Raw genomic sequence first — 72089 nt, forward strand, 5'->3', positions numbered from 1 at the left:
ACAAAAATGAAAGAGAGAAATGAGATCAAGCCCAAGATGACTACACATAAGGGCACAATAGTGAAAAGTTGTTTTTTTTTTTTTCTTTTTTTTTTTTCGGTAGAAACAACTCTGATCGATCTAAGAATGATCGACCAAACTTCGATTAATCCAAAACCTGAAAGTCTGCAGATAGCTTCACACGATAGACAGAGAAGTGAAATATGCAGAGGTCCAAAAATTGTTTAGGTAAAGAATTACGATCGATCTAAAAAAACTGGATCGATCGAAAAATTCTTGGATCAATCTAAGATAAAATTCGCACGATACAAAGAAAGATGAAATATGCAGGAAATCTTCGCACGATGGGACAGAGAGATGGGAATATGCAGGGATAATGTTCGATCAATCGAACTTCTTTTGAGATCGATCGAAATGGCAAAAATTCATGCATTTATCATTGCACACAAATCCAAGTAAGTTGATGATGATGATGATGACACAGAGAATGAATGGTATTAAAGGGGAAACAAATCGAACTCCCCTCGATAATAGTAAATGCATCATTGTATCTCTTCATAGATAGGATCCACCAAAAGGGCAGCTTCCATATGTCTTTGAAAAACTTATCCCTCAATGTATGGTTTCAACCTTTGCCCATTCACCATGAATGTGTTGCCATTCTTTAAGCTTTGTAACTCAACTGCCCCATGAGGCGCAACATAAATGATTTCATATGGGCCTTCCCATTTAGTTCATAACTGCCCAAGAAAGAGTTTAAGCCTGGAGTTAAAGAGCCATACTTTTTGTCCAGGTTCGAAAGATTTCTTCACAATATGTTTATCATGAAAAGCTTTTCTTCTTTCTTTGTAAAGTTTTGCATTGTCATAAGCATTATGTCTCAACTCTTCTAACTCATTCAATTAGAGTAAACGATTTTCTCTAACTTTGTCAGGGTCAAAATTGAACTTCTTGACCGCCTACATAGCTTTGTGTTCTGACTTAATCGAAAGATGGCAAGGCTTTCTATATACAAGTCTATAAGGAAACATGCGAATGGGAGTCTTATATGCCATTTGGTAAGCCCACAAAGCATCATTCAATTTGTATGACTAATCCTTCCGAGTTGTGTTTACTGTGTTCTCAATAATATGTTTAATTTCCTAGTTTGAAACTTCTATTTGCCCACTTGTTTGGGGATAGTAAGGGGTGGCGACTTTATGAGTAACGAAGTAATTAAGAAATAATTGCCTTAAAAATTGATTGCAAAAATGCTTTCCTCCATCACTAATTATAGCACTTGGCATGCCAAAACAGGTGTAAATGTTGGATTTAATGAATTGAATGACCACAAAGTGGTCATTAGTTTTGGTAGCGGAAGCCTCCACCCACTTAGAAACATAATCAATGGCAAGTAAAATGTATTGAAATCCATCAAACATAGGAAAAAGACCAATGAAATCAATGCCCTAAATATCAAAGATTTCAACAACAAGAATATTTGTCAAAGGCATCATGTCTCTTCGTGACATTGATCCCATCTTTTGACACCGCTCACACTCCTTGCAAAAATTATAGGCATCTCTATGAATTGTGGGCCAAAATAGCCCACTTTGAAGAACCTTCAAGGCGGTCTTCTTTGCACTAAAATGACCACCACATGCAAGGGTATGACAAAACACTAGCACACTTGGTACTTCACTCTCCGAAATGCACCTTCTCACAATTTGATCTGGGCAATATCGAAACAAAATGGGATCTTTCCAATAGTATTTCCGGATGTTGGCAAAGAAACGGTTCTTTTCTTGCCTTGACTAATTAGTTGGAAGTTTGCCAATTGCCAAAAAATTCACAATGTCGGCAAACCAAGGCATTTTTCCATTGGAAATTTGGAAGAGTTGTTCATCTAGAAATAAATCATGAATTGGTGGACTTGGGGAAGATTCTACCATCAATCTGGAAAGGTGATCGGCAACCACATTTTCGGTGCCTTTCTTATCTTTGATTTCGAAGTCAAATTCTTAGAGAAGCAAAATCCATCTTATTAGACAGGGTTTAGTTTCTTTCTTAGTCAAAAGGTGCCTTAAAGCAGCATGGTCAGAATAAACAATGACTTTTGATCCTAAGAGGTACAATTGGAATTTATCAAGAGCATACACTACGGCAAGTAATTCCTTCTCAATAGTGGAGTAATTGAATTGAGCTCCCGAGAGGGTCTTACTTGCATAGTATACGGCACATGGAAGTTTTCCTACCATTTTCCCCAAAACTGCTCCCATGGCATAATCAGAGGCATCACACATGATTTCAAAAGGTAATGACCAATTGGGAGGTCGCATAATAGGAGCAGATGACAATAAACCACGAAGTGTATGGAAAGCATCAAGGCATGCTTGATCAAAGACAAAGGAAGTCTCCTTGGCGAGAAGATTGCACAAGGGTCTAGCAATTTTGCTAAAGTCTTTGATGAAACGGTGATAGAAGCCAGCATGACCTAAAAAGGAGCGAACCTCTGTCATTGTAGAAGGTGGAGGCAATTCAGAAATGAGCTCAACTTTTGCTTTATCCACCTCGATACCCCTTTTGGAGATGACATGACCCAAAACAATACCTTCTTAAACCATAAAATGGCTCTTTTCCCAACTAAGAACAAGGTTGGTTTCACGACATCTTTTAAGCACCAAAGATAGATTTTCAAGGCATGCATCAAATGAAGACCCAAAGACAGAAAAATCATCCATAAAGACCTCTAGATACTCTTATACCATGTCCAAGAAAATTGGCATCATACACCTTTGGAATGTGGCGAGAGCATTGCACAATCCAAAAGGCATCCGTCTATAAGCAAATGTGCCAAAAGGACAAGTAAATGTGGTTTTCTCTTGGTCTAAAGGGTCCAGAGCTACTTGATTGTAACCAGAATAGCCATCAAGGAAGCAATAATATTGTTGCCCGGCCAATCTCTCTAAAATTTGATCAATGAATGGCAAAGGGAAGTGATCTTTTCTAGTAGCGGCATTTAATTTTCAGTAATCAATGCATACATGCCATGAATTGGCGATACTCTTAGAAATTTCCTCACCTTTTGAATTTTCAACCACCATAATCCCTGATTTCTTGGGAACTACTTGAGTTGGACTCACCCATTTGCTATCAGAGATTAGATAAATTATATCGGCATCCAAAAGTTTAACAACTTCTTTTTCAACCACTTATTTCATGTTTGGATTCAATCTCCTTTAGGCATCCCTAATAGGTTTTGCATCATCTTCTATAAGTATTCGATGCATACAAATAGAAGGGTCAATTCCCTTTAGATCTGCCACACTCCATCCAATAACTTCCTTATGTTCATTAAGCACATTTAAAAGATCATTCTCTTGGTCCTCTTCAAGGCTTGAAGATATGATGACCGAAAGAGTCTCTTTTGGGCCTAAGAAGGCATAATTAAGATTGGAAGGAAAAGTTTTAAGCTCAAGAGTGGGTGGAGAGACTAAAGATGGGACCGGTGGAGTGCTAGAGAGTGGAGGAAGAGGTTCTTTTGGAGCTTTCCAAGGTGAAAAATCCAATCTTGCAACGGATTCCATTAAATCATTTACTTCATTCATTAATCCTTTATTATCAAACCCACAATTACCATACATTTCAAGGAGACAAGATGCAAAAGGATCCTCGAAGAGAAGAGATAAAAGATTGTCCTCGGTTGACTTTTTCATAATCATGGAAGAAATGGAATCCTCAACAACCTCATCCAAGATATCTATGAGACAACACTCGTCTTCATCTATGAGATATCGACTTGCATTGAAAACATTAAGCTTAACCATCATGTTACCAAAAGAAAGGTCTATAACCCCGGATCTACAATTAATGGTAGCATTTGCGGTAGTAAGAAATGGCCTTCCTAAGATGATTGGAATGTGGTTGGTGGGATTAGTAACCAGTTCGGTATCAAGAACCACAAAATCAACCAGAAAGTAGAATTTATCAAACTTGATGAGTATGTCCTTAACCATGCCCTTAGGTGTTTTGATGGATCTATCGGCTAATTGAAGTACCACCGAGGTTGGCTTCAATTTATTCAATCCTAGTTGGACATACACAGAGTAAGAAATCAAATTAACACTCATTCCAAAGTCAAGAAGAGCTCTACGAACTTCATGGTTTCCAATCACATATGAGATGGTCGGAGCACTGGGATCTTTGAACTTAGGTGGACTGTTATGTTGAATGATAGAACTCACTTGCTCCATGAGGAACACTTTTTAGAGCCTTTTCCCTTGTTCTTTCTCTTTTATGTGCCAAGGTCTTTCAAAAAAATTTCATAAGGCAAAATTTGCCTAATAGCATCCAAGAGAGGAAGATTTATGTTAACTTGCTTAAACACTTCCATCATGTCAGCAATTTTCCCTTCTTGCCTCCCAAAAGGCGAAATCTCTCTCAAGGCATATGGAAATGGAGCTTTTGGCTCATAAGATTTTGCAACTTGAGGAGACGATAAAAAAGATTGAGAATTCCTATTGAGACCACTAACATCTAAGAAAATAGGACTAGGATTGGAAACGGGATGGATGCCAACTTTAGGTTGCACCAGTTCACTACCTTCACTTGGTTATTCCGTTCTATTGTTAATTTGCTTGCCACTTCTCAAAGTAGTAATGGCTTACATTTGTTGTTGGGAAGGACACCCCGATGTAGAGTTTGCTTCTGCAAAATGTTGGGCTTTTGGGTTCATTTTGGGTTGGCTAGGCAATTTACCAATTTCTCTCGCATTCAATGCATTAGCTATCATCCCGATTTGAAAATCAAGCTTTGATATCAATTGAGAATAAGAATGGAACAAATTGGTGTTCATTTCCAAACTACCCAAAGCCACCAAAACCTTATCTTCAAATGTGGAATTACTAGAAAGTGCATGAGAATGATTAGGGCCACCCTGAGAATTATAAGCTTGAGGATGAGAAAAATGATTCATTCTTTGATGATAAGAAGAAGATGAAACAAATCCTTGAGAACCTTTATTTCTCTGATGAGGAGGAATATATCAGTTTTGAAAAATTTTAGCTTGAAAAGGATTTGAATGTTCACTCCACACTAGAATGTAAACATTTGAATGAGGGTGAGCAAATGTAACATTAACTTGTTCATAGTGTTTACCAAGCATTTATCCATAGGAACAATTGAAAGTAGTATGTAACACACTTGAACATGTCATGCAAGGCTCACAATAATGGTGACGATGATGATCATGAAGAGGAGATGGTTGAGTTGCCGGTTTTTGACTCAATAAAAATTGATCAAGTTTTTTAGTGAGAGTTTTGACATTGGCAACAATCTCCATTCGACTTTCAATTTAACACACTTTTAAATTTCCCCTTTTTTCACTAAAAGCATGATGTGATACCCCTCGGATCCGAGACACGGGTTGATCAGGCCCAGGCCCGAGCCCGAGGGAATATCAAACAATTAAAGTATTTATAATGAACACGGAATATAAAATGAATTAAGAAATGAAATTAAAACTGAAAGGAACTAAAAACAGAATCTGCAAAATATTATAATTATTAAAATCCATCAAACCCAAACTCCAAAACTCCATCAGTTTACAACTCGGGAATCCATCCATTGGACCCCTTATTTAAATTCTCCAAACGATTCTGAAATAATAAAAACAAAATCCAAAGCTAACATAGCGAAAATTCCTACATAATCGGAGGAGTGAATAGCTGTATCTGCTCTACACGTCCAAACTCTAACCCTGGAACTGACGAGCACCTGAAAAATAAAGAAGTGGGTCAAGCCCACATACAAGTCCTGATCTACTACAATCCAAACAGTAATTCGATACGCAGATACCTCCCAGGAAGACTCAACAATATCTAGAGTAGTCAATATATGTATATAATACACACTATAGGACGCTCGCTAGTCCAGTAGGTTTGTCTCAACCTGAATAGAAGGCAACATGCGAATACGCACCCGAAGGTGAGCATGAGTACCTAGACCTACCAGGGAACAACACCTATGTCCAGTTATCCATCCTAGGCAATATACGCACCCTAACCATGGTCATGAGACTCAAGCTCATACCACGGCACCATATAAGATATATATATAAAGTCCGTACTCCTCCTAATACAAAATACCATCCATCTGTGTAGTGGTCTGATATATGTATAACAAATTCATTCTGAAACCATAGTAGGTCATTCAATTCTCAATTGATATGACACAATTAGGTAATAGACTTAACCTATATGATTAATCCATACCTTAATCCAAGTTAGTAGAACTCGTGGTTTGAACAAGTCCATACCTAGTATGTCACCGTCCCATACCGGTACATACAATCCTCCAGTTAACGAAGTTGACAAAAACAGGAATAAGTATTTATCAACCATACTCCAGAATTAGCATAAATATAGTTTAACATGTATATAACCAACTTATGCCTTCAATATAAGATTTAGAATCCCAATTACAGTCCGTTAAATTGATAAATTAGAGTTACACAATCTACCTCTCCAAACAGTACCATAACTGATGCAATGTAAAACAGATTTTAACACCAGTTGATCCCAACTAAGCATACATATAACAATATCACAGTATGCTTATAACATAGCTGCAAAACATGATTCATAAATCCAAGTCATGCAGAGAAATAAAGTTCCAAAAATATTAGACAACAGAAATTAATTTTCAAATCATCCACCCACGGGTTCACTGTTTAATCTTAGAATAATCCCGTCCTCAATTCCTACTTGTAATCATGCTTCCCAACATTTTTACAAGTCTTAAACATTAAATTACAACATCCAGTAGCCTTTAAATAATTTTAGAAAAACCAATTTCAGCCAAAAGTCCTTGAAACTTCAATTCTGTGCATTTTAAGATTGAGCAGACTCTAAAATTTGGAGCCTACTCTATTTTTCTTTTAGAGCCAGCTCTAAACCACTTAGAGCCGGCTCAAAGACACTTGGAGCCGCATCCAAATAAGTTTGGAGCCGGCTCTAAGATATTTGAGAGCCTGCTCACTTTTCCCCTAGCCGTCGTTGCCCGTTCCAGCTTCGTCTTCTCCAATTCTGGTGATTACCAGAGCCTCTGTAACATGTTTTAATTCTCATTCTAGGTTCAATCTCAGTCCTAGGTACATATTAAACCACTGATATTCAATGATAGCATGCATAAAACATAGGTTTAGAAGCAACGATTACAAAACCTTAGTCTAAAACTTTAAGCAACCCACAACAGATTTATTTGGTGATCTTCATTACTGTTTTAAGAACTTATTCTAGGGTTCATTTAAATATCTCAAACCAATACTAAAACATAGATATCCAATCACAACAGGAATTTAACACAAGTGCTAAAATAATCGGCAACAAGATTTCTGTTAAAACTTTTAAGCAATATCAAACAGATTAACTTAATAGAAACGAAATACTGATTCAACATGCATACAAGATGAATTATAACATTCGTTGAATCTGTTTTAATGTTTGATTAATTCCTGGAGTCTAACTAGGCATGCACAGAACACGAATTAACGGGAGAGAGAAGAACAGAGACTTGCCTTTGAATTTCAGATTTGAAATTCTAATTCACCGTCTCTGTGTGATATGTTTGTGTCCTACACTGTAGTTCCCCACTACCACGCTCCTTCCTCCTTGAGTTGCTTTGCTAATCACCCAAGTTCACTCTGTGTTTCCCTTAAATCTTTCTCTCTGTAACGTATGCAAACTCCCTCTCTGTTACTCTGCCCTCACAACTCTCTGTATCACTGTATACCTGAATATGGTGAATAGGGTTTTCAGAAACCCTCGGCAGACGTATACCCATATATTTATAGAGTTATACCAAAACCCTAAATTAATTAAAGCCTTAACTAAATCCTAACCGGCCCATAGAAGTTAATTAAAACCTGTGTCGGCTAATACGTGAATATACAGAAAGCACAATCCTACTTTAAACCAATTTAATTAAATAAACCCCATTATCAATTAAGTCAAATAAAACATCATAAAATAATTTAATTTAAAACAATGTAATAAAAGAAAACCAAACAATTTAAAATAATTTAAATAACCATGGAAGAAACACACAATAAAAATAATTTAAATAAAAGATTAAACAATTAAATAAATGCCAGGACTATCCTTTTAAAATTAGGGGTATTACATTCTTCCCCCCTAACAAAAGGAATTCCGTCCTCGGAATTCGCTCTTACCTTCTTCCAATATTTCAGGAAACTGCGAGCGAATGACATCCTCCCGTTCCCAAGTGGACTCAGCCTCATTGTGATGACTCCACTGCACACGAACTAAAGGGATAACCTTATTGCGAAGGATTTGATCCCGACGGTCAACAATACAACATGGTGGCTCCAAATAAGTTGCATCCGGCTGCAACTCAATCTCCCCAACATCGATATGCTGATACCGATCCTCATCGCGCAGAAATTTTCGCAACATGGAAACATGAAACACGTTGTGAACGTGATCCAAGTTATCCGGAAGTGCCAACCGATAAGCCACAGCTCCCACTCGATCCGTAATCATGAATGGACCGACAAACCGCGGAGACAACTTCCCTTTCTTCCCAAAGCGCATAACATCCTTCATAGGAGACACTTTAAGTAGAACCTGATCCCTAACCCGAAACTCCAAAGCACGAGTGCGACGATCAACATAGCTCTTCTGCCTACTTTGGGCAGTACGCGTATGATCTCGAATAAGAGAAATCTTTTCAGAGGTATCCTTGATGAACTCAGGACCTAAGAATCGATTCTCTCCAACCTCCATCCAACAAACAGGTGATCGACACGGTCGACCGTATAACGCCTCAAAAGGTGCCATCCCAATAGTATTCTGGAAACTATTGTTATAAGCAAACTCCACAAGTGGCAAATATTCCTCCCAGTGGCCCTTGAAATCCAGAACACATGACCGAAACATATCTTCCATAATCTGATTCACCCTCTCAGTCTGTCCGTCAGTCTGAGGATGATAAGCAGTACTAAGGTGTAACTCCGTACCTAAAGCCTGCTGAAAACTCTTCCAAAATCCAGATACAAAGCTCAAATCCCTGTCCGATATAATAGACAATGGAATGCCATGTAGCTTCACAATCTCTGAAATATAAAGCCTCGCCAACTACTCCGAAGTGTAGTCAGTGCAAATAGGCAAGAAATGAGCTGACTTGGTCAACCTATCCACAATGACCCATATGGAATTATGCCCCTTGAAAGAATTTGGCAACCCTTCCACAAAATCCATAGACATGTTCTCCCATTTCCACTCTGGAATTAGTAGTGACTGTAGAGCTCCTGGTGGCCTCTGATTATCAATCTTAACCATCTGACAAGTACTACACTGAGAAACAAAAAGAGCAATATCCCTCTTCATACCTGCCCACCAAAACTGCCGCTTCATATCTTGATACATCTTATCGCCTCTTGGATGAATAGCGAACTCAGAGTGGTGAGTCTCAGTCATCACATCCTTCCTCAAACCATCAGCAGAAGGTACCACTAACAGTCCCTTGTACCTTAAACCTCCATCAGCCCCAACATAGTAGAATGGAACCTCCCCGGAAGCTATCTCTGCGACCTTGTCGACACACTGCTGATCGGTGAGTTGTGCTTGTAAAACCTTGCGAATGATGGAAGGTGTAACCACCATGCAAACCATAAAAGCATCCGATAACTCATCCACACTCTTCAAAGCATTCCACTCAGTAGTGAATAGAGCAGAAAGACTACCAAAAGGTTGGCGACTGAGTGCATCAGCTACTACATTCGCTTTCCCTGGATGGTACTGTATAGAAAAATGATAGTCTTTTACAAACTCCAACCATCTGCGTTGTCTCATATTCAGCTCCCGCTGAGTGAACAAGTACTGCAGACTCTTGTGATCACTGAATAATCTGAAGGACTCACCCAACAGATAATGCCTCCAAATACGCAAGGCAAAGACCACTGCTGCCAACTCCAAATCATGTGTTGGATAATTAAGCTCATGAGGCTTAAGTTTCTGAGATCCATAAGAAATCAGTCACTCTTCCTGCATCAATACACATCCAAGACCCTGCATCGAAGCATCCGTGTAAACAAGATACTCTATCCCGCTCTGCGGAGTAGCCAGAACCGGTGCAGAAGTTAGCTTCCTTTTCAGCTCATCAAAAGCTCGCTGACAGTGTTCATCCTACACGAACTGGACACCCTTCTTGGTCAGATGAGTGAGTGGTCCCACTATCTTGGAGAACCCCTGGATGAATCTCCTGTAATATCCTGCCAGACCGAGAAAACTCCGAATCTCAGTAGGTGATGTAGGCTGTCCCCACTCAACCACCGATGAAACCTTGGCCGGATCCACTGCTATCCCCTTTTCTGACACCACGTGACCCAGAAATTTCACCTCCCGCTGCCAAAATTCACACTTCTCGAACTTGGCATATAACTGGTGCTCACGAAGCATCCGCAAGACTATGCAAAGATGTCTAGCATGATCGTCCTCCGACCGAGAATAGATCAAGATGTCATCAATAAAGATAATAACAAACTGATCCAAATAAGCCCGGAAGACTCTATTTATTAAGTCCATGAATACTGCAGGTGCATTAGTCGTCCCAAACGGCATAACACGAAACTCATAAGAACCATATCTCGTGAGAAATGCTGTCTTAGGAACATCATGCTCCCTAACCCTCAGCTGATGATACCCAGAACGCAGATCAATCTTAGAGAAGTATGTGGCTCCCCTTAACTGATCAAACAAGTCATTAATCCTGGGCAAAGGGTACTTGTTACGAATCGTAACCTTGTTCAACTCCCTGTAATCTATACACAGACGAAGCGAACCATCCTTCTTCTTCACAAATAGAACCGGTGCTCCCCAAGGTGATGTACTCCTACGAATAAAACCCTGGCTGAGTAACTGCTGAATCTGATCCCTTAGCTCTCTCATCTCTACCGATGCCATCCTATAGGGTGCCCTAGCAATAGGCGCAGTGCCTGGAGCTAAGTCTATCACAAAATCGATCTCGCGACTAGGCGGCAACCCTGGAATCTCCTGAAATACATCTGGAAAATCCTGTACAATCGGTATGTTACCAATGGCACAATAAACCCCTCATTATTTTCCTCCTCCACGTGGAACAAATAGGTGCTACCGCCCCCTTTTGAACGTGGCATAGCTACTACATACATATCCTTACCAAGTATGGTAAAAATAATAGATCTATCAAAACAATCAACTTGAGCATGGTAGTGAGACAACCAATCCATCCCAAGTATCACATCATAAGTGTGCATGTCTAGGACCAATAGATTGGCTAGAAATTTGAGTCTGCTAATATCTAGTGTCACAGGCCCATCACTCTCATGTATAATAGCTGTATCACCCAATGGTGTAGAAATACCCTGAGGTCTAGTGCATACCCTCATCCTCATCCCAGATAAAGCAACAAAAGTCCTAGCTACAAATGAGTGTGTAGCACCTATATCAAATAAAACACGTCCATGTAAACCATGAATAGGAAACTTACCCTCTATAGTCTGAGGTGCCTGAACATCCTGTGGCATGGGGTTATACACCCTGCCATAGTGCAACTGTTGTGGTGCCTGTCCCTGAGTCTGCGGCAGTGCCGGTAAAGCCAGATGTGTCTGTCCCTAAATCCGTGGAACCTGTGGAGCTGGTAGAGGCACTGGCGCCCTCTGTCCCTGCTGCACATACTGTCCCTGTCCCTGTCCCTGTCCTGTTTTAAGACACTACCTGGTGGTATGACCATACTCTCCATAAGTGTAACAACTACCCTGGAAAGTACCAAATGGCCTCCTCTGTCGGTTAGCCTGTGGCTGACCCTGTCCTGCCTGTGGTCCCCCATTCTGTTGCCTCTGAATAGGTGCCCCATTCCAATGAGCATCTGAACCACCCTTATGCTTCTTCCAAGGCTGTTGTCCCTGGAACTTGCCTTTGCCATTCTGCCGGTGACCATTGCCATTCCCCTTTTCAGCTGACTGATTAGTAGAGTCTTTATCTCCCCGCTCCTCACCACGAGCCTGTCTGATGTCCACAGTCAACTGATACTGTTATAGAGCGGCGTCTACCACCTGAGCATAGGTAGTATAGGCTGGACTACCTGTAATAGCTCTCTTGATAGACCACATTAGTCCCTTGACAAAACTGTTGTACTTCTTCTCCTCTGTATCCACCTCCTCCGGTGCAAAGAGAGACAAGCGTGTGAACTGCTTCTCATACTCCGCCACTGTCATGTTTCCCTGCTGCAGATTTAGAAACTCGGTCTTCATAGCTGCCCTGACTGCATAAGGAAAATATTTCTCGTCAAAAGCGAGCACTGAACTCATCATAAGTCAATGTCATCCTCTCCTCTGGGGTGGTAACTGACTCCCACCACTGTAGTGCATCCCCAACCAGCTTGAAGGTAGCAAGCATTTGCTTCTGCACCTCCGTGCACTGAACCAAATGAAGATGACGCTCAATGTCCTGTTTCCACTGGTGAGCTACTCTCACATCGGTTGAGCCCGAAAACACAGGTGGACTCCCCTTTGTGAAAGAGCTCCTAGCCTTTTCCCAAGAATCCGCCTGAACCACTGGTGCTGGTACAGGTGCCTGCTGAACCTGTGGTTGGCTCCGGAGTGCAGCTGTTACCCCAGCCTCTATAGCCCGAGCAATAAGGTCATTAAGGTGAGGAGGAAACTCTGGATTTTCTCCCTGATCCCCAGTCTGCTGAACTTCCTCCTGTTCCTCATAAAACTGACCTTCATCCTCCTGACGCTGCCTACGGGCCGCTTCCCTTCGTTGCCGATTGTTCCATCTGGTTCTTGGGTTAGCCATTCTATCAACACAGAAAGACAGACATCAGCACGATTAAACCGAACCGTAAAGAATACAATGAATGCAAAACTTAAGCTCTAAACAATAGAGAACGCTTCGCGGAAGTCTTATACGATAGAATCCTAGAGACACTTGAACTTGAAGTGCTATGATACCAACTGCGATACCCCTCAGATCCGAGACACGGGTTGATCAGGCCCAGGCCCGAGCCCGAGGGAATATCAAACAATTAAAGTATTTATAATGAACACGGAATACAAAATGAATTAAGAAATGAAATTAAAACTGAAAGGAACTAAAAATAGAATCCACAAAATATTATAATTATTAAAATCCATCAAACCCAAACTCCAAAACTCCATCAGTTTACAACTCGGGAATCCATCCATTGGACCCCTTATTTAAATTCTCCAAACGATTCTGAAATAATAAAAACAAAATCCAAAGCTAACATAGAGAAAATTCCTACATAATCGGAGGAGTGAATAGTTGTATCTGCTCTGCACGTCCAAACTCTAACCCTGGAACTGACGAGCACCTGAAAAATAAAGAAGTGGGTCAAGCCCACATGCAAGTCCTGATCTACTACAATCTAAACAGTAATCCGATACGCAGATACCTCCCAGGAAGACTCAACAATATCTAGAGTAGTCAATATATGTATATAATACACACTATAGGATGCTCGCTAGTCCAGTAGGTTTGTCTCAGCCTGAATAGAAGGCAACATGCGAATACGCACCTGAAGGTGGGCATGAGTACCTAGACCTACCAGGGAACAACACCTATGTCCAGTTATCCATCCTAGGCAATATACGTGCCCTAACCATGGTCATGAGACTCAAGCTCATACCACGGCACCATATAATATATATATAAAGTCCGTACTCCTCCTAATACAAAATACCATCCATCTGTGTAGTAGTCTGATATATGTATAACAAATTCATTCTGAAACCATAGTAGGTCATTCAATTCTCAATTGATATGACACAAGTAGGTAATAGACTTAACCTATATGATTAATCCATACCTTAATCCAAGTTAGGTAGAACTCGTGGTTTGAACAAGTCCATACCTAGTATGTCACCGTCCCATACCGGTACATACAATCCTCCAGTTAACGAAGTTGACAAAAACAGGAATAAGTATTTATCAACCATACTCTAGAATTAGCATAAATATAGTTTAACATGTATATAACCAACTTATGCATTCAATATAAGATTTAGAATCCCAATTACAGTCCGTTAAATTGATAAATTAGAGTTACACAGTCTACCTCTCCAAACAGTACCATAACTGATGCAATGTAAAACAGATTTTAACACCAGTTGATCCCAACTAAGCATACATATAACAATATCACAGTATGCTTATAACATAGCTGCAAAACATGATTCATAAATCCAAGTCATGCAGAGAAATAAAGTTCCAAAAATATTAGACAACAGAAATTAATTTTCAAATCATCCACCCACGGGTTCACTGTTTAATCTTAGAATAATCCCGTCCTCAATTTCTACTTGTAATCATGCTTCCCAACATTTTTACAAGTCTTAAACATTAAATTACAACATCCAGTAGCCTTTAAATAATTTTAGAAAAACCAATTTCAGCCAAAAGTCCTTAAAACTTCAATTTTGTGCATTTTAAGATTGAGCAGACTCTAAAATTTGGAGCCTGCTCTATTTTTCTTTTAGAGCCAGCTCTAAACCACTTAGAGCCGGCTCAAAGACACTTGGAGCCGCCTCCAAATAAGTTTGGAGCCGGCTCTAAGATATTTGAGAGCCTGCTCACTTTTCCCCTAGCCGTCGTTGCCCGTTCCAGCTTCGTCTTCTCCAATTCCGGTGATTACCAGAGCCTCTGTAACATGTTTTAATTCTCATTCTAGGTTCAATCTCAGTCCTAGGTACATATTAAACCACTGATATTCAATGATAGCATGCATAAAACATAGGTTTAGAAGCAACGATTACAAAACCTTAGTCTGAAACTTTAAGCAACCCACAACAGATTTATTTGGTGATCTTCATTACTGTTTTAAGAACTTATTCTAGGGTTCATTTAAATATCTCAAACTAATACTAAAACATAGATATCCAATCACAACAGGAATTTAACACAAGTGCTAAAATAATCGGCAACAAGATTTTTGTTAAAAGTTTTAAGCAACATCAAACAGATTAACTTAATAGAAACAAAATACTGATTCAACATACATACAAGATGAATTATAACATTCGTTGAATCTGTTTTAATGTTTGATTAATTCCTGGAGTCTAACTAGGCATGCACAGAACACGAATTAACGGGAGAGAGAAGAACAGAGACTTGCCTTTGAATTTAGATTTGAAATTCTAATTCACCGTCTCTGTGTGATATGTTTGTGTCCTACACTGTAGTTCCCCACTACCACGCTCCTTCCTCCTTGAGTTGCTTTGCTAATCACCCAAGTACACTCTGTGTTTCCCTTAAATCTTTCTCTCTGTAACGTACGCAAACTCCCTCTCTGTTACTCTGCCCTCACAACTCTCTGTATCACTGTATACCTAAATATGGTGAATAGGGTTTTCAGAAACCCTCGACAGACGTCTACCCATATATTTATAGAGTTATACCAAAACCCTAAATCAATTAAAGCCCTAACTAAATCCTAACCGGCCCATAGAAGTTAATTAAAACCTGTGTCGGCTAATACGTGAATATACAGAAAACACAATCCTACTTTAAACCAATTTAATTAAATAAACCCCATTATCAATTAAGTCAAATAAAACATCATAAAACAATTTAATTTAAAACAATGTAATAAAAGAAAACCAAATAATTTAAAATAATTTAAATAACCATGGAAGAAACACACAATAAAAATAATTTAAATAAAAGATTAAACAATTAAATAAATGCCAGGACTATCCTTTTAAAATTAGGGGTATTACATATGACTCAACCAAGAAGTGTGAGATTTATGCAATGAATTTTCACTTATTTTTTCAAAAAGGTGCCAAACATCATCTTCATGTTTACCAAAATATGAACCTCCACATGAATTATCAACAATGTCCTTATGAATGTCGGATAGGCTTTCATAGAAATATTGAACTACTTGCCATTTAGGAATGCCATGGTGTGGGTATTTCCTTAGCAAGTCATTTAATCTTTCCCAAGCCTCATGCAAAAGTTCTCCTTCCCCTTGAGAAAATTCTATAATGTCGGTTCTCATTGAATTGGCCAAACTTACGGGGTAAAACTTTTTCAAAAATTCATGTTGCATTTGTATCCAAGAAGTTATCGAATTTGCCCCCAAGTTGTTGAACCAATGTTTTGCCTTATTTTTAAGAGTGAAATGGAAGAGAAGTAACCGAAGAACTTCTTCTGGGACATTCATTTACTTCACGGTGGAGCATACTTCAAGAAATTCATCAAGATGTTTATATGATTCCTCACCATCTAAGCCATAGAAAAGTGGACACATTTGAATAGTCTCAAGCTTAATCTCATATTGATCGGCCCAAAAATTAGGAAGCTTGATGCAAGTTGGTGCATGGTTTTCATAGAGGTTGTAATGATCACGAAGGACCATTAAAGGGATTGGGGCTTGAACTCCGGGAGGAAATTGGTTGACCGGAGGATGTTCCATGAAATTTGAGTCTAAATAACCAAGATGACCCTCTAGATTTTCCATTGATACAATGAAGGGTGGATTAAGACTGCACAAAAATCAAACAACACAACAACAAAATCAACAAAGCAAGCACTTCGCCCCTGCAACAACTCAATCAACAAATCTCCACATACGATGTTCCCATACTCCCATGCTTTCAACAAGATGCAAGTAAAATAAAAATTGCCTCCACGCGGACTCGCGATCTGTCTAAGAAATTAAAGACTTGCCTCCACGCAGGCTCACGATTTAACTAAAAATTGAGTTAGAAAAGGCTCACAAAGGGTCCTTAAGCAACTTCAAATTATTTTTCAATTTTTGTTTTGCCTTGTTTTGCTTTGCAATTTTTTTATTTTTAAGCTTTTTATGCTCTTGCTTAGCTTCACTTGGCTTTCTCCTTTGCTTTGACTCCTTTTGCTTCATTTCTCTTGGCTTAATGCACCTAGCCAATCAAGAACAAACACAATAAGTAACCAAAATAAAAATAAAGTAAAGACACAATCAAAAGAGTACTAATTCCTAATTCTTTCCAAAGTACGGCGTTACCTAATCCCCGGCAATGGCACCAAAACTTGGTGTCGCCTCAAACCAAAGCATGCAAAAATGTAGTGTGCCAAGTTTAAATTTATGAAATGCCACTACCACTTCTAACTAAAAATATAGTTAAGGTGAGTAGGGATCGTCCCAAGGGATTGGAAGCATATTTCTGCTTGGGAACAAGGTTGGATTAGTAGGTCGAGTGATCAAAAGGTGGTTTGATGGTAAATTAAACTACAATTTTAACTAAGTGAATGTAAGGTAAAACAATTGAAATAGAGTAAAATGTAGAGAATATAAGAGAGGGATCTTGGGACTTAGAGGTCACCACTAAACATCACTTTCCTAGACACTCAATGTATAATGAATGAGGGGGATTATGTGTTGCAATATTAGTGTGTGTTATTGATTGAATCAACAAGTATGGATGACTTATTAAGTATACATTGTCTAAACAAAATAGTGAATAGCACAACATATCAAATTATGCAATTATTCTTTCATTAAGTCCATAATCAATTCACATCATTAAAATTACAGAAATATACTATTTGCATTCATAAGCATGGAACATCAAACAACAAGCATGGATTATCCTCTCATCTAAGAAAGTAAGGCAACTACACTACAACTAAGTTAGGGACATGAAAATTAAACTAATTAAACTAAGGAAGAGGCACAATCCATCAAGAAATGAGCATAAACCATTAAACAAATCACAAGAGTATTCCATTAAAGCACTATGCCTTGATAATCACTAGATTCATAGCATCAACACACATAGACATGCATCAACATCAAAAAATCTAGAGATAAACACATGAATATCTATTCTAGCATACGTAGACATATGAATAGAATGAAATAATCAATTAGAAGTATTAAACCACACAAATCATTGTAGAAACAAGATTTATATATAAGTCAAATGTCAAGACAAGAATTACAACACAAATCCCCTTAAAATACAAAACATCAAAGTCTATGAGGCATGTTTAGGGCTATCTCTAGCCCCAAGAGAATGGTTTAGTCACTCATTGATGTAGTCATCCAACCCTCAAGGGCCATCTCCATGGTTGAAATGATCTTCTTCTCCTTGATGGAAACCCTAGATGAGTGGAAGGACTCCCAAATGGTGTATGTCCCTCTAATCTCTAGACTCCTCCAACCTCTCTTATGTATTGTGTTCCTTTATCGCTAAGATTGTATGTATGTAAAATGGCTCAAAATCCTTATATAGGTAGCTCAAATTTCACACCTAATGGTCAAACCTCGTGCACTAGGACCTCCAAATGATTGCACCACGAGCATACCTTTTAATTGGCTAGAACTCTATTTTTCTCGCACTTGAGGAGGTTCGATCGATCACAAGGATGGTCAGATCGATCGAACTATGGCGGCGCCTTTTTGGAATAAGACAAATCTGAGATATTTTTTGGATATTTTGGGAAAAAGACAAAAGTGGTAGGTGGGGATAAGATCAAAGAAGCCCGATCGATCAGAGAATTGTTGGATCGATCAAATAAGGTAATTTGGTGAGGAAAATGACAAAAGGCTCGATCCATCTTAGCCTTGTTGGAATGATTACTGTGAGATCGATCTGAGCTTGGTATGATCGATCGAAGAATGCTACTTTCCACCTCTTTGCTTCCACTTTGCTCCTTTGAGATTGCATCTTTTATGCACTAATTTAGCTGGATTAACTTATTTTGGGGATAAGTGCCTAAAAAGGGTAATAACATGAAATTAGTCTAAAATGGGAAAATAAGATAGATAAAGGTCCTAGAATACTCGAGCTTAAGGGGTTTAAATGCGCACTTTTCAGCGCTCATCATTGCAATTCCTTGAAGATTTAAAACTTGTCGTGTTATGTGGAATGTTCCAATCTTGTTTAATTACATAGATATTATGTTTTATCTTTGATTTCACTTCTTAAATTTCAAGTGTTATTCCCTGAAGATTTAAGAACTTTTTCGTGTTTTATAGAATGTTCCAACCTTATTTCATTACATAGACTTTATGCTTCATCTTGGATTTCGTTCTTTAAATTTCTAGTGTTGCATTCCTTGAAAATTTAAAACTTTTCATGTTATATGAAATGTTCCAACCTTTTCTAATTGCATAGATATTGTGCTTTGCCTTGATTTTACTCTTTAAATTTCAAGTGTTGCATTCCTTGAAGATTTGAAACTTTTTCGTGTTATATGGAATGATCCAACCTTGTTTAAATTACATAGACATCATGTTTTAACCTTGATTTCACTCTTTAAATTTCAAGTAGTATTTCTTGAAAATTTAAATCTTGTTGTGTTGTGTGGAATGTCCCAACCTTGTTCAATTGCATAGATATCGTGATTCATGTTACTTTATGTTGATATGAATTAGGAATGATCCTATGTAAGCATCTTGACTTAGATTCTAGGTGGCATGAACCGTTTCAGTTGTTATCACACTTTAGGTTACAATTTGACAACTTTGGATACCTATATCTTATTGCGTTATACTATATGCTCCTATGTTGTTTACTCGCACAAATATTGTGAATTATGCTAAAAATACTCTAAGGTAGCTTAGAATGCCCCCTGAGTCTCGTTTTGACATAGACGTTAGGTGGCATGAGCCTCTTTGACTTATTTCCCTTAAGGTGATAATATTATAAAATGCTAGGTCTATGCATACTCATTCCCTACGAGTAACTTGTTTACTCACCCCGAAGTTACCTGGTTATTTTTAGGTACGGATACCTTTGTTCAAGATGCACATCATTTCGTGGATGACTTGTAACTTTTAAGTTTACATTTCATGCAACTGTTAGAATGAAATATCATTTTGTAGCTTACATGTTAAAACTTGTATATTTGATTTTAAACATGTAATGTGTGCATAAGCACACCTTTTTGAATGTATTTGACAAGTATGAGATGAGGCCGGAGGCCAATGACTATTATTTTGTATCCTATGTAATTTTTGACTTCATAAAATATTATGAAAATATTGGAAAATGACAGGTCATTGTTTCACCATGCTTGCATCGAGTGTGAAAATTCCATTTTTATTCTTTCATAGGGTCTCATTAATCATGTATGAAGTGTGGCCAAGGGCCAAACGGTAATTTGAAATTATTTGTTAATTTTGCTTTTCAAATTTTTCATTTCTAGTTCATTTTAGTCATTTTGGCCGTCGGGGGGTCAAATTTTGCATCGGCGGTATTTTTAAGCCGTGGACCATTGTACCACATCCTAATGGGTAAGTTACGTTTGCGTGCATGATCGTTTTCAAGAAAAACCTCTTCCTTGGTGATTTGAGCCTCCTATGGACTCATTTTACATTTTTTTTTTTTTTTTTTGCATAATCTGGTTTAGGGGTATTTTAGGTATTTTACTTGAGAAAAAAATGTTGGTCTCAACATAGTTAACCAGAAAACATGATTTTAGGGAGGGGGTTTCTGCTTCGTGTTTTTCCAGAAAATGTTGTCTCAGTCTCGGAAATCCCATTTCAAATTCAATTTTCTGGTTTAAATCATTTTCTTGTTGTCAGCCCCATCTAATCGATTAGATGAGCTAACTAATCGATTAGATGGTCTCCCACAGATTTTCTAGCATTCTATTTTAGCATCTAATTGATTAGATGGATCGTCTAATCGATTAGGTGGTCCTGAGTTGCATCTTTTGACCCCTTTTCTTCATTTGATCATATTTTCTTCGTCCAGGCTTCAAATCAAGTAATTCTTGATTTTAAATTTGTTAATTTTTCATTGTCTATCCATTTGTGTGCTCGGTAGCACTCAAATCTTGCTAGAAATTATTATTTTGCCCTTGGGGCTAAACTTGTCCCATTTTCTTTTTAAATTGCTTCTGCTTTGCTTTCTTTTGAGTTCCGTTACTTTATAGGAAGTCACAGATGTGTCTTGGGAATGATGTACATTTCCAGAGACTTTACTTCCATGTAAAAAGACTATTTTGCCCTTGGGGGCTTGTTTGATTTCTTTTCTAATCTTTTCTTTCGCGTTAGTTCTTGTTGAGTTCCGTGGCCTCATGGAAGGCCACTTAGGTGTCTTAGAGACGCATTGTATCTCTTGAGACTTGTGTTTTTTTAATTTTATTTTTGCTTCTGCATTTGGATCTGTTATCGGGTCAATCTTTAGTTCATCACAGGACGCACTGGCTTGAAAAATCCGGGCTGTCACAATTATCTTTTGGAGATATTTTTATTTGGGGCAATAGTGTGATTATCTTTTTAGATATTTTTCATGGGGGGACTTTTGTGCAAATTAGAAAAGTTGGGGACAAGTGTTGTGTGTTGATTTGAGACGTGTTGGGGTAAGATTGGTGGCATATGGATGACTAGAAGGTTGACAAGTGGAGGGTAAAGATGAGTGTATATGAGAGAGGTAGTGCTAGGGTATGTTTATTTGATTTATATCATCATTTTTTTTTCTAGTTGGTACTCACACACTCATGCCTCCATGGAGACTCGAACCCCCGACCTCCCTTTGGGAAGTAGGGACCTAATACCGCTAGACCACTTACCTGTTGATGATTTATATCATCATCCTTATACACCTTATCATAATCCTTATACACCTTTTTCTCCTCACTTCTTCTTCTTTCTCACCTCCACAAGGAAAACTCCATTGATGCACACACTTTAACTTTCCCTTTCCTTTAGTTCCATTGATCTTTTGGGCTAGCTATTGAAGGGGGAAAGCTTGGGGACTCCAAGATCAACAAAACCATTTATTTTTGTCTTGGTTTTGGAACTTTTCTTTTTCTTGGATTGCTAGGGTTGTTTTCTCTAGTGAGGTAGGGGGTATAATATAACTATAACCTAGATCTTTCCTTGTGTTTTGGAGTTTATCTTAAGTTACGCATGTGTTGTTTGAGATGTGAGGGTTTTATTCCACTTTTATCCATAACTAAGGCTTATATTGATGTTCTATAGCATGAGTAGTGATAGCTTTATGATTCAATGGCTCAAGTGCTTAATTTATGTGATTAAATTGAAGTCTTTTGATATTTTGTGTAATTGCTTTTATATATCTCCATTATACAAGTCTTAGGGTATGATATGTAGTAATTTCATTTGGATTTACAAGAGCATGAGTTGATGCTATATATGTTAGGTTGCCAGTATATCTTGATGAATAAAATGCTAACATGATGATAACTTTGCTTGTTGGACATTTACCATTGTAATATGTATCATATTATCTACATTCATGCCATAAATTAGTATTGAGGATTATAGGTCATGAATTGCTTGATTTCCATTGTTAATGTGCGCTTGAAAGATGCAAAATGTCTGCTTGAAAGATGCAAAATGTGTGCATTGGATAAATGGTTTATACTATGAATCGGTTGATGATTTTTTGGAGATACTTGGTGCAAACACTAAAATTTTAGTGGGATTTGATTTTGACAAATGGACCCATTAAATATGGGCCTAATGTTTAATTAAGTTATTTAATTGGCCCAAGCTTGGTCCACTTAAATTATTTAATTAGCCCAGCCTAGATGGTTAAATAAACAGATAATTGTTCCTAATAAAATATAATTGGAATAATTATTTTTAAGGATAATTATCGTAATATAACCGGCCCGGCCCAGTTATAATTTTATCCTTATCAGGAGATGACACGTGTCATCATCCTATCAACCCAAGAAACCTATAAATAGAGGCCTGGAGGAAGAAAGAAGGGGTGCAAAATTCAGAATTCAGAAATCTAGAATTCTAGAGAGAAATGCAGAAACTCTCATCCCCAACATCCAAATCCAAAAGCGAAGAGCACCAAGCACATCAAATCGTGCCGTTCTTCATCAAATTCCATGGTGATCAACAACAAGAACATCCAAAGACGTGCCGTTCTTCATCCAAATTCCACAGTGATTCAAGATCAAGCTCGTGCAGCCCTTAGATCCAACCAACCAAACAAGAGATCAAATCAGAGGACCTTACTCTATTTCTTTGTAAAGAATATTACAGAGGATTGTACCCCATTTATCCAACGTAATCAGATGTTATATTATTTGCTCAATATTTTATTTCTATTGCAGACTTACAAAATTTGTGTGTACAAATTTGTGGCACGCCCGATGGGATCTCCTTTGCCTCTCATCTCTTTCTCCTACCATCAAATTTCTTTTCTATCAAATTCTATAGCTCCCCCTAAGACTCTGACAGACAAGAAAGCCCAAAAGAACATCGTTATTGCAAAGGTCGAAGCCAAAGCCACCATGAAAAGTGGCACGAAGGCCAAATTAAGTGATGGAATTACCTTGGCAAGCCCTGTGACACATAGCAAGTCCCAGGCGATGGCTTCATCCAAACATCAACAAGATTTGGTGAAAACCAATCCTGCAAAGCCGGCGAATGTGAAAACTCAACATGTCAAGAGCCCTGACATAGTTCTAGAGGAGATTCTACCACCAGATTTACCTTATTCCGTCTATGATGCTCACTCTAGTGTCAGTTCACCCCCAGAGTCACCACATTAGACTTCGGAGCAATCAATCACTTCAAGGAACATTGACTCTCAAGGCCTATCATACTCAGATGTGGTCGCTGCTATAATGACTGGAGCTGCCATGATGGAGGAACAACTAGGAACTATGTCTCGTGCCATTGAGAACCTCACAAAGACTGTTAAAGAGAAGGACTTGCAAATCGCTATACTGATGAACAAATTGGAAGTTCCGACCTTCATTGAATCACCAGTACAATCTGGGCATCCCACAGCTTCCACAGCACCGCTAACTGGGAATCGTGCAACTTTCACACCACCACCATCTAGGAATCCTACATCTTCCACAGCAATGCCTACGGAGAATCCTAATTCTATCACACAAGGTACTCACATAAAGGACCCCAAACAGACACCAGTGACAGAACAGATGGCTAGTCAAAACCGGATGCCGATGACAGAACAGGCAACTAGTCAAACCAATCATGCTTCTTCAGTCTCTTCATTATCTATCAAACAATTGCAAGATATGATAACGAATACAATCTAAGCCCAATACGGAGGCGTCTCACAGAGTACTCTCATGTACTCAAAGCCCTATACAAAGAGGATCGACAATATGAGGATGCATGTAGGATACCAACCTCCGAAGATTCAGCAATTTGACGGAAAAGGCAACCCCAAGCAACACGTTGCCCATTTTGTCGAGACTTACAACAATGCCGGAACTGATGGGGACTTACTAGTTAAACAGTTTATCCACTCCCTTAAAGGAAACGTGTTCGAGTGGTACATCAAACTAAAGTCAAAATCAATTGATAGTTGGGACCAAATGGAATGAGAATTCTTGAACAGGTTCTATAGCACTCGTTATACTATTGGTATGATAGAATTAACTAACACAAAACAATGGAAGGATGAGCCTATAATCGACTACATTAATCGGTGGCGAGCACTCAGTCTTGACTGCAATGATCGATTGTCAGAAATCTCTACTGTAGAGATATGTATGCAGGGAATGCATTGGGGCCTTCTTTACATTCTTCAAGGCATAAAAGCTCACACATTTGAAGAATTGGCTACACGTGCCCATGACACAAAAATCAATATGAAATCCCATGACGGCAAAGGTCCCGTGGCCATAGAATCACGCAAGGATAAGAAAGACTGGAAGAAGAGCGACAAGTCGTCAAAGAACACTGCTAAAGAATCCATGACTATCTCAACTACCCTAGTCCAGATATCTGTTAAAGATAATAAGAAAGATGATAAAAAGTCTCGCCAGTTTCAAGAAGGGAAAAGACAGCGTCCTACACTAAAGGAATTAGAGAAGAAAGAGTACCCATTTCCCGATTCCGATGTTCCTGGTATATTAGAATGCTTACTCGAAAGTAAAATTATAGAACTCCCTAAAAGCAAATGCCCTCAAGAGATGGGACGTATCACCGACCCAAAATATTACAAATATCATCGTATTATCAGTCATCCAATTAAGAAGTGTTTTATCTTCAAGGAGGTGGCGATGAATCTGGCAAAACAAGGCAAAATCTTGTTAAACATAAACGAAGTTGTAACTTCAAATCATACTACTTCTACTTTGACAACCTCTGTCGTGTGGAGTGGTCATTCTCAACCTTCAACTTCTGAGGTATATTGCATAACCATCCAATTTGGCTCATTGGAACCAATCCCTATCTATCTTGCCCAAGGGAGTGTACCAGACATTTCAACATTTGGAAGGGTCTTGCCTTAGGATGATAAAGAAGGATGGACTATGGTGACAAGAAAGAAACCACAAAAGCAACGAGCTGACATTTTTCAGACTAGTTATTCTAATAGGGGGCAAAGGAAGAAGAAACCTCAATATCGCCATAAGCAGTCAGGCCATAACAGAAAATGAGTCAAGAAGACACAGTCATCCGAACACGCCTCTATGAGCAAAGGGCTCCAAAAGACTATCTTTACAAGAGTTCTTTCCAGAAGGATATCTAGATGATGAAGTTATGACAGCTTACAACTGAGAAAACGAGCCCTGATGATGAGAATAGCAAGGATCAAGATGAAGCCCAGACTATAGAGAACCATGCAAAGGATGTAAACATCATTGAAAAGTCTGATGATGATGAAGTAGTAGGAGGTACGCTTGATTCATGTTATGCACCAATTGTTTTTACTGACGAGGATCTTCAGTTGGGTTCGAAGCCGCATAATTGTCCTCTTTTCGTTTTCGGTTACATAAAAGAACAAAAAGTTACTCGAATGCTTGTTGATGGTGGATCAGTGGTGAATCTCATGCCAAAATTTAAGATGAAAATCTCGGTATCACAGTCAACGAGTTATCTCGTAGCCATCTTATTATTCAAGGTTTTAACCAAGGAGGACAAAGAGCTATTGGCATGATTCGGGCAAAACTAACTATTGGCGAGCTCCAAGCTGAAACCTTATTCCACATTATTGATGCAAAGATATCCTACAATTTGTTGTTGGGAAGGCCTTGGATACATAGTAATGGTGTCATTCCATCGACTCTTCATCAGTGCTTCAAATTCTATAAGAATGGTGAACAAACGGTTGTGGCAGACCATAAACCATTTACAGAAGTAGAATCTCATTTTGTCGATGCCAAGTTCTATATCGATCCTGATACACCTTCGGAAATGCCCATCGTAAGCCATACGTCTACACAAGAGATTCAATCTACAAAAATAAAAGAAGCACTAAGTGATCCATTAGATGTTTCAATGACAAACATTGTAAAGGTAGCTAAAACGTGAGGGGTCTCGATAAAAGCACATTGGACAAAACCTATTTTAAAGTTGTTCCAAAATCTCAACGACAAGAATGGCAGTCACCTATCATCGAGATAATTAAAACCAAGGAATTTAAATTGAAGATGTCACAAACCTGTGATACCCCTCGGATCCGAGACACGGGTTGATCAGACTCAGGCCCAAACCCGAGGGAATATCTAACAATTAATATTTTATAATGAACACGGAATACAAAATGAATTAAGAAATGAAATTAAAGCTGAAAGGAACTAAAAATAGAATCCGCAAGATATTATAATTATTAAAATCCATCAAACCCAAACTCCAAAACTCCACCAGTTTACAACTCGGGAATCCCTCTCTAGTGGACCCCTATTAAACATCCAAATGGAAGATAAAACAACTGTAATAAACATCCAGAAATAAAACTATGGAGAGAGCCCTACATCGTCGGAAGAGTGAGTAGAGACCTCTGCTCAGCACGAACACGTCTAAGCCTGGAACTGTCGTGTACCTGAAAAATAGAAGTGGGTCAGGCCCACGCGCAAGTTCTATACTACTACAATCCAAACAGAGGCCCGATACGCATGTACATCCTAAACAATTCAACAATAGCTAATAGTCCGTAAATATATATATAGTCACACTAAAGGACTCTCACTGGACTACAGGCCGGTCTTAACCTGAATAGAGGTAACATGCTAAAAGGCACACGAAGTGGGCATGTGTACCTAAACCTAAACAGGGTACACTTCTAACCATCGTATCCAGTTATGCATCCCAATGCATATACGCTCCCTAACCGTCGATCCTGAGACTCAAGCTCATATCGAGGTACCATAACAATATATTTAAAATCCATCCTGAATCCTAGTAGTGCCACTCAACTAGTTGTTGCCATGACACTACAATCAATAGGACTTAACTTTTAGTTAATCCAATTCTTAATCCAGAGTAGGTAGGTTTTGGCATTTTGGAACCAAACCGTCCCTAGTATACCACCGTCCCATACTGGTATATACTCCAACCATCCAGCAGTTGATAAACTTACACTTAAGGTAAATATCAACTAAATCCATGTTTCCAACAATTGATACTGACAGTGATCATGAAGGCATCAAAACAAAATTACATTATTTTTCATAAATACACTTAATGTATAGTGTTTCATAAAATCCTGTATAGTCCTAAGTTTAAATCTTAATAGCATACAACATCCAACAGTTGATATTACAGTCAATTAAGATAACTATCAACTAGATCCATTATTCTAAAAATTGACACCAGCAGTGACAAGATAAGTATCAACAACAGAACCACAGTATATATAAACATGCTTAGTTTCGGTAAAACCGGTATACTATTACGTGTAAATCTTAATAGCTTTCAACAGCTAACCGTTGATAGTACAGGTATTAAAGTAAATATCAACTAAGTTCATATTCAACAATTTATGCAAACTGTAATCATGAAAACATCAAAACAGAGTTACAGTGGATATATAGACATGCTTATCCTATAGTGCTCCCGGAATCCAGTAATGCTAAGTTTGATTTAAACCCTAGATCACTCGATACCAACTCATCCAAAATAACTATAATTCAAGTACATGATCATAATATGAAGTGAAACATGTTTTAATTATATTATCCGTCTCAGAAAATATTACCAACAGAATTTTTAAACTCTAAACAGTGTGTTCATTGATTTAAGTATTTGCTGTCCGAGCTACCCAAGTAATTATCTTATTAACACCTCTTGGGACTTAAGTAACTGTCTTTAAGCATCATCCACACACTCCACATACATCCCCAAACCCAACTAAAACCACAGAAAACCAACCCCTGTAATCAAAACTGGCTGGAAACTCAAAAAAATGAAAAAAATGCATAAAGGAGACATCTCCCAAAAGGGGAGCCGCCTCCTTTAGAACCTGGAGCCGGCTCCCCCACTTGGGAGCCGCCTCTACTCAAGAGGAGCCGGCTCTCTCCCTCTCTTGCCTCGCCTCTTCGTTTCCCCTCTTCTTCAGAACCCTTCTGCAACTCCTCGCCCTATGCTATGGTTTCCAGAAATTATAATTCAACCCCAGTAGTTTTCCCCAGTCCATGTTTAAGTCTTTATTGCATTCCATACATAGGTTAAACAGAGATATATGCGAGCAACTATCACGTTTTAACAGAATTTTAAGCATACAACACATACTGATAAGTTTCAGTTTAAGCACGAACAGAGCACGTATTTAGTTGATTTAGTTAGTCCTAGAACTATTTAAGAATGTAAAGAACACGAAACCTAAGGGAGAGAGTAAGGATAGAACTTGCCTCCTACCGACGTTCGTTTATATTTTCCGGCGAAACTCTCCTCTGTTTGCTCTCTGTTTTCCTGTCGTCTCTAAAATTGCCTCAAACTTATGATGTTGTAATCCTCTTCTTAAAACCCTAGGCAGACCCCTAAGTGAGTATTTATAGGCCACACAAATCCTAAGTTCCCTCAACCCTAATCGGATTTGCTCGGCCCATACAGAAGTTTCAAGTTTATACCATGACGGCTACTGTGTATACCTAATGGAACGATACAACAATCACGGTTACTTTAATTACCAATTAAACTTTATACCAATTAACCAAATAAAACTAAGTAAAACATTTAACAAATAATTAAAAATTAACCAAATAAAACTAAGTAAAACATTTAACAAATAATTAAAAATTAACCAAATAAAACTAAGTAAAACATTTAACAAATAATTAAAAATTAACCAAATAAAACTAAGTAAAACATTTAACAAATAATTAAAAATTAAATAACACAAGTAAGAAAATAAAATTAAACAAAGTCAACAACCAAGTCAAACTATCAACGAATTATAATTAAACCAATTAAAACATTAAATAAAACAATTAATGAAAAGAAAATAATTAAACAAAATACCGAGACTATCCTTTTGAAAATTAGGGGTATTACAAAACCAAGGAAAAAGAAGATATGCAAAAGCTTAAAGGAGAGTTAACTCTTCCTCTCACTAAGATTCAAAAGTCTTCACCGTCCAAGTCTCTGTTAAAAAGGTTCTTGCGGCCTTCTCAATCTCTGGTCGGACATGGATCACTTCCAAAACAAATGACTGATGAAAGATTCGATCGTAAGGCATACCAACTCTTGGCTAAGTCGGGGTATGATTTTGCTAATCTTGTAAGCCTTAGAAAACTTAATTCTGAGGTCACCAGTGAGAAAGTGCATGGCCTCAATGAGACATAGAAGAAGTTAAAAGATCAAGGGCATAAAATCATTCCACCCAAGTCTGGTATCGGTTTCATAGCTTTTGAGCCACTTCAAATTCAAATCACAAAAAAAGATAAGAAGTCAAACACCTTATACATTGGGTTTGAAGAAGTTAAGGACGAACAAGATCATCAGACTATGCATCAAAGATCGGTCTTCGACCGTATAGGAGGTCCATGTGATCGAATATCTGTATTCAACAGGTTGTCGAGCCAAGAATCAAATGTCTCAAGTTCTCATATCAGGAGTTTGCCTCGTGCCTCTGTTTTTAACAGAATGAGCTTTTATGACCAAGGAACAAAATCTTCACAACCTCAATCTCGAAAGTCAATATTTTCTCGAATTGGTATTGTCAATGATATGCCGCTAAGAAGCAGTAAAAGTGGAAAGTTAAAGAAAGCTAACATCGACACAGTGAATAATAGTGAAGTTCAGAGCCTAGTACCCTCACGAATGAAACGTAAGATAGAGATAGATGTCACCAATGATGTTACACTAAAAGCTTAAAGGCGAACCATTGTATTCACTAATCAAGCAGAATAAGTGGATAGAGCAGAAAACACTGGCGAATCATCTTGTGTTACTTCGTACCACATCACTGCTGAAGAAGAACCTGATTCTGAACAACCAGAAGACATCAAGAAAGCTCCACCAACACTAGAAGACAGGGGCAGGCTACCATTAATCAACTCAAAGAAATCAACTTAGGGACTGATGATCAACCCAGACCAGTTTTCGTTAGTGCATTCCTAAGCCCCTCAGAAGAAAATGATTACTTTCAATTGTTGTCTGAGTACAAGGATGTCTTTGTTTGGACATGCAAAGAGATGCCCGATCTTGATCCTAAAATTGCAATGCACAATCTCACTGTTAAACATGGGACACGTCCGATTAAGGAATCTCAACGTTTCTTCCGTCCAGAGCTAGTTCCGAGTATAGAGGAAGAACTCAACAAATTGATTGAAGTGGGGTTCATTCGTGAGGTCAAATATCCAACATGGATTTCGAGCATTGTTCTAGTGAAGAAGAAAAATGGACAGATTCGAATTTGTGTGGACTTTCGTGATTTGAATGAGGCATGCCCAAAAGATGATTTTCCTCTTCCCATCCCCGAGCTCACTGTAGATGCAACCACGGGCTATGAAGCTCTCTCATTTATGGATTGTTACTCCGGGTACAATCAGATAAGAATGACTCTCAAAGATGAGGAGCTAACTACTTTTTGCACTCCTAAAGGTATATATTGCTACAAAGTTATGCCTTTTGGACTCAAAAAATGCGGGAGCAACATACCAGGGTGCCATGCAAAAGATCTTCAACGACATACTCCACAAGATTATTGAATGTTATGTTGATGGCTTGGTGGTAAAAACGAAAGAGCGAAGAAATCATTTATAGGATTTACGTACAGTTTTTAATCACCTCCGAAAATATCAGCTCCAGATGAATCCCCTTAAATGTGCATTTGGTGTGACTTCAAGGAAATTCCTGGGATACGTCGTACGTCGTCGTGGTATTGAGATTGATCCTAATAAAGTTGAGGCCATTCAAAAGATGTAGCCACCAAAGAATTTACGTGAGCTTCAAACTTTACAAGGTCAACTTGTGTTCATTCGTCGGTTTATCTCAAATTTAGCTGGTCGTTGTCAGCCTTTTAACCGACTCCTAAAGAAAGATGTTCCATTTAATTGGGACCAATCATGCCAAAATGCTTTTGATAGCATCAAAAAGTACCTTCTCAATTCTCCGGTATTAGGAGCACCTGTACTTGGAAAACTACTCATACTTTTCCTCGCTGCGCAAGAAGAATCGCTGGGTGTCTTACTTGCTTAGAATAATGAAGAACATAAAGAGAAGGCATTGTATTACTTAAGTCGCAAACTCACCCCGACGAAGCGAAATTATCCTCCAATTGAAAAAACATTCCTCGCACTTGTCTTCGGCTCTAAGAAATTAAGGCATTATTTCTTGGCTCATACGATACATCTTATTGCAAGAGCTGATCCTCTCAAATATGTCATATCTAAACCGGTCCTTTTCAGATGCTTGGCGAGGTGGTCAATTTTGTTTAATGAATTTGAAGTTGTTTATGTGCCACGAAAAGCAGTGAAAGGACAAGTCTTAGCATATTTCTTAGCTGACCATCCTATTCCAGCCGATTGGGAAATTTCTGAAGATTTTCCCGATAAAGAAGTCTTCTTTATGGACATCCTCCCTCCATGGATGATGTTTTTCTATGAGGCAACACGATTAGGTGGGGCCGGAGTAGGCGTAATTTTTATTTCTCCACAAAGACATGTTATTCCATACTCTTTTGCACTCGCTGAAAACTACTCAAATAATGTAGCTGAATATCAAGCCCTAGTCATCGGCCTTCAAATGGTGAATGAGATGAAGATCACAAATCTCAAAATATATGGAGACTCTAAGTTGGTGATTAACCAACTTCTTAAAGAATATGAGGTTAAGAAAGATGATCTGGTGCCATACCATCGTTATGCCTCTCATTTGTTGGAACAGTTTGATAGCGTCATGCTAGAACACATTCCGAGGAAAGAAAATCGGATAGCTGATGCTTTGGCAAATTTAGCTACAACATTGGCGTTAACTGATGAGGACCTAGTTGATGTTCCTGTATGTCAACGATAGGTCTTGTCACAAGTCCTGGAAGATAAATTTGAAGAAGTAATTTGGTTTCTTGTTGGACACAAGAGGAAGAAGACTGGAGACTCCCTATCATTGATTATCTGGAACATGGAAAGCTTCCCGAAGACCTACGCTATAAGACTGAAATACGAAGATGAGTACCTTGATTCATCTATTACAATGATACATTGTATAGGCGTTCATATGAGGGCCTTTTCCTTCGCTGCCTTGGAAATAACGAAGCAACCCATGCAATGAAGGAGGCACATTTTGGGATTTGTGGAGCCCATCAGTCTGGTCCAAAGCTTTACTTTCGCATCAAAAGAATAGGTTATTATTGGCCCACCATGGTCAAGGACTGCTTGGAGTATGCAAAGAGGTGTCAAGCCTGTCAATTCTTTGTTAACTTCATACACCAACCATCGGAGCCGTTGCACCCTACTATGACGTCATGGCCATTCGATGCATGAGGATTAGATGTAGTTGGTCCTCTAGAAAAGTCTTCAAAGGGCCACTTGTATATCTTGGCTGCCACTGATTATTTTTCTAAATGGGTGGAAACTGCACCCTATAAACATGTGAAAAAGGAAACAGTGGTTGATTTCATCAAGTCTAACTTTATTTATCGATATAGTGTCCCTCAATACATCATTACTGATAATGGGATGAATTTCAAAAACAGTTAGGTGACCGACCTTTGCGAGAAGTTTGGCTTCAAACAACGTAAATCCTCCATGTACAATGCCCCTGCAAATGGTCTCGCGGAAGCATTCAATAAAACTCTTTGTGAGTTATTGAAGAAAGTAGTTAACCAGACAAACAAAGATTGGCATGAGCGAATGGAAGAAGCATTGTGGGCATACCGCACTACGCATTATACACCTACTCAAGCAACTCCGTATTCTCTTGTCTATTACGTAGAAGCGGTTCTTCCATTGGAACAACAGATCCATTCGTTAAGGATTGCTATACAAGAGGGCCTTACAAGTGAAGAAAATGACATCTTATATCTTCAAGAACTGGAAGCATTGGATGAGAAGAGATTAGAAGCTCAACAACAACTAGAGTGTTATCAAGCTCGACTTTCTAAAGCGTTCAATAAGAAAGTTCAACCTCGGTCATTTCAAGTTCGAGACTTAGTATTAGTTTTTCGGAGACCAATTATCATGAATCGTAAGGGAAATAAATTTGTATCCAAATGGGATGGACCATATGTTGTTCATGAAGTTTATACTAACGGGACATATCTCATTATTGATGAAGATAGAGTAAGAGTGGGGCCCATTAATGGCAAATTCCTGAAGCGCTACTACCCATGAAGGTTATGCTCCTAATTGTATGAGCTTAAACTGCATTATGGTCCTGGCCCACATGAGTTAAAACTATGATCGTAAAAAAATAAATAAATAAATAAAAATTTGAACTACGTGATGACTTGATCCCTCTTTTGAGGGTACGTAGGCAGCTTAGAATTTTATTCTAAGTTCAGTACGACGCTAAAAAAAAAAATCCTCAGAGTATGCAATATGGTAAAATGTGTACGTTACGAGATATCAAAAGGGCTAGTTTCAATTTGTCAATTTCATTTGCTGTCAAGATATTATTATCACTAATCATGTAATATCAAGAATGTTCATCGCACCCTATTAACTTGGCACGCCACCGAATTGTATCTGTAAAGAAAATTTTGGTCAGTCGCCAAATTGTAGCTGAAAGAAAGAAATTTGGCCCACTGTCAAAGTGTAGTTGCAGACAATAACTTTGGTTCGTCACTAGAATTGCAACTGCAAAGGAAAAAGAATTTTGGCTTTCCATTGAGCTGTCATTCAAGAAAAAAATTCTACTCGAGGTATTGCTGAAAGGAAGAAGTGGCTTTGCATGTCCAATGAAGTTGAGAATTTAATATCAAGTCCAATGGATTCTTTATTAGATCAGAACCAAAGTTGGTGAGTTCACATATAGCCTTGTGTGTCTAATGAGACGAACAATGTTCATTGTCAGGATTAGGCAATTGAATGTGTGTCCAAAGAGATGAACAGTGTTCATTGTTAGGATCAGGCAATTAAATACGTGTCCAAAGAGATGAAACAGTGTTCATTGTCAAGATCAGGCAATTAAATACATGTCCAAAGAGAAGAACAGTGTTCATTATAAGATCAGGCAACTGAATGTGTGTCCAAAGAGATTAAACAGTGTTCATTGTCAGGATCGGGCAATTGAATGAGTGTCCAAAGAGATGAACAGTATTCATTGTCGGGATCAGGCAATTGAATGCGTGTCCAAATAGAAGAATAGTGTTTATTATCAGATCAGGTAATTGAATGGGTGTCCAAAAAGATGAAACAGTGTTCATTGTCAGGATCAAGCAATTGAATGTGTGTCCAAAGAGAAGAACAGTGTTCATTATCAGATCAGGCAATTGAATGCTGAAAGGAAGAAGTGGTTTTGCATGTCAAATGAAGTTGAGAATTTAATATCAAGTCCAATGGATTCTTCGTTAATCTGATCAAGACCAAAATTGGTGAGGTCGCCTGTAGCCTTACGTGTCCAATGAGAAGAACATTGTTCATTGTCGGGATCAGGCATTTGAATGCATGTCCAATGAGAAGAACAATGTTCATTGTCAGGATCAGGCATATGAATGGCATTGCGACCGAGAAGTGAGTCGGATACGCTTAATGTGGTTCCTTGGCTTCATCAACTATTTTTGCTCTCTAAGATAGTCATCTTTTGCTAACACTTGAATACCACCATGATGGAACAACAAACAAATTTGAAGCTCGATTGGTGTTGTCTAGAAGGACGATTTCAATTTCTGCTACAGCTGACACAAATCAAGTTGCTATACCCAATCAAGCCCTTCAAAAAAAAAACAAAAAAAAAACCCGCATGAAATCATGTGGAAAAGTTTATATCATGTAACTAAAGTGGTTATTGGATGTATGTTCATATATCTAGCCTAGCATACACAGCTTTAAAGCATGTGACTAAAGTGAATGAGGAAAAGGACGAAACAGGGGAAGAAGACAAAATTGGAACAAGAAAATATTAATGAAAAAAAAAGAGGAAAAGAAAAAAAATAAAAGAAGTCAACTTTTCATGTACAAGAGATCATACCGATGGTAATTCCTCAACAGCATCTGTTCGTGTCAATTAAAGTCTCGAAGCAGCGTCTAAGTCTTCAACGGTACTGGAATTGATGTCAATCCCTATAACATCAATGATGTATATAGGCAACCAAATATTTCCTATTTGTACTGGAATATGTATAATTTAGTTCAAATGGGAAAGTAAAATTCCAATCCAAAGTTGGATAGAAAAGCGAAAGAGGAAACTTTACAATCCTATTTTCCAATCCAAAGTTGGATAGAAAAGCGAAAGAGGAAACCTTACAATCCTATTTTCCAATCCAAAGTTGGATAGAAAAGCAAAAGAGAAAATCTTACAATCCAAAGTTAGAGAGGAGAGGACAAAAAAAAAAAAAATGGATACGTCAAGTCCCATTTGAAAAAGGAGACAAGTCCTGTCAAACTTGGAACTCGAAGTGGGGGCAATTTGTAGACACTAAAATTTTAGTGGGATTTGATTTTGACAAATGGACCCATTAAATATGGGCCTAATGTTTAATTAAGTTATTTAATTGGCCCAAGCTTGGTCCACTTAAATTATTTAATTAGCCCAGCCCAGATGGTTAAATAAATAGATAATTATTCCTAATAAAATATATGTAGAATAATTATTTTTAAAGATAATTATCGTAATATAACCGGCCCGGTCCAATTATAATTTTATCCTTATCAAGAGATGACACGTGTCATCATCCTATCGACCCAAGAAGCCTATAAATAGAGGCCTGAAGGAAGAAGGGAGGGGTGTAAAATTCAGAATTCAGAAATCTAGAATTCCAGAGAGAAATACAGAAACTCTCATCCCCAACATCCAAATTCAAAAGCGAAGAGCACCAAGCACATCAAATCGTGTCGTTCTTCATCAAATTCCACGGTGATCAACAACAAGCACATCCAAAGACGTGCCATTCTTCATCCAAATTCCACGGTGATTCAAGATCAAGCTCGTGCAACCCTTGAATCCAACCAACCAAATAGGAGATCGAATCAGAGGACCTTACTCTATTTCTTTGTAAAGAATATTACAGAGGATTGTACCCCTATTTATCCAACTTAATCAAATATTATATTATTTGCTCCATATTTTGTTTCTATTGCAGACTTACAAAATTTGTGTGTACATTTGAGACCTTTGATACTTTGAGAATGCTAGGACATGGCGCAAAGTGGGAGAAACTAAGGTTTCCCCAACTTTATAGTGGCCACTTGGGGTAGTTCCCCACGGTTTAATAACCCGAGAACAACTAACTTTTCACGGTGCATGTTTTGCGCATGATTGGATGTGTGTGTGAGTCCAAGATATCCCTTTTATGTGATTTTGTATTTGATTTCCATGTTGACATTCTTGTATAGTTTTAACTTGGTTCATATTAGAATTGTTGTATATTTCTTGCACTACATATGTACTTGAGTTGGTTTCACATTTATAGATTCAATTGCTAGTTCTAGGATGATCCCTTAGACCTACCCTTGAATTAGACGACTATGAGGCATATTCCACACTTGTATAGTTTACGCTATTCTTGCAAGGTCAATGAAACCTAGTTTATCTTTATAATGCACTTTCCTACGGAGTAATATCAATTACTTACATCCGTTGATTAATGTTTTTCAGGAAATGACGTGTTTTTCATGGATGTACCTCCATCTTAGCTTGGATATTGTGGATGTTTTGAACTTATTTTGGATAATGTATACATACAATGTGTTTAGCATGCTCAATGTAATATCTTAGTTTTGAGATTTGCTAGGAATTGCAATGCCTATTTGTGAAAGGAAATGGTTTGAGAACTCACCTCTACCTTTTGGAGTTCTCAATTGATTTTCTCTTCCTTTCTTCTCTTTTATATAACTTTAGAAAATTATGTAATGAGGCCATGGGCCATTTATTTTCAATGTATGGTTTTATTTCCGTAAATTGTTCGCTTGTATATTTTGCTTCATATAAACTTTGATTTTAAGGTTCACACCATGATTCACGGGCCTATGACCACTTTGGCGTGTTTGCATAATGTTCGGGATGGGTTTCGGATAGGTTTAGGACCTTGTAAGGTTCCGAGGGGGTACCCGAGACCCAACGCATCATTTTCAGAAGTTTTTAGCACACAAACACAGGGTGCGACTGATCGCAGTGCGATCAATCAACAGAGAGCATTTCCAGACATATTGTGGGTGCAACCGTTCGCACGTTAAGGTGCGATCGGTCGACAGAGAACCATTCTGGGCACATTGTGTATGCGACCAATCACATTAGGGTGAGTCCGATCGCACATTAGGTGTGACCGGTAGACAGAAGGCATTAAGCTTAATTTTTTCTTCACTTAGCCATATCTTCTTCGTTTTAAGTCCAATTTAGGTCATTATTAAGCCTAAATTTATTGTTTTTGAGCTAGGTATCCAATGATATGCATCTCGTTCACCATAGTTGTCATGATATAACCATTTTACCCTTGGTTATTTGGTTATATCCGTTTTGACCTTAGCTTCCACATTTGCCTTTGAGTTGAGTTGAGTCTCGTGACTTCTTTTGAGGTTTTATTGTTGTCCTAGAGGTGGTGTTTAACTCTAGTGACCTCTTCCTCTATTTTTGCTTTCGTATTTTGGACTAGATATCGGGTCATGGTTGGGTCTTCTTGGTTGACGTACCAGATCATAGGATTTGGGGCATCACAGCATGGTATTAAAACGTCCAGGTTTGAAAACCTAAGGACAATGAGTCTTGGGTTTATTTCATGCTTTATGTTGACATGTTATATGAATGCTTATATGCTTATGTGGAAACATATTTATTCTTTAATTGACTTAGCATCACTTGTATGACTATCTACATTGTCATACATTATATTTCATACTTCCATTGAGTGAGTTACATACTGTTGTGAGTGCACGGGGATGATTAGTAACTTACATCTATACTAATCTATTTCCTTAGTACTTATAGCATCATGGTGACTACGCGTCGGATCGGAGAGACTTCACGTCCAGTTCTGGATGAGCAGGTAGATGATACCGAGCTTCTTTGGAACAGGGCTCACCCTAGGAGGGTTAGGGACGTAGGTGGAGATGTGGGTGTCGATCCACCACCTATGCCAGCGGGTGGGAATCGAGTTATGATGGATGTGACTCAAGGGATAGCCGCGTCCTTACAGGAGCTGATTCGGATAATTGGTTCTTCTATATACTTTTCTTCTTTATATGATCAATACAATGTGATGAGAACAATGACAGAACAGCAATCTCACACACACTTACAAGTACTCAGTGCATTTACAAGGAAAACCCTCTGAATAGGGAAAAATCTTGATTCTTGGCCTCAGCCAATAAAATCTCCACTAGCTGTATGAAAGTAGTTACACACTCGACTGTCTTACTCTATACTAGGGATGGCAACGGGGCGGGTTTGCCTAAACCCATGCCTGATACGGGTTGAATTTTACAATCCATCCCTGCCCCGTTGGGAGATAGTTATGCCCCCTCCCCCCCGGTCCCGCTCTGTTAGCTTTTTTTCCATTTAATCATGTGATTATTTCAGATCACAACTCATGGCAGAGATAACATCATTCACCAAAAATCCCTAAAATAGCTAAGAGAAAAAATTGAAAATATAGAAATAAAAATAACCCAAATCCCTAAAATGGTTGAGAGAAAAAAATTGAATATATAGAAATATAAATAACCCTAAAATGGCAGAGAGAACATCATTCACCAAAAATCCCTAAAATGGCAGAAAGAAAATATTGAATATATAGAAATATAAATAACCCTAAAATGGTAGAGAGAACATCATTCGGTTATTGGTCGCTGATAACATTTAGGCCAACCATACGGCTGATTGGCCATCCGCTGCCCCCCGTGTACCAGTGGCGAATATACAAGAGAGATAAGTTGATTTACCTCCTGCTAATAATCGGCTACTAGAACTTGCCGATAATATGATGCTGGTGGCTGATATAGCTAATTAGAATATTCGTACATTGGCTAAAAAGCCGACTGCATACTGTTAAAATCAGCATTCATTTTGCTGAATCATTGCAATTCTTTTTGACCTAGTGTTCCACCGGGCGTGCTAAGAATTTTGACCCTAAAATCGATTGGCTAAGCTGATCCAGAAATTTGTGTGTAGGGGTATGCCAGAACCAACAGCTTAGTTCGAGTGTGAAGAGATTAGGTCAAACTGAGTCTCTTCTGCAAGAGAGTTATGGATCAGACGATTGTATGAGAGAGAGAACATTAAACTCTCAAGTAGGTTCAAACTGCCTTGATAAACAGGACTTTAAATGGGAAAGTGAGTTGCAATGATCATGAAAACATAATAAGCAATGATCATGAAAACATAATAAGAAAAGAATAGAGTGATGTAGAAGAGAAGAAGAGAGACTGAGAATACAAAGATTGCTAAAGAGAGAAAGTTGAATAAGATGAGAAGAGCTCAAGAAAGCATAATTATATTAAACTAAAATTCTGAGGGTGCTGGGCCTCTTACAAAGAATGCTTCTACAATTATTTATAGAAATTATAAAGAATCCTAAAATAAAATACTTCCTGAATCTAAGCTATTGGATTACAACTGATTACCAAATTTATTCCACTTAATAAGCCCATGTTCATCCATTATTCACGTGTCTTCTCATGATTCTTCCATCATATCCTTCGCTTTCCTTGAATAACATATCTCCTTTATTTAGGAGTCTTGATAAAACCCATCACTTAATAATAGGCTTTCAATTATCTTCTGATCACATGCATATGGGAAATTTAAAACTTAAACTCCACAATGTAGTCAAATCATTCCTTATCCTGATCATCAACAATTTGGCTTGCCACGTAATTTGCCAAAATGGGTGTCAACACAATGATAAGAGGCATTTGCGCTTCAGCTCCAAAAGATCGAGACTCAGTATAATCAAAAGTACAACTGATTCATTAAGTTTTGACTTCTAAATTCGCCAACATTACAAATTTATATCTCACACCTGGGTCGTTTAACAAGAAAATATAGTAAACATCTAGAAACAGTATGCATCTAGTTAAGAGACCCGAATGATATGATCTATTTGGACCATATGTTACAGCCATATAATTTCAGATGTTATTGGGATTTATAGCTCAAGTTTAGTAATGAACCCACTATGGATGTTGTCAAAGCCAACCCCAACCGATTCTAAGGAGGTTAACTATGTCAATGATGAACGTTACTAGGTCACTGAAGCTGGAATAATCTGATTACCAGTCACAGACAATCTGGCTTCATTAGATGGTTAAAGAAGTAGTAGAAAAGATAAGCACGCTAAGGATAATTCTTATCTTAGAAACAAGGTTCATGTTAAAAAGGAAAAACAATGTGAATCAATCCAAGAATTCTCAAGCTAAGGATAATCAGAGCAAGAAAAAGAATGTAGTTAAAAAATTTCTTCATGATTTGCATGTTAGAACAATCTGGATGAAGAAAGAGGATCTGAAGAAGTATGTGCATATTAATGCTATAGGACTTTTTCCTAATAGGTTTTATGGGTGCAAACCCCCTTACCTAGGTCCAAAGAAGTTTTTATGGTTATGAATGGTGCTTTGATGTCTTTCTTTTTCTGTTGGACCATATCTTAAGACTTAATTTGTGTTGTTTCATAATTATATAATTTGGAAATGTTCACTTGCTTTTTTATGTAAATGTTTGATTCTATTAGGTAGTTAAAAAGGTAATTTATGTTTCTATATTCAATGATTTAATTTGTTGATAAATTAATTACGCACCAATAAACAGGAATTACAAGTCGACGTAACAATTACTTGTAAATGTTTTGAATGCAGTCAACTGATAAAGAAATAGCTACTTGTAAATGTTTTGAACGCAGTCAACTCATCATAGAAATAGACTTAACCAAAGCAAACGGAAACCGATATCTGATCTATTTTTATCATTGGTATAATTTCTTTTTTTCTGTTTTTTTGTGTTTTTTTTTTTTTTTAAAGGAAGTTGAGTGTTCAAATTCTGATACGAACATGTCGTGAGTGTGAATGATAAATGAATATTACAGGGCAATTTAAAAATATATATATATATATATTTAAAATATGAACCATGCTCGAAAGGATAAATGAATATTTTGTGAACCAACCGTTTGAAGCATTCTTTCCTTGTGAACACCATTTACATATGTACTTGTGTTGATTTTTTTTTAGCTTTTTAACCTTTAGTACAATTGTGGTGTGGTGTTTGGGTTAGTGAACAATTACTTATTTAAATTCCTTTAATTAATTTAAGATTTTGGAGGAAAGTAAAACTACCCGCCCTATGCAATCTGGTTTATCAAGAGTAGAATATGAGCAGTCCAAGTTTGGCAATAAACATAACATATAAATTATTTTCTGGTGCAAAAGGGGGTGGGTTCATCTTTCACTTTTACCCATGTCTTGTCCAAAAGGATGTGGGTTCATCTTTCACATTTATTTATGGAAAAATTACATATAAATGGAGTTAAAGTTCCATATTTACTTAGAGGTTGAGTTAAAGTTCCATATTTCTCTAAAATGGATTGCTGAGGTGGCACATGGTTTTTTACTGTTTAGAAATTGTGGTGCCTAAAATACCCTTCCGCGAAGGTACTACTTTTTCTTCGAAGGTACTACTTTTCTGAACTGAAGGTACTACTTTTTGGCGTCCAGGTACCATATTTTTTAAACACCCGCGAAGTACTACTTTTTCTCCGAAGGTACTACTTTTTTGAACTGAAGGTACTACTTTTTTAGTACTACTTTTTTGAATTGAAGGGCATTTTAGGTACCACAATTTTTTAAACTGTAAAAAACCATGTGCCACCTCAGCAATCCATTTTCATTTATATGTAATTTTTCCTTTATTTATTTTTATTTGATTTGTTACATCCATCCAGCAATCACATGCATGCCTTTTATCTTGTGATATGGGAAAGGTGAGACAAATTAATCCGATTCTCTGTTCTCGATATCAACATTTTTATTTATAAATCGAGGAATTTTAGCTATTAAGTTGAAACAAAATTATTGAATGGTGGTGCACGTCTATGTATTTAATGTGTTGAATGCACTGACCATAAGTTGAAACATTAAGTTGAGCTTGTTTTGATATATTTATAGAGATGTGGTACTCTGATTGGTCTCTCTATATTTCTAAATGCAGGGAGCCACATTAACAGAAATGTTTGTTGACTTGACTCTTCACAAATGTGATTAGGCCAAAAATTCTGAGAAGAATGTTGTTGTTTGGTCTATCATGATTCGTGATAAATGCTAAATGAGGATGATATAATTAAAAGGCGTGTTTTATAGTTGTTTTTGTTTCCAATTTTGTGTCACAAGTGATGCACCGGTAGCGAAACAAAACACCACAATTTGGTAATTTTTGTAGCGATTTAAACAGTATTACCATTATTGTCCAGAAGAGGTCCAATCGGAAACAGCGAAGACGGTACCAAAAACACTGTAGCAATGGGGAAAGAAAAAAAAAACCTCCAAGTGACCCTTTTTTTAACCGGGCATTTTTTTCTCAATCTTGCAATATGTTTTTTAACAAACATGTTTCATATTTTTACTTTCAAACCAAACATGCTTCCAATCACAATTCAACATACTTCACAATAAAACTTTATATATATATATATATATTTTGTTTCGAGTGAAAACAAAAACACAAAATAAAAACGATTATATCATTTTCCAATTTAATACACCACTTATGCTGTTTTATAGCGGTGAACTAATTTGTAAAATTTAATAGTTCAGGATTTTATTTTTTTTTTTTTTTTTTTTGGGTGGGGGGGCACAATCTTTCTCAAACGACAAAAATGGTATTATGCCTAGATTTGAATTTCGCAGAACTTGAAGCATGTGACAAAACATGGGAGGGATTCACTTGCATTGATGGACAACAAATGCCAAGCCAATAAATCAGCTAAAGAGTTCAAAGCTTTTAAGTTCACCTTGATACAGAATTTGTGTTTGCGCGCGCGCGCACACACAGACTAGTCTATTTGAGATTGACCACTGAAAATTGATAAAAGAACCACCACAAGTATACACATCAGAAATTTAGAGCACATGATGATTTGCTTTGATTTCTCTACAACTGACAAGTATCAGCAGATTCCATTACAGAAAACATATTTTCAGTGTTTTCCAAGAAGGGAGACTAAATACAATCAATTTGTGATATCATGATCAGTGCTGGACTACAGTTTCATGGACATTATACAAAAGGGGGCATAATTGATCTACACGAACCAAATTAACGAAATCATGCTGCAAAACTTTATGTCACCAGTGTCATGAGGCGTTTGTTAATCCTCGGATTTCCTCATCCCACTTGCTCTTCGGAATCTCTCCAGAATCAGAGATGATTACCTTCTTCCTAGGTTTCCCACTGTAGGTTCCAGCTCCACCCTCTATCGCATACACGGTGTCCATGCCTTCAATAACCTTGCCAAATACAACATGCTCTCCATCCAACCTGGGTCGTTTAACAAGAAAATTATAGTAAATATCTGGAAACCGTGTAACTAGACTCGAATGATTTGATGCATCTGGACCATATGTTACATCCGTATAATTTCAAACACTATTGGGATTTATGGCTCAAGTTTAGTAATCAACCCACTATGGATGTTGTCGAAACCAACCCCTATCCGGTTCTTAGGAGGTTGACTATGTCAATGATGAACCTTACCAGGTCACTGAAGCTGGAATAATCTGATTACCAGTCACAGACAATCTTGGCATCAATAGATGGTTACAGAAGTAGCAAAAAAGAGAAGTATGCTACCTCTGGATCGGAAATTTAAGAGACCGGACATAAGAAACTTAAAACTCAGACCTCATTAACAAGGAGTATTAGGTCTACTCAACCAAAACAAGTTTTGTCTGGGCAATATTATTTCTGCTTAAATATTCGTTTACCATAATGCCACTCCTAGCAAAAGCTTACCAGCTGGCCTTGACTGTGGTGATGAAAAACTGTGAACCATTGGAATCAGGTCCCGAATTCACCATGGAAACAACACCTGCAAGAACCAACGATTTCAGTAGGAAAAAGGTAAATAATAGAAATCTCATATCGCAAGGAAAAATCCCCTGCTTTAAGCAAGTATTATGTGATATTGTGCATTTGAAGCATACACTACAGCAAAGGAGAACATTCATACAAATAAATGTTAACAACCTGCATGTGAGTGTTTTATCTTGAAATTCTCATCCGGGAAGGTGCCGCCATATATAGATTCATTCCCCTTCCCATTACCGTAGACAATATCACCACCTTGGATCATGAACCCAGGTATTATACGATGAAATGGTGTCCCTTTATAACGGAGAGCTTTTCCACTGGGACCCTTGCCTTTCTCCCCTGCTTTTAGGAGCAAGTAATTTGCAGCACGTGAACAATAAAAGAAGCCATTATTTTTTTTTGATAAGTAAACTAAATAAGATAAATAAAAGAAGCCATTATTATTAGCAATGTAGTATTAGAAGGTTTAAAACTGTGTGAAACTATTAAGAAAAGGCATCAAATACCTGTGCACAAAGCCCTGAAATTTTCTGCAAGCAGGAATTATCAAAGGATTAGGTAATTGTGCAAAACAAAATAAAAACTGAATTTATTTTGTTCTTTCAAAAAAATAATCACTGTCAAGGATACTGGAAAAAAAGAATTAACTAGTATCTTAATTTGAAATTTGTCATTTTATTATAAGAATAGGTAATCATACAGCATTGAAGATAGACAGAAACACAGAAAACTAATCCTCATTGATAGGCAAATTTTCTTGGTAAAACTTTAAAATAAAATCCTTCAGTTAAAAGTGTGTCCAAATCAACCATGGTTTATCTATCAAGGGGAGGTACATTTACATGATTGTAAGTTGGTGAAGACAACCTTCTTTCTTCTTTAATTTATCTGAAAATTTGCGAACCAACTTTTGGAGGAGCATTTGTGAACTCATAATTATAACAAGAAACGAATATAAATATTCTCAATCGAACTCGGTTCAAGTAAGGATCCAAAATATTAAAGTTATCGTCAAAATATTGAAAGCATACCAGCAGTTTTTGGCACAACTTGGCCATACAACCCAATGACAATTCTCCCTGCAGAAATTCAACAGTAAGTTCGATAAAAAAAAAAAAAAAAAAAAAAAAAAAAAAAAAAAAAAAAAAAAATTAAAGAAAAAAGAGAGATGGGACATGAAGTAATAAAAAATGCATCAGAAAAAGGGGGAATCTACAATATTTCATCCGTTCAGTATTTACTGAAATTTCAATCATACTTTCAATATAGTAGAAAAAAGAACTATAAGTGATGCATTGGAATGGGTAAAAACATAAATCAATATATAAAATTTGACAAAATGAGAAGTGCCTTGCAGACATCACCAAGATCACGATATTAACAATTTGTAGACAATATGTTCTCATACACAAAATACAACTTCCTAGCTGACATTTAAGTGAAACCTAAGAAAGAAATCTATATGAGAACATATTGCCATGAAATATATGAACCATTAATTTGCATTTCAAAAAGATATCACCTTGTCCAACAACAATCATGACAAGTTTACCTAAATTTTTTTAGAGGAATACGGACAGATATGATCAAGCACATATGACCAGAGGAAATTAACAAACTAAAAGCAGTCACAGTTTATACCACTTAAATTAAATAGCCTGTCCCACTTATATTGAGAGGCTCTAGTGTACTTTATATAGCAGTCAAATTTATACCATAACCATCCACAGGGACGGAGAACCCCCCCCCCCCCCCCCCCCCAAGGCCCAGGCCCAGGCCCAGGCTGGCCAATTAAATATTTTATATATATAATTTGTAAAGTATTACATGGTGCACCCCCTAAAATTATTATTATTATTATTTTAAATCTCTCTAATTCTTTCTTTCTTCCCTTCTTACTTTTCTTCTTCCTCTTCAGTTTTTTTCTAGGAAGCACAGACACGCCTAAAAGGGCAAAGAATCCGTGTCGGACACCAACACGCGCCGGACACACCTCAACACATGTCGGACACACCAAAAAATGTGTCCGAATATTTTATATTTTCTTAAATATCCGGACACACCTTGGACACGCGTCCGACACGCCATGGATACATGTCCGACACACGTGTCCCAATCTCGGGGACTTTTAAGAAAGTTTTAAGAACAATGATGAGTTGAAGTATGAATATTAGAAGTTGTTAATAACTTTCAACAATATGATGGTAATTACATAATTACTTAAAAGTTGTTTTATAAATCAATTAGATATTTATCCTTATATTTTAGCTCAAGGTTCGAACTCTTGTAAGATCATCTTAACTCTCTTGTTCTCTCACCAACCAAGCTTCGCTATCGGTGGATGGTCTCTCTCTCTCCCCTCTTTTCTCTCTATTCTCTTTTCTCTCTTCTTCTTCGTCCTCCTTTTTTCTTTCTTGTTGTTGTTCTTCACAAATCCTAGATAGCTCTTTTTTTCCTTTCACAATAAATTTCTTTTTGCGTTTCTTTTTCTTTTTTTCTTTATTCCCCATGAACTTTTTTCTCTTCTATGGATTTTAACCTTTATTTTTAACTCAGGCCCTAATTCTTATTCTAACAAAACCCTAATCCTATTTGTTTCTTTGTTTTTTTTTTTTCTCTCTTAACCCTCTTTCTATCATTCTTTATTTTTCCCAGCAAAACACAATTTTTTTTTCATTATGAGGTTTTAAAAACTAATATTACTCTTAATTTATTTATTATTTGCCATGTCCCCCCGTGTCCGTGTCCTAATTTTTCCCGTATCCATTTCAGTGCTTCTTAGGTTCTTTTTCTTTTTCTTTTTCTTTTTCTTTTTCTTTTTAAATAAATTTGCATTCCCTTTCTTCAATTAAATCTTAATTTTTGAATAGGTTATTTTGACCGTATAAGCTTAAATATAGTCTTCTAAGATTACTCCTATATATATAATATTCCAACAAACTCCATTTTCAGTTAAGTAGGAATGATTTTTATGAATTTACTATGATTTTCAAAAAAGAAACAAATTGTATAGCACTACTTGTATTGGTTTCTGTGGCCATAATCAAACCAAAGTGCCCAATATTGATCGAGTCAATATTGTATATTAAAAAATCAACGTACCCAATATTTAACCAACACAACCATCCTTTTATTAGATATTTCACTACACCATGGTACGTCCATTTAGTTTTTTTGTTTTTTTTAAATCAAGTACACTGTCCCGTCCCCCCTCCTCTCTCTCTCTCTGAAATTAAATCCTGGCTCCGTCCCTGACCATCCATGATCCAGAACTGGGCCATTACAAGAATTGGCAGTTACCTATCAAATGATGGTTGAGAAAGGAAAATGATAGTGCAGAACCATCACTGAAGAAACTCAAGACTTGGTGCTATGGTGGTGACGTCTTCAATGTTTTTTAATGGCCACATTCTGGATGTTGGGTCTCTATCCTAGAATGTTATGTTAACATTTAACATTTTCAAGTCTGCTTAGGCTACTACTATGCCACACTCAGACACAGCCTTGATCCGGATTGCCATTGCATTCCCTCCCCGCCCATGATTAAGCAGCTTCCAAAAATATGTTCCCTAGATCTACACTAGATTGGATCCCTCTAAAATGTCAGATCTTATAGTTGATGCATTTCATTTAATTTTTTCAGTAATAATACCACAACTGGGAAACTTCAGTTGCTCATATATCAAATTTATAGTAGCCAATTCAATCGGAACCATATTGAACAGGAAGTGGTCCACGTATCTCTATCAATTTAATCGAGTAGAAGGTCATCAGGGGATTTTTAAGTATTGCTGCATTACATGGATGCTTTAAAATGTGTGATTTTCACCTATGCACTAGACATGCCCATAAGCTGTAACTATAATCGTATCCAGTCAGCTGATAAAGGAAGAAAGGAACATATTCATGGTTCATTTGTCAAAAAAAAAATATAAAATAAAAAAATTATATGATTTAGGACTTTAGGAGCAGTCTCAAATAGATGAAAATTAAAGAGTTTTGAGGCTGAAAATTCAAATAATCAGGGCTGGAGTTTGAGGTTTGATAGTAGAGATGTAGCAAAAATCGAGAAAAGAAATGGAAAAAGAGCAGCCTATCTAGGCATCACACCCAAAAAAGGTCTCTCACTCGTAATTTGTGAGTCACTCAAAGGAAAATTTCATTGATATTTGATTATTCATTCACTCACTGATTCAACCAAGTTTACATCCCATCCCTATATAGGATTCTACTCATGCCTCTTAGACTTACATGGAGGTGAACTCATGACTTGTGGACTTGCCTCATAATTGAGGTATTCAATAAGACTCACAACTCTTCAAATTCATAACTCATGACTTAATAGCATAAATAAAAGCAAATAAAACTCAGCTTAATTGCACCATAATGCCCACCAAGCTCATAAATAATGCAACTTGGCCAAAATCCCCAATTATTCAAGACTCCAAGTGGACCGTGTATCATCTAGCATATGTCAAATTAAGGCTTCCTTTCCACGCCTTTCATAAAACATGCTAATTTACATTGACATTCCATTTATCGTAGCCTAAAGGAAACAAAAAATATTGGGCATCTAATATTTGGGACTTAAATGCAAAAGGAACTACAGGGACCCTGAGACATGTATACGAACTCAAGTCCATAAAACATAAATGAGATCAACCATCAGATGCTTCGTTGTTGGAGAGTTGATCAGCTCTTCCACAATTCCTCTTGAGTCCTCAATATGGTAAAACCAAGTATGGTAAAGAGTTAAGAAGGAATTAGATGTTTAAGCTTAAAGGAGCTTGAACGTTCAGGGTTTGTAAAAAGGAAACATGAAAACCGAAAGGAAAAAAGAAAAAGAAAAAGAAAGATTTGGATACCATTGAGTTTTATTTGTTTATGTACAAACATGCGACGTTTTCGTTTTGGTGAAAGGCAACATCTCTAGCTTGGCTATACCACCCCATACACTCTTCAGCTAACCAGCTAGGCTAGTACCGATGCAAATTCCAAAAGCAATAATGTCCAGTAGTAACAACAAGTACAAAGGGTGACACAATGTGAAGGCTTTGATAGATGATCATGATCAGTTGGTTGCATATAAAGAATATTGTCACTTCTCTAGCTGGTAGGAGAGATTCCAAATAATTAGAGATATAAAGAATATTTTGGAGTTTTATGGTAATCATTAAAAAGGAAAAGCATCTTCATGGAACTGAGAACCCCAAAATTAGAATTTTAAATCAAACAAACTTAATAATCTCACAATAATGAATTGAAAAACAAAAAGCAAAGGCAAGGTTCAATTCAAACTAAATTTTAGGAATATTGATTCTAAAACACTAGCCACTCTAAGTATAATATTACACAATAATGTGAAGAATCCATACCGAAACGTTGTTTATCAATATCAACATCCAGAAACACTCGGTGGGTGATTTCGTGTACCTCTTCTACCTTCTTCTCCTCCTGAGAATCAAAATACAGGAAGGATTAAACAAACATCAAATATTAGACATAGATATTGGGAGTGAGAATACTTTAGTAAAACGGTGACTCCACATAAAGTAAAAACAATAGCTTCAAATCTCAAGCATGGATAATCTAAATGCAATGTAGCCACCTAAAAACAAAAAACTCAATCATCAAAGAGAGGTCAAACCGCATCTTTCTCATTAGATGGGCAGATTAAGAACACTTTTTTTGGTGAGTAATACTTCATTAAAGAGCGCTCAAAGTGGAGTGAACCCAAGGACAAAGAAAGCGGGACCAACAATCAGCGTATCCACAAAATCCACCATATCACCCACAAATTTACAATTCCAACCCTGTATACAAAAAATTCTTTTGAAAAAAAAAAAAAACTTCCTTTTTTACGTTGCAAACAGCTCATAAGTGCAAAATATTAAATACCATCTAATGACTCCACACTCAAGAAGAAACCAACAACAAAAAACAAAACAAATACCTATAATATAGAGAAAGAAAAAAGGAAAATAAAACTGAAATTAAAATGAATGTGTATATATAATTGTATGTGAAAGTGCTTGTACTTTTAGCTGTAATTTTATTTACTTCACCAAAGTCCTGTCGGCTGTCGCAATGACTGGCTTGCTAGGTTCCAAAGACCCAACTTCGTCTTTTGTTTAAGTCTCTAAACTTACAAATTTGAATCAGTTACCATAAGTATTTTCAGCAACTAATTCCCATCAAAATTATACATTAGCGTATTCTCTCCAGCAATTTTCCTGCTTCAAATTTTTTTCCTGGGTAAGATTCTTTTCTCCGGTGAGATCTCCGGCATCATCTGAACTATTTTCTATGAATCTATGCCAGCGACGAGAACAGCGGGTAAATAAGTCACTGATTGAAAACTTTGCCAATTCAATTCTAGAATATCTCAATGCTAAGAATCTACCAGCAATTTCTGAAGCTCCAAAATCTTGGAGTTCCTTGGTACTGAAAAGAAATCTGATAAAATGCATTTGGATTTCTTCTCTCCTACTTCTGAGAATAAGAGATTACGATAAATCCTCCATCAGATCTCGCAATTAGAAATAAACAAATGGGCTCACTCTCTGTTTAGGTATTTCATTGGTTGAAAGCTCCCATCATCATTGGTGAGGAACATTGCAGAGAAGTTATGGGTGAAGAAAGGGTTGCAAGATCTGATGTGAGCCATGGAGGTTTTATGTTAATCCTTCCGTTCTCAGAAATCCAAATGCATTGTTTACCAGAATTCTTTTCAGTAACCAAGGAACTCCAAGGTTTTGGAGCTTCAGAAACTATTCTCAGCACCAAGATCTTCTAGAATTGAATTTGCAGATTTTGCAATCAGTGAATTATTTACCTGCTGACCACATCAAACCAGAGCAGGAAAATCAGAGAGGTTGAGATGATCTTCTTTCTGTTTATACAGAATCAAAGGCTCCTATGGAATATATTCTCCTTCTTCAACAATTTCTGACCAAGAAATGTGTCAGAGACCTCATCAAAGCCATATATTTAGAGAAAATTGTTCAGAAGTTTTCATTGACATGTGATCTCAATGGAGAAAAGCATTTTTGCTAAAAAAAATGTCTGAAGCTGGAAAACTATTGAAGATAAATCGACTAGAAAGTCACCGAAAAACCAAGCGTGTAAGTGGAAAAAAGTAGCTAGCCTGTAACTAATTTTAGAGAGAGAAAGTATGAAAGAGAAGAGATCACTTCTCTCTAATGCTCTGTTTGGCATGGAAAGGGAGAGAGGGAGGGATGAGGCATTCCTAGGAAGGGAAGGTGTCGTCCTCATTTTCTGTTTGGTTGAATGGAAAGGATAATAAAAAGGATGGATGTTGTATTTTCTTTTTTCACTAGTACGCTCTCATTATATAAAACTAATATACAAGTATTAGTTTATCTCTAATAATTATGAAGAGTGGTATTGACAAATTACAACTTGTATATTAGTTTGTTTTCCTTCCTTCCTTCCTCCATTCATCAACTTTTAGAGGGACTAAAACTTGTGGGTGGTCAGGAAGGATGGCTCATCCTTCCTCTCTTCCCTTCCCTTCTTGTCTCCTCTCTACCAAATGAAGAAAGTTTGTTCATTCCCATTCCTTCCTATCTTCCATCCAACTCTCTTCCTTCCTTTCTGGGAAGCACGAACACACCTAAAGGTCGAAGTGTCTGGGTCAGACACGGCCCGACATGTGTCGGACCCACCAAAAAAAGTGCCCAAGCAATTTTCTTTTTGGACACGCCAAGTACGTGTCTTGATTTTTTGGTATATGCCATGTTGTCATGTCCATGTCACGCATTCACATATCCATGCTTCTTAGCTTCCTTCCCACCAATTGCAGCACAAAAGTCTTCATTTCAATCATATATTGGTTCATTATATATTTGTACAACATTGTCCTCCACTTTAATAGTATTAAAAATCCTTTCCATTTGAAAAGCTAACTGCATCACCATAACCAAATCCACCTTCTCCAATATCAATAGATGCTTAAACCAATTAATAAACATACAACCTTCCATCTACCCCAATGTCACTTCAAGATTAATTGTCATAGCAGTTTTGGCACAAACCACATTTTAAAGTCTTTCCATGCAACCTCATTCTGTACATCACGCATTCGCCAGATTGGTGGTCGTAAAGATATCAGAAACCCTTTATCTTTTTGGTTTTTCCCCTAGAGTGTGTTGGATCTCTCTCTTTTTCTCTCCAACCAATCCTCCCCCCCCCCCCCCCCCCCTCTCTCTCTCTCTCTCTCTCTCTTTTCGGGGAGAGGGTGTGGATCACCACTGTGCAACAACATGGTAATCTACAAAGTTAGGTTTCTTATTTTGTTTGTTTTTTGGGAATGAAGGGACTGAAATTTCATACATGATATTTCGATTCAGAGAGAGCAAAGAAATATGATAGTTGCAGCTAAAGAAATATGACAATTGCTGCTGGCAGAGTATGATCTATGGAAAATAATATCATCAGTCAGTACAGCAAAATCAATTTCCATATCCAAATATTAAAACCTTTCTCCTACCCTTCAAACCCTAAACCTACAAGAAATTCATAACCTTCAAGTTTCTCAGTACTGTCTTGCTTCGTGTTCCAGCAGTCTTGCTTTCCTTTAAAACCTCTTTTTCATTTACATCTAAACACTCAAGGCAATCAGGATACCATATATCCTGAAGAAAACCCTAACCAGACAAATCCTAGCAAAAAAGGAATAGTATTGATAATTTATCCACACAAAACTCGCCATTCTCCACCTTAAGAGAATAATATGAGAAGCCCCACCAAGGGGTTGGAAACTACTCAGCAAATGAAATGCCTAAAAATTTTCCCAACCCCCTTTGCCTTGTTTACCTTGGCACGAACATTCCATCAACATAAATGGTTCATTAAATTAAACTGTTGTGGAACTAAATAGTGATTAAAAAAAAAAAGTGGTAAAACAAACCTCTAGCGACAACTTAAGCATCTTAGATGTTAATTGAAATCGTGCGAGTCAAGTTCTGGGGAGATAGATTTTCACAATCGAGTGACACAGGTCCTAACAAATCAGCTATGGTGGAAACTGGAGCAGCTGATATATATAGGTGTGTGTGTGTGTGTGTGTGTGTGTGGAGAGAGAGAGAGTGAGAGAGAGTGGCTTAGTGGAGAACACGAGAAACGAAGAAGAAATTCAAGGTCATTGCCTCCTCTCCCTCTGTAGGTTGTTGTCTGATGACCCAAGAATGTCCCATTATTTATAAAAGTCCAAAGATTATGGAGGATGGTAAGAGACAGCTGACACCAATGTTGAAGTGATATTACCATACAAAGATGCCAATGTGGCAAAGGAGAATGATGGAGAGCTAGAATATATTGAACATGACATGTGATGAACACGTTTTACAAAGGACACATGTCATCTCTCTTTAAGACTAGCCATGATGTAGATCCCAATTAGGGATATATATCAACAAGCACTCAGGTTTAGCTACCAAACCATGAAACTCTATGATCACATCAAGAATGCAATCTGACCTGAAGGTAACACTATGCAGTGGACTGAACTTGAGACGCTCCATTGACCCTCCTGCCATAGTTTGAGATCAAGATCAAGCTATACTGTATGTTGATCCAAGAAGAAAGGTGGTGCAATAATCTACATACTCCACGTATCAAAATCTAGAGAAACCACATATTGGAAGGAGATTAATCCATATGGAGCTCAATAATTGGTGAAAATTGCATCATAGAGACCTATCACACATACTACTCTTAATAACACACGGGGTCTGATGTGGTCCTGTACCCAGAATAATCATCACCACTGAATCCAATAATTTATTATATCCATCCTAGCTTCTCCAAGACTCCACCTTAACCCAAATACCCATCATTATCTTCCTAATTTATATTTTGTTCAATTCTATAACTTGTGTACCAATAAACTCACTGACATGCTTAAACATATTCTTCATTTATCCTGCACATGATGCAAAAAGCTTTACAACCACCTGTGGTGGCCATTGAATCGATCATTACAAGTCCAACTACCAATGTATGACAAAAAAATAAAAATAAAAACTGAAAAATAAGAAGTGTATAGCTGCTACATCTAAACAAGGCAATCATAACCATAATAGTACAAAAAAAACAATTTTATGTGGTTCAGTGACATCCAAGGCTTCATCCACGAACAAAACTTCGAAGATAATAATCCACTTATTAACAAGAAAATACAAGAAGAAAAGGCATTGGAGAATCCCATCCAAATATTGTTAAATAACTCTTAATTATCTAAACCTAAGGCATAATTATAACAACATTGGATTTTGGAACCTTGGCATTCGCCCATCATCAATACACAGTAACTCATGCGCAAATTTTTTGGCTACCTCCATGTTGATATGTTTCCCACATAAATTGATCACCTAGTTCCCAGCAATTTAACTACAATGACACAAAAATAGCACTTGCCTAGAACACTTTGCTGCCATGAACAAGCCAATAATTTGTGACCTATAGAGCAACCAGCAAGGGATCGTATATCACCACTAACATGGATAAACTGGATTGTCAGAAAAATGAATATGTGGGTTTTGAGTCTTTTGATAATCAAGCACTCTTGAGACAAACAACAACTATCCAACATGAAGAGTCAATAAACACCTCTCCCTAAAACACCCACACTGCAATACAAAAACTAACTTTTTTATTTGCAAGTTTTAAAGCAATACAACAAACTCAATGTCCATCAACCTAAGTTGAAATTTAGGATACTACAGAAATTAAGTCAATATTAAAACAAACCAATCAAAACCTTCTCAGCTCAGTTTCTAATTCTCCAATTCCTGAAATTAAGTCAATATTAAAACAAACCAATCAAAACCTTCTCATCTCAGTTTCTAATTCTCCATTTCCTGTGGTGACCAAGTGCCTATAACCCGTAAGCACCCATACACCATTTTTCTTTTATTTTTGGTAAGTCGCACACAGGCGATTTAGCTACTGAATAACAAGATTCTGCCTCAAAATTCAGAAAGCAAACACTAATTAGGAACCATTACATAATGTAAGTTACTCAAAGTTTCAAAATCGCAATTCTTTATGCAGATCATAGCTCAACAATAAAATTCCCAAAAGACAATAAATATATCACATAAAAATAAGCATTGCCTTTTCTATAAACCTTTCAATCAGATCGGAGTCCAAATATTTCCCAATTCAATTCTACAATCAAACTACAATCATAACCAAAAGGCAACGAAATACATTTTTTTATTCAAAACCCAGAAAATATATTAATATGTACAGGCATCTACATATATAAAAACATATATATATATATATAGGTATTTATATATGGCCTAATGGGTAAGAAAGCATACCTGTTTAGAGATCGAGAAAGCGACGAAGATGAGAATTGATGCGACGAAGAAGATGAGAAGGCACCGTGGCTGAACTAAAACCCAGATCTCTCGACGCATCTTAAGCTGCCTTGTATTATTCACCACATCAACCCCGCCTCCTTCCTTCGTCCATGAAGATCTCTCTCTCTCTCTATATCTATCTATATATATGTATATGCACACACACACAAACTCACACACCTGAGACCAAAAATAGCTGTGTCAGTCGCCCCTCAGAGCATGCATTTGGCGCTGAAGAGACGACTACTTTAGTCTCTGCTTAATTTAATTCAATTGAATCCACATATCATATTTTAACCCAATTCCATATTTTAACCCAATTCCATATGTATCGTGTGCAAATATTTAAAGCCGCGTTTGGTATAATATGTTAAACTAAAAAAATTAAACTTATATATAAAAAATGTGTCAAAAAAAAAAAAAACCAATTTGTTATTTATTACGTACATATAAATTGATAGCATTTGAAAATATGTGTAAATTGTTCCCTAATATTTGTTGATTGTCAATTTTGACCAAAAAAAAAAAATTATAAAAATTCTAAAATACCTGTAAATATAATTTTAAAATTTAAAATCAATATTTTTTTTATAAAAATTATTAAGGGTATTTTCAGTATTTCAATCTTGATATTGACAAATTGTCTTCTTTTTTTTTTTAACACTAGGTATTTGCGCATTATGTAAATAACAAAGGTGTTTTTTTGCACTCCTCTCTCCAAATCTTTCCATTTCTCTTTAATTATTTAAAAACTGAACACAAAAGTGAGTTTTTCTTCCATGATTTTTATTTTCTTCTCCTTTTATTTCACTCCAACAATAAACTCAAATTCGGTTTGATTTTCAAAATCAAGATGGAATACGAAATGAATCTTGTGCCCAATAAATTATCCATTGTGAGAATTTAAAAAATAAAACTAAATGTTACTTTCATAAAAGCAATAATGCGGAAGTTAACCCAAAAAATTATGTGAAAAGTTATATATAAAGATGAACAGTCTGAAATAGATTTCATTTTAAGATTGAGCTGTCATTTCGAAATTATTTTATATTTGGATTATTTGATGTCTTATTTCGAGCTAAACTCAAATTAAATTATGATTTTTTTTTTTTTTTTTTTTTTGGTATACCTAAATTCAAAATATAGGAGGAGCAAGGACATTTTCCGAGGGTACAAGGGAATTTCTATTTTTGAAGGAGATAAGGTCTTGTTTGTATCCTTATCATCAAATGGTGCCAAGGACAATTTTTGAATGAGACAGAAATCATAGAACGAGAAAAGGTCTATTGATTGTATCCTTGTCATCAAATGGTACTACGGACCTACTCAAAAACTTTTGATAGTGTTCTGAAAATGTGTTCTTTTATCACATGTAAAAAGTTTGATCACGTTTTTCATTATTAGAATCAACACACCCAACTACTAGCTTCTTACGTCCTCGATCTTCGGTCAGAGGTTTTTTTCATAGTTCTATGCAGAAAATTATAATTATCAATGATATGATTCTTGTTAAATATATATATATATAAAAAAAGATGGTGTCAAGTTTTTTAAAACACTCCATAATTCATCAACAGGTACTCTCTAATTTTTCATAATAGACCCATAAAATTATGTAGTGAAAATCATCATGTCGATCCCACATGCATGGGACAAACAAAGAAAAAAATAATGAAATAAATAAATAAATAAAAACATAATGAAAATAAATAAATAAATAAAAATAAAAATAAAAATAAATAAATAAATTTGATACTACATTTTATTGATACTACATTTTATACCATGATAAAAATAATGTTGCCCTTTAGGTAAGATTAATCATTTTGATGCTACCTATTATATAACTTCATAATACATGTTATGCACTAAGTTCAATAAAAGTGATGATATAAATAAGGGGTGAAGTGCAAAAAACTCCCCTCTCTATAAATTTTGTTTGTATATATTTTTTCTTTTTCATTCTCAGTCTATCTCTAACAACTCTCTCCCACATATATAAATTATATTTCTTTAATACTAATAATAATAAATAAATAAATTAAATTTATCTTTCTTCAAAAATTCTACTTATATCTTAGTGTGTATCAGAGGCCCTCTACATGTTCACGTGTGAGATGTTGTGCCATGTGTTACATTAATATTTTTTATATATAAAAATAATAATATTTTCTATAACATAAAAGTGATTTACATATTATGTTAGTAATTTATTTTTCCATATTCACGTGATCTAATAATTAAATATTAATTTAGCAAAAAAAAGAATAAAATTAAATTTCAATAAGATGAATATATATAAGGGTTTGTCATATGTATAAAAGAAAATAGTTTATTCCGTACAAAAAATATATAATTTTTTATACAGTATTTATTTATATTACTATTAAGTAATTATCAATAGGAATATGATTTGGCAATTGACTTTATACATTACATTATATTTTATTTTATTTTATTTGTTAGATAAAGATAATAAAAAATTATTTATTTGATTCAAAGACTAAAATCAAATTAAATGTAATGTAAAAATCAATAAATAAAAAATATACATAATGTAAAGTATATATATATATATATATATATATATATATATATACTTTACATTATGTATATTTTTTATTTATTGATTTTTACATTACATTTAATTTGATTTTAGTCTCTAATTTTGTGTAAGCCCTTTCAAGTAATTTCAATTTCTACTCATCTTTTATTATTTTTGTAAAGAGAATCTTGAGGGGTATTTTAGTATATTTGCCTATCTAACTTTATTTAATTGATAATTTGCTCATTTTTTATATTAAGGGATGTTATTTGCACACTTTTTAAATTAGAGATGAGTTATTTACACTCACCTAGTAAATAAGTTTAGTTTCATGTAAAATGACCTAGCTTCCCTTTCCCTATTATTACTATACTTTGTTTCTCCTTCACTCTCTTATCCCAAACTTTTAATCAATTGTCTGGTGAGATGTGAGATTATAACGATAGAAATATGGTTACATGAGACAAAAAGGAATGTGTGTTTTTTGGTCAAAAGAATAGACGTAATGGGGTGGTTGATTAATTAAGATGGAAAAGATAGAATAGACATAGAAGATTTTGCCAAACAAAGAAAAAGTCGAAAAAGGCCAATAGGTGGATTTGGTCTGAGCTACTTGGAGCAAGGGCTGTGAACACAAAGAATTATTTCCTGAGATATGGTCCAAACAGGCCCTACAACAATTTGCCTTGTGATGGGCTAGGCTTGAAACAAATATCTATAAACTTCTCAACAGACACATCACAAGACCCAACTTTAGCCCATTTTTCAAACAAGCCCAAAATGTTATATGCCTTACTCTCCTCACGTTAAATCAAAACGGGCCGAACACAATGGGTCTTTATGACCTGTTTGCCAATGTGTAAACTGTAACGAAGCAAAACACGGATATGCATTTAGAAATTTTTGTTGCGAATTGAATAGTACCGCATTTGTTGTCAAATAGAGGCAGATTGGAAAACAATTACAATAGTTCTCGATAAGTTTTTATATTTTGAAAACGTTACATGATATTAAAGAACAATAAATTCTTCAGAAGAGAGAAAGTTTGAACTACAATCGTCATGCGTAAAGATGTAAAGAGTGAAAATGAAAGATATCATTCCTAATTGTAACATTCATGGATTAAACGATCCATGAATTTGCCCAAACTACAAAAATATAAAAGAAAAGAAAGAAAGAGTGTTGGTGTATGATTCTCACTCCATCCAAACGTCTTGTTTGATCAAAGGAAAATAATATTCAGGCCTACTAGTGGAAAATAATTACTTATAAAAGGAAAATTATATTCAGAACTAATGAGTGGAAAACAATTATTGCGAAAGTAAAACCTGAGACTTATTTATTTGTGATTTGTGAAAATAAAAAAATTATAGTCATTGATAATCAGAAGTGGAAAACAGTAAATTTCGTGTTGCCCAAATGATTAGAGTGTTTCCTATGTTTAAGAATCGGTGTTCCAACTTTGCACCCTTCCCCTCTCAAGCAAAAGTTATTGCCCTAAAAAATAAAAAGCACTCTTCAAAATCCTCTAAATTTCTTTTGTTTACATATTTCTTTCGTTTACATATTTCTTTCGTTTACTTTCTTATTGTCCTTATAGATCCCCAACTACAGACTACAATATATAATGCAATATCAGAATATTCCCAGATCTAGTCTCTTTTCACTACTCATCCTTTTGCAAGCAACCTTGGTGGACTTAAATAATGAATTTCATATGGGATAAGTGCATAAAATACTTTTAAAATATATTTTGCGTGATATTTTTATCCTTTATTTAAAAAAGTATGTAAAACATATCTCTAATCTTTTCATATTGTGCAAAAATACACCTTAACAAAAAAATTGACATAAATTAATATTGTAATACTCGTTTTGCCCTTTTACTTTTTCGAAAATGCCCAAGAAGGTATATTTACTACTAATCTAATAATATAGGGGTGTTATATACACATTACCTTATATATATGTATATATTTTGAAACTTTTTTCTTTATATATATCTCTAAACTTTTTTATTTTTATTTTTATTTTTATTTTTATTTTTATATTTTTTTGAAACTTCGAAAATTTGTAGAATAAGAATTTGAATTTTTTGAGATTTCAGTTTACTGTTTTCTACTAAATTTTTTTTTCTTAATTTTATTTTATTTTCGTACCAACATTGTTTAAAAAAAAGGAAAAAACATCACAATATCAGTGTGCACTAGTTTTAAGAGTTTTATCTTTACTTGTCCTTTTCAATCATTTTATTTATTTTTATATATTTTATAAAATAGTTCAGTAAGGGTAATTAAGTCAACTTAGGGTTTAAATTTGTCAGAGAGACCTATTTGCACAAAATTGAAACTTTATGAGTGTTTTCACGCGCGTCCTCCTCCAATAATGTCATTTTCGATTATTTTACAAAATTATTTATTTTTATATATTTTATAAAATGGTTTAGTGAAGATAATTTAGTTAACTTCGAGTTTAAATTTATCATAAGGATCTATTTACACTAAATTAAAATTTTAAAAATGTTTTTGATCGTGCTTGGCCTAAATTTATATATTCAAATCTTCATTAGGTTGTACAAAAATTTAAAATTCATTACTTTGTTGCATATATTAGCTAATACTCCGTACTTTTTAAATAGTGCTAATGGCAGTGAATTTGATGGGGACCAACCCTTTTTCTTACCTAACAAATTCATGACAGCAGGTAGCGTTAAATGTTACATTGTCAAGATAATAAAAATAGTTTTTTTTTTAAAGAAAATAAAAAGTAAAATTTTTATATGAAATTTGTTTCATTTTTTAGTTTCAGAAATTTGATTTAAAAAATGTTGAATTAAACTAAATAAATTATAAATTATTTATTTTATATTATATATAAAAAAGGGAGAAAATAAAAAACTATAGTATATAACTGTTGCTTTTTCCATGACAAACCACGTACTTGACCCGCACTTACAGCAAATACTCAAGTGGGGCTGATGCCTGTTCATTTTCCAAGGTTTTAATCTCTAAATGGCTGTCAGTTCAATTACAATGGCCATTCAAGTGGCCCACTGAATTATCTATCTATCTATATATATATATATATATATATTGTGTGTGCGCGTGAAAATTATATTCTAATGGATTTCTTACGCCCTAAGTAACATAAAAAAAAATCACAAAGAATTATGTACATAGATATAAGATTGTGTGAAAATTATATTCTAATGGATTTCTTTCGCCCTAAGTAACCAAAAAAAATCACAAAGTGTGGGAGCGAGAAAACAGGAGTGAGAGAGCGCGTGTAAAGTGTAAAAGTGACACATATTTAGAAGAATTATATGACAAACTTAAGTCAGTGTGAGGTAGTGGAAATAAATTTTCTTCTTGACAAAGTGGATTATAATTAGATCAATATTAGGCCTTCATCAAATGGATGAAAACTTCTTCCGACTCAAAAAAAAAAAAAAAGTCTATGAAATATTGTTAATTATATTCACCTTCACGAGGTTTCCATGTAAATTGAATTTTTATTGAAAAAAGATATATATATATGACAAAAAAAAACTCACACATTTCTATAAGTATTTGGATTCTCAATTTTTTCTTTAACAAGCGTGGAACGTTATGACACATACTATTGAAATCAAAGTATAAGAGCATCTCCAACCCTACTGCTATATAGGCTGCCAATTCAAAATATAGCAAATGCGTTAAAATTGGCCTCTCCAATGGGCTGTTAGATCACCTGCCAAAATTTGCCTTAACCATTTTTGATGCCAAATCTAGCAAAACAGATAGCAATAGCCATTTGTCTTATTTTGTTGTCTGCCGTCTCTCTCTCTCTCTACCAAAATCTGCAACCCACCGTCTCTCTCTCGCTCTGCTAAAATCTGCAACGACCGGCCATTATCGACGGCGACCGGCGCTTCTGTTGTTTGATTTTTGTATTTTCTCTTTCCTTACAGACCTTGATTAGCAATTGCAGAGAGAGATGGGGGCAAGCTTGAGAGTTGAGAGACAGCGGCTGAAGCTTGCGAACGGCAAACTCGAACTGGAACAGTGGGCGATGGAAACTAAAAGATATGGGTTTTGATTTTTTGAACAATTTGAAATGATACGCCAATATAGGTTTTTATATAGGTAATATGTTTTGAACTTTTGATTCTTGCAAACAGATAGATAAACTGAAATATATAGGTTTTGAACTTCTGATTCTTGTAGATTTTGTAGTTTGCAGTTGCAGAGAGGGAGAGAGAGAGGGCAAGTTCTTAGAGTTGAGAACGAGATGGAGGCAATTGGGGAGGCTGAAATGATTTGCCCTAAAAATATATAAATTTTTAATAATTATATAATCAAATATATATAATATACACATATATATATAATATATATAAAAATCCGAAAAAGAAAAAAAAATTATATAAAAAAATTAATTCACAAATAGTGGTAAAAATATTATAAAAAATTTGTTTTTTTTTTTTTTTGGTCATTTTTTTACCAGATATTTTAGATTTTTGCTTCTTGTTAATTATGTTTGATTTTAGTTTCTTTCTAATGTTTACAACTTGACTTGGAACGTGCCTAATATTAATATTACTGATGCAAATATGAATAGTAGGAATGATAGTTGAAAAAGAATGGTGGTTGTGTTAAAAAATAACATTTTGCATGAAATATACCATTTGAGCAAAATTGCTAAAATGTAACATTTTGACACTGTAACACCTGTCAAAATATAGATTTGGCATTCGAATTTAGCTTTTAGCATTGGAGATGCTCTAACAGGTCAATGAAATGACTTCTATGTTTTTATTCTTGGACACATACTTGCCGTATAATTTGTGTGTGTGTATATATATATATATATATTAACCAGAAGCTATGCATGCAAAGACGCTTTTAAATAGAAAAAGTTGAGAATTTAAATTTTTTACAAGACAAATGAATATATTCCTGTCGTTAAACAATTTTGATTATTTTTATATGAATATAACTCAAGTCGTGATGACATCAGTTCACAACTGATGTCATTAATTTTCATTCACATCAAGCAGTTTGTGGCACTACATAGGGGTGAGTAAATAATCCGTGAATCTGTCAATTCGGTCCGAACCAATCCAATCCGTATTGTTCAGTTCGGTTTTTAGATCCTATGGTTCGGTGATGGTTTAGAAAAATAGCAATCTGCTATTCGCGGTTCAGTTAACGAATTAGGATATGAAAAAATCGAACTGAATCATTAACCGATCTAATCCGAACCGTTGCCTAAATAATATATATATATACATACATTATTGAATATATTTACTGTATTTCTTTTTTTTATTATTATTCATTATTCTTTAAGTTAACCCTAGCTCCCAAATTCATTACTCATTTGGTATATGATTTACAAATCTATTGCTGTTATTAGGTATATGATTTACAAATTTTATTACTGTTACTGTTAGCCTATTACCCGGGTATATGATTTACAAATCTTTATTTCTTTTTTTAAGTTTTAATTACTAATTTGAGATTTTAATGGGCCATAATAGTGGGCCCAATGTAATCATATTCGACTATTTGAAAAGCTCAATCCGTGGAAACTGATCCGATCTGTTATTTCACGGATCAGTTTGGTTTGGGTTGAAGGTCTCCACAGATCAGTTCGGTTTCAAATTTCTCTAATCCGTGAAAACCAGTTTGGATTGAACTTTATCCTAAACTGAACCGATCCAATCCGTGATCACCCCTAGAACTACATATCATTTTTATATTCTATATATATTTTATTACTTCAATTGTGCCTCCTAAATCTTATTTTAGTTTACCAAAGTACTTTGTATTAGCATCTACAATTAAAAGACGAGCAAAGTTTTTTTTTTTTTTCAAAAAAACATCATTAATGTTTAATTTTTTTTAACAAATATCACCCCTAATGTTTGTTTTTTTAGTATATAAATGCGTTAAATTTGAAAAAATATCAACAGATCAGTGGCGTAGCGATATCAGACCCCTACTTCCCAAAGGGAGGTCATGGATGATCAAAGAAGGATTTGAGGTCACTGTTTCGTTACAAATTTATGAATGTACATTGCACATGATATTTTTAAAATATAAAATTTCAAAAATACCATTTTCTCTTCCAATAATGCCCTTATATAAGAAAGAAAAAAAGATAGGGACACTTTAGTCATTTCACATTTAATTATTTTTTTACTTTTTTTTATTTAGTTATAGAGCATTTAGGTCATTACTTGTTCAAAAATTAAATGTTAGTAATTTTTCAAAACGTAAAAAGAGTTATCCACTCTATATGCATTCTACGGTGTTTTTTGCTCACGAATCAAAATGAAGTAACTAATGACTTTGCTACCCAATCAATTCCTACAAAAAGAAAAAACTAATATCTATTTTGACAAATTGCTTAATTTGGCAGCGTTATGGAAGCCTTAAATTGTTTAATTAAGATATGATTCTGATGCCTTACTTAGCATGAAAAATGTCATCAGCCTTTAAATGTCTTTATGGAGGCTAATATTGGACAGCTCGATTGGTAAGGTTTTTGCACCAACTATTCTTAAATTTTTAGTTAGTTCGAGTCTCGTCGAAAATAAAATCTGTCTTTAAAATTTAAATGATGCACATATGTTTATATATAAAATAAAAAAGGGTCCAAACAGGGCCTACAATAATTTGTCGTGTGATGGGCTGGGCTTGAAACAAATATCTATAAACTTCTGAACAGAAACATCACAAGACCCAACTTTAGACTATATTTCAAACCAGACCAAAATGTTATATGCCTTAGTCTCCACACTTTAAATCAAAACGGGCCAAACACAATGGGTCTACTCGTTTCAAGAACAAAAACAATATGTTTATGACTTGTTTGGTAACGTGGTAAACTGTAACGAAGCAAGCAAAACATAGATAGGCATATAGAAACTTTTGTTACAATTTGAATAGTACCGCATTTGTTGTCGAATGGAGGTACAAATTGGAAACATCTACAATAGTTCTCAGACATGTTTTTATATTTTGAAAACGTTACATGATAATAAAAGAACAATAAATTTTTAAGAAGAGAGAAAGTTGAAGTACTACAATCGTCTTGTGTAAAGACGTGAAAATGATAGAACAGTAGTGATTCGATCCCTAATGGTAACATTTATAGATTAAACCATGCATTTGCCCAAACTACGAAAAAAAAAAAAAAAAGGAAAAAAAGAAAAAGAAAAAGAGAGAGAGTGTTGGCATACGATTCCCACTCTCTCCAAATGTCCTAAAAAAATGATATTCAGTCTATTAGTGGAAAATAATTACTTATAAAAAGAAAATAATATTCAGAGCAACAAGTGAAAAACAATTATTGTGAAAGTAAATCATTTGTGAAAGTGAAAAAATTATGGTCATCGATAATTAGAAGTGAAAAATGGTAAATGTTGTGCTCCCCGAATAGTTAGGCTGTCCCATATATCTAAGAGTCGGTCCCTCCCCCTCTCAAGCAAAAGTTCTTGCCTAAAAAAACACTATTCAAAATCCTCTAATTTCTTTTGCTTACATATTTTGACTACGCACAAAAAATTAATTTGGTGACTTCCCAAAATACTTTCTTACAAGTACACCATTCACTTATAATAAATCAACAACAAAGTTTCATACTATTTCTGTCCCATATTAATAGTCAATTATCTCATTTTTAGACGTCCTAAATTAATTGTCCGCTTTGAAAAGTCATAGCAAATTAGCTTTATCTTTCTATCATTGTCCTTTATATTTTCAAAAAAATTCAAACTTGATAACTATACATATCTAAACTAAAAAGAACAAGTTGATAATTTTAAAAAGGAATAATGTATTAATTGTAATTTTCCTTTCAAAATTTGAACTTGTAAACATAGACATGTAATATAGAACAGAAAGAATAATAAATTGTAGTCAGGCTACAATATATAATATAATAAATTATAGTCCTCGTAGATCCCCCAACTACGAACTACAATATACAATACAGTGTCAGAATATTCCCAGATCTAGTCTCTTTTCACACCTCATCCTTTTACAAGCAACCTTCATGTACTTAAATAATGAATTTTATATATTCAAATCTTCATTAGGTGGTACAAAATTTAAAATTCATTACTTTGTTGCATATATTATTACCCAATACTTTTTAAATAACACGAATGGGCGGTGAATTTGATGGGGACCAACCATTTTTTTAACAAATTTGTGATAGAAGGTGAGTGTTACATGTTGCATTGTCAAGACAATAAAAATAGTTTTTTTTTTTTTTAATAAAATAAGAAAATAAAAAGTAACATTTTTATATGAAATTTGTTTTATTTTTTAATTTCAGAAATTTGTTTTAAATTTTTTTGAATGAAACTAAAAAAATAAAAAATTATTTATTTTATATATAAAAAAGGGGGTTGCTCTTTCCATGACAAACCACTACTTGACGCGCACTTCCACCTAAAAGTCAAGTGGCTAAGGTGGGCCTCTCGGTCTAATTTCTAAAGGCGCCGCCCACCCAAATTCAAGTGGTTCATTTAAGTGGCTGTCTATATTATCATATACTAGTAATATAGTAGTAGTCTAGTAGATACACACACACACACATAAAATTATATTCTAATGAATTTCTTACGTCATAAGTCAGCAGCTTTCAAAATAACATAAAGAAATCACAAAGACTTGGGGTACAATGGGTCATTTAAGTGGCTGAGTGTATTATCCTATACTAGTAACACACACACACATAATTATATTCTAATGAATTTCTTACGTCCTAAGTCACCTGAAGCAGCGTTCAAAATAACATAAAGAAAGCGCCGCGCCGCGGCGCCTTGGCCCCACCCTATATAATATATATAATTTCAAATAAATTCTAATAATATATATAATTTCAAAATAACATAAAGAAATTACTAGAATTAGCGGGTGGAGCCAACATATGCCTAAGGGGACACGCCCTATATAATATATATAATTTCAAACAAATTATAATAAGTGTCAAAAAATTTTAAAATGTATAAGAAGTTATGCACTCTACATGCATACTATAGGGATGTTTTTCTAATGAATTCCTACAAAACCAAAAAAAAACTAATTCTTAGTATCTATTTTGACAAATTGCTTAATTTGGCAGCGTTATGCAAGCCTTAAATTGTTGAATTAAGATATGATTATGATGCCTTACTTAGCATGAAAATCGTCATCAGCCTTTAAATGTCTTTATATATGGAGGTTAACAGCTTTAAATGTCTTTATATATGGAGGTTAACAGCTGGATTGGTAAGATTTTAACATGAACTATTCTTAAATTTTTAATTAGTTCGAGTCTGGTCCAACATAAAGTCTGTCTTTAAATGATGCACATAATTTGTGATGTCGATTGCAGACTATCTGATGGTTCAAAGGAGGTATTTCGTGAGTTGATTCTTTATTATTACTCTTTCATTCTAAAATATTTATTCATTTTTTTATTTTGAAATGTCCCAAAAAAAAAACATGTCTCATTTGAAAATTGAATGTACTGTTTTTTATAAAATTTTCAAATTATCCTTTAGTTAAACAACTGCATAATTACGGAGAAGTCTTTTAGTAAGGACATAATTAAAACTTTACTCTTATTAATACAATAAAAAATTATTAAAATTTCACTATCATGAAAAGTTAAATGGGATTGGGAGAGTATTATTTTTTAAATAAATAGGACTGCCCTGCGTAATAAAATTGTAAGACGCCAGTATTTAAAAATTCAAACCACCATATTGGTTGTTGTTGAATGTGTCTTTTTGTTGGAGAAGGGGTTAACAATAAAGTTCAAATGCCGCTGCATGTGATATCTGCAACCCTAATAATTTTGCACATGGATGCATTTTTTTTTACTACACTCCCTAATAAGGTGATATGAACTGACTTATATATATATATATATACGAATAAGCAGACTAACGTCCGGGTTGGACCTCATTCCATCGTTGATAAGCAGACTAAACGACGCAGCTGTTTGTGGACCTTAGGAGCTGTAATCAGAAATGGTCGGGTCCATTCAAATTCCAAAATCTGCCAGGTGAAATAATTGGTGCACTTCCCAAAAGTAAAAAAAAAAAAAATGAAACTAGGAATTACAATAAGTAATAGAGTTAATTTTATTGACACGGGTCAAATATCATAATGAAATATTTTTAAAAAAATATTATTATTCACACTATAAATATTTGTTTCGTCTTCCACTTACACTTTAACTATTATTTGTATATGATGTCAGAAAAGCAAAATGACTTAAATACCATTTGATTTTATCAAAATAACTCTTTAACCTAAAAATTAAATAAAAAACTAAAATATCCTTAAATATTTTATAAATTAGTAAAATTGACTTATTATATAATAGTTATGTATGAGGCATACTTAACTCTTAATGGATTTTTTTTCAACTTTTTAATTATAAATTCATTTTTCTCCTATAAACTTTTTATTACTTTAAATTAAAATTCTATTGGTCTTATAAACAGCACATAGTAAGGCATTGTGAGTATTTATTTACATAACAAAGCAGAGAAAACAAAACGTGCTAAAATTTTTTTTTAACAATTTCCTAATATGTAAATATGCTTCTTTCCATAACAAAAAAGTAAAGAAATGTGAAAAAATGTTTCGAATATGTCGTAAAAATGTATATCCAAATTAGACAGTCATAACCGGGCAATTGTCGAAATTTCTTATCCACTAAAGTCTGTAAAATCCTCACCATCTAATGGCTCTTCCCTCTTCTACTTCTCTTTGTGTTTAACTTCCTTGCCTGTTTTCCTCAACATGGACTTCTTTTTTTTATATATATAAAAAAAAGACTTTTTTCAATGGATCATAGAATCAACTAATGGTTAAAAATAAAATTCCCCATTTATAGTGAACAAATGTTCAAACAATTACTACTTCAAAAACCTCAAACTATTGTTAACGTTAAAAAAAAAAAAAAAAAGAAAAAAAAAGAAAAAAGAAAAACCAAACTTAATTTAAAGTTATAACCTTAGATCTAAGATATCACAATTGAGAAGGGAAGTTGATATGAACAATAAAAGCATGTAAATTATAGAGAATTACGCTTACAGCAAATGGCCGACAAGATATTGACACTCAGAAAATAAATAATTTATGGTGTAAGATCACAAGAAGAGAAATTCCTACAATTTTATTTGGCATGAGATGGTTATTTTCCACGTGGCGAGTGATTAACGAAATTATGGAGGAAGAAGAATTGTGTAAAGAGATTTGTTCTAGGGGAATTGTGTGCCAAGATTATAGCACCCTATGAGAATTAAAGTCGTCAAATAGCAGCATGTTAGAAGTGATGGGGATTAATTATAATTAATATAAAGGAGCGTGATTAAAAAGATGAAAGAAGATGATAAGATTTGTTTAGTGATAAGACTGTTAGAGAGGTTCAAGCAAGTGATTCCTATATTTAAGCAAGTGGTTGATAATGAATCTAGATGGAATTTTGGCATAATTCAAACATGGTAACATAAGAATAGGAAAAGACTTTTTAAGCAGCACACAATATACGTTAAGAAAAAAATGGAATGTGATACAAGTGGCTCCTTATTGGCACAATAAAGAGATACTTGGGGAAGACTTAAAGAGCAGCTTAACTATCACTCAAAGGTTTCTATAAATAAAGAAGTTTAGGACATTTTACAACCCGTTCCAAAACCATTCAAAACAACACTTGTTTACTTTGTCTTTTCTCTGCAATTATCTTTCAATAGATTAATTTTCTCTGCAATTATCTTTCAATAGATTAATTTCAGTATTTGTAATTTTATTTCTCTAGCTTAATAGAATTACTTTTCCAATTTCATTTTCCACATTTCGGCACTTTCAGTCCATTAATTAATTATTTTCAGCCATATAATCCAAAATCCTTTGTTCCAAAGGCAAAAAAGAACTCTTGAGAGCGGTCATTCTGGGCTCTCTCACAATCGTCTGAATACTAATTATCCGACAATATTTTGGAATATTATTCTGTCCATTCTCTTGGAATTTTCTGTGATTCCTGGCACGCCCGCACACCAATCTTCCATCCGAAAAATTTAGTGAGCCAAATATATTGTCACGCCGAATGGGACCCATCGGTAAAAAGGTTATCCACATGGCTGGAAAGAAGCATGGAGTAAGGTCCAACCCGGACGTTACGGAGCAAGAAGAAAGTCAATCGATTGAACTTCCAATTGAAAGCTCCTGAGTTGCACTAGAAGAAGACATGGCGGCAAAAATCAGCGACAATGTCTCTTATGGGCCGCTGTGGCAATCCTTGCAAGGAATGTTTGATTAGCAGGATTGTACCTCTTGAAGGTTAGATCAATCCATCCAAGTGATGTCAAAATTTTTTCAGAGAGTTAAAAAATAAGAACAACATTTTCAAGAACTTAAAGAGTATGTGCTTATGTGTTTCAACAAACTTATCATAAACAAATCTAATAAGAACTAACAATCAATTCCACAATCGACCAATCCTGTTAATAGGCTGATTATTATGACAGAAGGAACTAGTTCCCAGCAACAATCACTAACTCTTCCGCAGAGTTTGCCACCGGTACTGCCGCCGCTGAAAAATCAACCACCACCTCCAGTGTCATTTCCTGTGATACAACAAGGATTTATATCGCAGCAGCTACAAAACCCACCACCCGTGGTTTCTTCACCTCAGGTTTGGCATGATAATCTTTTGACTCATATCGTGCCTTCCAATGTTCCGTTTAATACAGTTACGGCAAATCAGCCGTATATTTTGCCTATACCTTAAACCCAACAAAATATTCCGCCTCCGAATATTCACCAACAACAAAGACCAATGATAGCCCCACTGAGGGAACCTCTTAACCAAGGAGGTAATCGAATGCAATGGAGGAATAATCCTTTAGTAGACCAAAATCCACAACCCGTGGTGTATTGGGGGCATAGAATGGCCAACTAACCTCAAGGATGGCCTAAAAATCAACAATAAGCTCAACCTATGATGGACCGTGGCCAACTGCTGGATTTTTTTGAACAAGAGTTTAGTCTCATGAGAAGGAGTGGCAGGCCTATGTATAGGAAGCCTTACCTAGAATTTGTAGATGAACTAGAGTACCCCAGAGGCTTTAGGGTCCCTGATTTTGCAACCTTTAGTGGAGAAGGTGAGCAATCTACGCTCGAACATATTAGCAGATTTACAATTCAGTGTGCGGAAGTTGGAGCCAATCAATGGCTCAAAGTTCGCTTATTCCCTAATACTTTAACATATTATGCTTTTAACTAGTATATCACTCTGCTGTCTAATTCTATCAACAGTTGTGAACAGTTTGAAGAAATTTTCCATACACAATTTCATAGGTCAGAGCCAGAAGTATCAATGGCTGACTTATCTAGACTCAATCAACTTCTAGGGAGTTAGTGGAAAATTTCTTAGCTAGATTTAGAAGGGCCAGCCTTGTGGCTCTTCCAGAAAATGAATATGTAAAACTAACCCTTAATGGTTTAGACTTGGAACTTCGAAAGAAGTTTGAGGCAATAGAGTTCCGAGATTTGTTTGAATTAGCTAGCCGAGTAGCTAAATGTAAAGAGTTATTACGGGAAAAAAAGGACAGAAAAAATTCTTCCATGGGCACATGCTATCGTGATCCCAACTATGAAGTGTTTGCCACTGACCTTGACGGAGAGTTCGAGGTTAATGTGGTAAAAATCAACATTAAAAAACCATATATATGTAAAGCTTTATTTAAGCCAAAACCAGTTACCACTTCACAAGCAATCTCAAATTCGGCTAAGAAAGGCGTG

General features: G+C 35.6%; 1 protein-coding gene across 2 annotated transcripts; it reads right to left on the reverse strand.

The window, feature by feature from the left end:
• Window positions 1–43081: 43081 nt before the first annotated feature.
• On the reverse strand, window positions 43082–56034 carry LOC132300780 (peptidyl-prolyl cis-trans isomerase CYP21-1). Of its 2 annotated transcripts, none has more exons than XM_059798015.1 (7): window positions 55707–56034; window positions 49731–49809; window positions 45387–45434; window positions 44862–44885; window positions 44512–44694; window positions 44278–44353; window positions 43082–43803 (listed from the first exon to the last, which is right to left on the reverse strand). In XM_059798015.1, the coding sequence occupies exons 1-7, from the start codon at window positions 55803–55805 to the stop codon at window positions 43620–43622; spliced, it is 693 nt and encodes a 230-aa protein (XP_059653998.1). In that variant the 5' UTR covers window positions 55806–56034; the 3' UTR covers window positions 43082–43619. The 2 variants fall into 2 exon arrangements, with proteins under 2 accessions (XP_059653998.1, XP_059653997.1); XM_059798014.1 differs by having other exon boundaries at window positions 44512–44697.
• Window positions 56035–72089: the final 16055 nt, after the last annotated feature.

Source organism: Cornus florida, unplaced genomic scaffold (assembly GCF_030987335.1).
Source record: "Cornus florida cultivar Cherokee Brave unplaced genomic scaffold, ASM3098733v1 CherokeeBrave_3.0.0_Hap2_Chr03, whole genome shotgun sequence".
In the NCBI taxonomy this organism is placed as follows: Eukaryota; Viridiplantae; Streptophyta; class Magnoliopsida; order Cornales; family Cornaceae; genus Cornus; species Cornus florida.

Coding starts and splice junctions, on each gene's coding strand:
- LOC132300780 (XM_059798014.1), bottom strand. CDS start 55,805: ATGCGTCGAGAGATCTGGGTTTTAGTTCAGCCACGGTGCCTTCTCATC. Junction 44,886..45,386: donor AGTTGTGCCAAAAACTGCTG/GTATGCTTTCAA, acceptor TCCTGCTTGCAG/AAAATTTCAGGGCTTTGTGC. Junction 44,354..44,511: donor GATAAAACACTCACATGCAG/GTTGTTAACATT, acceptor TGGTTCTTGCAG/GTGTTGTTTCCATGGTGAAT.